Consider the following 72,089-nt stretch of genomic DNA (forward strand, 5'->3'; position numbering starts at 1 on the left):
TTGTCTCAGCCTTCCTTGATTCGAGTACGGATCCTCTGCTTTCAGTAGTCATACTACCTTCCACATCTATCCGTACTTTCCTCAAGAACTACCTTGACTCCACCAAGTCACTTCTACTACTACTGATCTCTGCTACTCTCATCCTAGGCTTGCCCTAGGGAAATCTCTGACTCCACTCAAACCAGTCCTCAGCTGCCGAAGGCCTCCTTGTAATTCTAACTAGCCATCACCTGAATACCATCACATATGATGAGGCTCAGATAATCCTTCGAGTAAAAGATTCGTCCCTACAACGGTTAGACTCAAACAAGAGCTGCACAATAGGGCCAAATCCAACACTCTGAGATTATTCAACCCTGATCACATGTGACGTGACGTATTCACCTAACGGCTAACTCCCATCACCAAGATTCCTACAAAGCACAAAGCAAGCAGCATTCGGACACAGGAAACTACTCAAGCAAATTTATTCTCATAACGAGAAACTGTACTAGCATACAATGCTAAGCTCATACTATCAGGCATAACCTAAACAGGCTATCCTACTATTGTTTACTCAATACTAGCATGCAAATCTTGTAAAGCTGAAACACATATAGCAGGCACATAAGGCATCCTCCTAGATCCTTAGTCCTATTCTAGCATGCTGTTCTACTGAAACTGACAATCATAACATAACTTGTATGGGTAATTTGGGAGTACTTACTTGAGCTCGGCTGATCGCATGCACCACACCCTTATCTTGTTTAAAATTCCTTTCCTTCTAAGTGCTTTTCAAAATTTCTTTCGAAAACATTTTTCCTTTTGAAAATCTTTTTATCTTTTCCTTAGTTTGAGTTCAGATACACCCGGAAGTGTATCCGAATCCCTCAAACCAAGGCTCTGATACCAACTTGAAACATCCCAAAAATACGACCCGAAAATTTCATTTTTAATATAACAAAGATCATAAAACTGAGTATCACATAATAAAACCATACGTTGCGTATCTCAAAACCAAAATAAAATACTGTGAGGAAAACTGCGTCACAACTGTATCAAAACATATCTAAGGAACTGAGTCAACTCCCAGGACAAAAATTGAAGCTGTGGAGTGTGCAATGCCATCATCCCGAGCTCTTCCCTTTTCTTGCAGAAGTACCTGAAACCAAAACTGAAACTGTAAGCACGAAGCTTAGTGAGCTCCCCCAACTACCACATACCACACAATGACAAATAAAGCACATACTGGGCCTTGCCCACTGCATCGGACCGAAGTCTGGAACTAGCTGCATCGGACTGAAGTCCGGAACTGACTGCGTCGGACTAAAGTCCAGAACTGACTGCATCGGACCGAAGTCCGGAACTGACTGGGACCTTGTCCCCTGCATCAGACCGGAGTCCGGAACTAGCTGCATCGGACCGAAATCTGGAATTGTCTGAACATAGCATAACATAAACACGTATATGCTAACATAACACATATACTGCATCGAACTGATGTCCGGAACACATAGCACATAGACATGCCTGAATCACAAAGACATCAAGCACCTTGAACTACTGCTTCGGACCGAAGTCCAAAACTAATTGTTAGCTAAACGGGCCGGCATTGTGGCCGTAGACCCGTTCCTACTGGTAGGAAACTCACCTCGTGAACTGGCTGCTGAGTGTATGGCTCTGGAAGCTATCTGCTGCTGCTCCGGTATCTCCCCAGCTACAATTCCATAAACACACTCAATCAAATACTAATAACTGAATTGGGTAAAGTGACTCTTTTACCCCTGGTCAAAGTCAACTCTCCCGGTCAAAGTCAACCTACAGTTGACCTGATTCGCCGAGTTGGGCCGCCAACTCGCCGAGTCTCTATTCTCACTTCTCAACCCTACTCGCGGCTACTCGTCGAGTATGGCATCAACTCGACGACTTTCCTTTCGATTCTAGAACTCATGCTATCTGCATCCGACTCGCCGGGTCGTATGAAAAACTCAACGAGTTGTTCTTGAGCTAAGAAGATTGCCTTGGACTCGCCGAGTTGTATGAACAACTCGTCGAGTCCCTCCATCACTGAGTCTGACCTCCAGCTCACTGAGTCCACTCTACTACTCACTGGTCCCCACTCGGCATCACTCAAAAGGGGAAAAATCGGGGACTCGCGACTCGACTCACCGAGTCGGAAAAACGACTCGTCGAGTCGCATGCATGCAACTACTCTAAACTTGATTCTGCTTGAATCCAGCGCATAAAACTTATAGATCTGGGCTCCCTAAGCTCGATTAACACGTAAAGATTCTATCTTTACGTGCCCAAATGCACCCATGAAGATTAAGAGGCTCAAAAAGCATAATAAAGGCTAGATCTAGGGTTCTCAAGCAAGGAAACTTCGGAAAGGCACTAGATCAGGGCTCTAAAACTCCTAAATGAACAGATCTAAGGATATCTCGACCCAACAAGGCATCCATACAACTAATAAGCTTGGAAATTACATTAAACTAGCCTTAGAGGTATTCTAATGGAGGTTTTAAGCACAAAACAGAATAATTCCGAGACATACCTCAATGAACTCTGACTTTGGCCTTGGATCTTTGCTCTACACTTCCTCTTCTTGGTCCTTTCTTCTTTTTCTTCTTTAATCCTTCAAGAATCCACACAAAAACACTTTAATCATACAAGGAATGGTTTAGGGTTTATCACAAGCTCTCTGAGGGTGAAGGAGGCGAGTTTGGGGCACATAACATTGCTTAAATAGTGAGCAAACCTGGGGATTTAGGGTTTCTTCCTGGCAGGCGGACTCGCCGAGTCCCGAATATGGACTCGCCGAGTCGCCGACTTACACGTGCTCGAAATCCCGTCTCTACTCGACGAGTCGGGCTATAGACTCACCGAGTCCCTCTTGAAAACTTCTAAATAAATAACATGGAAACAACATACCAGAGACGGGTCGTTACAACTGGTCAAGAAAAAGAGTCTAAAGGATCAATCTCCCAAAGTTCCATGGACATTGACAGTGCCAACACTGGAAGTCCAGGAAAGTTTTCTCTTCCCAGTAGAAAGAGAAAGGCTAGTTCTGAGATAGTCACATGTACCATTCCAAAAGAGTCCACTTGTTTCTATTTTCAAGATAAGGGGCATTGGATGCGAAGCTGCCGTATCTACCTGAAAGATCGCAAGGATACTAAAGTCAAATTGTATGATTCTACTTCAGGTATATCAACTATTTAACTCTATTAAGTTCCTATTTATAGATTCTTAATACATAATGTTAAGATGCATTTTGATGTTTTGTAGAATCTAAAAGAAAGAAGGAAGCTTAAGGAAAGTAAAGGCTTCTTCTGATCGTGAAAAGATGGATTTCGATCGCATGGTTCGATGATCAGATTTTTAGCTGCTGCTAAGGAGTTATGATAGATTACTTAGGAATATTTAGAAACATAGTTTTCATATGTATTTGCGTTGTAAGGACAGGTTTTCAGCATTTTATTAATAAAATAAAATTTTGATTTTATCTTATTTTACGTTTCCTTGTAATGGAATTAATGAAAATTGGTGTTTATAGTTCTATTGTTAGAAATGTTGAAATGGATGTGATTCTTAGATATATCATTTGTGGTAGTGTCATAATTTACCAAAGGAGGAAAGATTCTCATCACCCAAGTTTCATTTGAAGAGAAGCTTGGAATCATGCAATATTGAATTGTGTGATGTATGAGAATCTTTATCCTTGGGAAATTGGGACTGATTCCTTGTTCACATATGTATGTGAGTCAAGTGAAAGGCTAAAGGATATAGTACACATTGATGTGCACTACTTAGATCCATCATAAAGGACGATAAGTCTATTCGTCATGATTACCTGATGGTTCAGTAAATATGGTTATGCTTACAAGTTTAAGTGTAATTCTAATACCTTGAAAAGTTCCAATGTATAGCAAAACGAATAGGAAGAATTGATAAGGCAAAAAGATAAAATTTTATCCAATCTGAAGGGAAAAGAGAGTACTTTAGTATCATGTTTTATGATCATCATAATGATTATGGAACCATGTCACAATTGATCCTCTAAGGACACCTTAATGCATTTGTATGTCTAATAAGAGGAATCGGGAATTGTTGAAATGGATAATCAAGAAGACGAGTCATACTTCGTTCCAAGATCAAGTTTTAGAGTCGTACTCTAGAAACTATCTTGAGTAACATGTCTAAATAGGTTTATAACACCTCATGAAATGTGGAGTAGAAATATTTTGTAACTCTTTCACATTTGAAATTGGTAGTTGTGATGTTTTTGAATAAAACAAAGACAACTAAGACCAATTACATGAAGTGTTTCTTGATAAGAACCCATACTAACTATTGAATATTTGCTTGTTGAGAAATGTTCTATGACAGAGAATCTTATATGTCAAGAGGTCAGTGGGAGTCCTAATGGTCTTGAATAGTTTCAAGAACTAATCAAGAATAAACATTTTGGTTATCACTAGCACATGACCTGAGGTTAGCAACCTATCATGTTGACATATTCTTATTTCTATGCCTATTCTAGTTAAATTGACTATACATCTCAGTTCTATGAATTCTCATTTGATTGCATAAGGCAAAGCACCTTGATTAGTGAAAGTACATTGATCAATGTAGGTGAGCTGCTCAATAACCTGGAAGCACTGGTAGGCCCTTGTGACGCCAGATGGTAAGATATTAAGAATAAGCAAGTTCAGTCCATATGAGTTTGAATTTGTCATAAACCTTGTTTTATGATAATGGTTGGAAATGACAGGTTCACATGGATAGGAACAAATACATCATAAAATCTAAGTAGCAATAGGTTTCTCTCTACTTCATGAAAATGATTGTGAGGAAACTATTTCACTAGTAGATTTTAAAGGATTAAAGTTAGCAGTTGTAATAATTGCTTTCTCGAATTCAAGTATGATTACGACATCCCTTTTCATAGTTCGAATTGTGAGAAATGGCAATTATTTTTAGCATTCGGGACTTATTGCTATAAGTTCTGAAAAGGTTTAGACACACACATAAGCTTGATGGGCTTTGGTCATAAGACATCCTATGTGCTCATACAAACCCTAATGCTTGGATCTAGGTTTCTCTATTGTACATGCTTTGAATCCAAGACTATAAACCCTAATTCTAGCATATGGAAATCAATATTAACATATAATTAGGTTTAAGATAGTACCTTGATTGTTATGTAGCAATAACAATCCCAATTCCTCCTTGAATTGACTTTGGAAGGCTTAGAGTCACAAGTGTCACTCCTCTAATGGCTCACAAACACCATAAGCAAGAGGATGAAGAGGAGAGAGATTAGAGGCTGCCCAAAAACGTGTGAGACCCTAGCAAGAAGCTTAGCCACGTTTTTGGTCCTTAAGGGATCTATATATAGTGAGGCAATTAGGGTTATCTAACAAGGAAACCCTAATTTGGTTGCTTAAGCCCTAAGCAACCCATGGACTCATTTAATCAAGCCCTTGGACGATTTCCTTATGGGTTTCCCATTAGAATTCGTCCACCCCTTGATTCAAGACAATCCATGGCCCAAATTGCAATTATCTTATAATTACAATTCCAGTCCCTTAAGTTTAATTAATCTCTTTTAGTCACAAAACTAATTACCAATTAATTATTGACTAATATTAATTAAACAATATGATTTCTCCTTTAATATATTATTCTCATAATATATTAATAAATCATATTTAATCCTTTCTCTCCATAATTCATCCTATCAAGTTGCTTCGGTGAAGGCAACCCAAAAGGACCATGCACCATCGGGTCAAGTACATACCAAAATAGTTATGAACTTAGACACTAATCCAACAGTCTCCCACTTGGATAAGTCTAATAACTATTATGTGTATGACTTCAGATCCTGATCTGAAATCGTAGCTTTCCAAAGCCGCTGTCAACTCTGATCCTATCAGATACGCGTGTCCTTAGATAAGGGATCATATATTCCTCCATTATAGATATCATATGAGATATGATTTCAAATCATTCTCTTTGTACTATATCTCGATTCCTGATTTATGATGACTGGCTAATTGAACAAATCAAATTAGCCCTAGCCTGGCCGAGCATTTACGTTTATCATCACTAAATCATCGAGGGGCCCAAAGATATCGCTTCTATCCTACCTTGGATAAAAGTAATGGATAAACTTTGATACAATGCTTGCTTGCACTTACTAACCGAATCACACGCAATAATATGTTTTATAACACCAAGTTACTAGTGCGTTCACATATTATCAATGTGCAACCGATTTGCAAGATACAACTGACACATCTCGGTTTCAAGAATATAAGATGTTATCGTCTCACCAATCACTCGTGATACAATTCATGGAGTGATCCAAGTGAGCATGGGTTTAATCCAATGCTCAAATCACATTCATAAGCACTCATGAACGTTGCAGCAAACATTTGCTTATGTCTAATACTCTTTTAGACAATCCACACACCAATTCACGACAGTCTTCATTCATACCTACTTCCAAAATATGAACGACTGTGGCCCGTTCGAATAATTCGATTATTCTTAATAAATTCAATTATTCTGGAAGTCAAAACATGCAAATGTGAAACACAAGAATAATACTAATCCCATATGGCCTCAACCCTTTGAGCATAAATAAAACACCTTTTATTTATCACCATATTGATTACTCATTATTTGTCGTTTCAGGTAATCAACTTCTTACTTGAATTATTACACTTGTCCCATGCTCTTAGCATGCACACAATGTTTACCTATGGTTCTTACTTTGTGAAATAGATCACATTGAACACATTTCCAATCATTCTCATTTCACAACTCCAAATCCTTTTTCATAAGTGTGAGAATATCAAATTCTTGTTACTTATAAAATATGTTGGATTCTAACATTCTATGCAATGGTCCTTTTGTAATGTCACTGCACCAAAGTCACAAAGACTATTGCCAATGATATTACAAAGTCCTCTATCGGAGATTGTTACAAGACAATTCCTTAGATATGATGTCCCTCACTCAAAGTACTTTTCTTTGAACATCCTTTTGCATAAAAGTTTCTAATCTTAGACATAGATCTTTTAATATTCATTCACAATATGGACACACTTCCATATGTTCCATATGAAAACTTATTCTTAATAGAATCATATCTATTCCCAATAATGTCGATATGGTCCATCCAATATGAAAACATTTCCATATCTTCCAATACTATACTTCCAACTACTCACAAGCAACCAATCCTCGTCGAACTTGGATTGTCCTTTGATAGTTGTTTAATTATTTTAGTCTAAACCGATTCTAGTCCTTTTTCCCTCTAAATGTGCTCGACATTTGGAAAATTTTAGAATGGTCAAACATTAAAGCATTTGCAATCAATCCTATACCCGAAGTATATGGGACACGACGCATAATGTTTTATTTGCTATGTTCTTAAAATTCGAATTGTGAAGAGGGATGCCGTAATCATAATCGAAATTTTAAGAACACACTATGTACCTTTGACTAAATTTTATTAACATTCCACAACCTAAGCCTTTAGATTTGAAATGAAGCATAATATTCTCTCCCTTAATTGTAGCAAAACAACTTTACAACCCTTACGACTTTGCAAGGTATAACTCTTGTTTTCTATAATTAATATTGCCAACTTGAAATACGTGCGTTAATAATCATATAATCATAACATTTATGCTCCCACTATCATGATGATTATTATAAAACATAACACTTATGCTCCCACTAGCTTCAACATGTATTCAGAAACAGCTTAACTTTCAGAAAAACAATACTTATTGAATTTCTTAAGTTCATGTTTCTAATACTTAGTGCTTTGATAATCTTTTATCAATGCTTCTTGAACTTATACACCTTTTCCTTAGATAGTTTATATGTGTGTGTAAACAATTGCCAAACCTCACAATTCAAATTATGGAAAGGGATACCGTAACCATAATCGAATTCGAGAATGCAATTTTACAATCACTATCTTCTTAAAATCTTTCTTAGTGAAAGCATTTCCTCACAATCATTTTCATGAAGGAGGAAATCTTATGACACTTAGATTTAATGGTGTATTTGTTCCTATCCATGTGAATTTGTCAAAACCAAAGTTTACGACAAATTCAAACTCATATGGATCGAACTTTCTTGATCTCGATTTCTTGCCTTATGGTAGCACAGCTGCCCACCACGTCTTCCAAGTAGTTAAGCAGCTCACCTTTTCCTATCAATGTACCTTTCATTGATTAAGGTGTCTTGCCTTTTATGCGTTCAAAATGAGAATTCATAGAACTCACATGCATAATTAACTTAATTGGAACAGCACAGAAACCAAATAATGTCAACACGATAGGTTGCAAACCTCAACTCGTGCGCTAGTGATGATCGATAAGGTCTATTTGATTTATTCTTGAAGCCTTTCAAGACCAATAAGACTCCCACTGACTCCTTGACATATAAGATTCTCTTGTCAATAATCATTTCTTGACAAACAAATATTCAAGAGTTAGTGTATCTTTTATTAAAACAAAACACTTCATAACTTTGGTCCTAGTTGGTCTATGTCTTATCCAAGACATCACAACTTTCCATAATTGATGAATGTTATAAACCTTACTTTTTCACTCGATGTCACAATCTTAACTTTAAGACTTGTTATTGGAACGAAGTATGATTGACTTATTGATTTAACCATTTCTTCAATTCTTGATTCCTCTTCTTAGACATATAATTGTACTAAGACTCATTTAGAGGATCAATTGAGATATGGTTCTTAATCATTAAGACCTATCATAAAGCATAAAAGGTACTCTCCCATCTTCTTAGAATGGAGAAACTTTTATCTTTCTGCCTACTTGATTCTTCTTATTCGTTCTGCTATTGATCTAAACCCTTTAATCAATTCAGAATTACACTTAATCTTGTAAGTATAATCAGATTTACTAAACCTTTAGTAAATCATGACGAATATCATTGTTACTCTTATGGTGGACTTGATCAACACGCAACATTGTGTACTCGATCTCTTAGCCCTTCACTTGACACTTTGTCAATGAATTTGTCTAATTTCCAAATATGAAATTTCTCATTCATCGTGCAACCAACTTGCGTGATTCCAAATTTCTGTTCCAATTGAAACTTTGGGCGATGAGAAACTCTTCCTATTTGGTAAATTCTCAACTTTCCATAAATAACATAATAAGAACCAAATCCATTATTGCTAATAATAGAAACATTTTAACATCAATTTTTCATACACGCCATTGCAAGGATAAATAAATAAAATTTAAAATCAAAATTTATTTTATTGCGGAAAAATTTGTCCTTACAATGCAATTCATTGAAAAACTTATGCTAATACATCTTTCTTAGCAATCTAACTCTAACTCTAAGTAGTAGCTTAAGAATCTAATTCTCGAGAAATACGATCGAAATCCATTCCTTCATGGTTAGATTCTGCTCACTTCTTCCTTTAAGCTCCCTTTCTTTTCTTCGATTCTACAAAACATCAATTGTAATCTTATCACATTATGTATTAAGAATCTAGAATAGAAGCTTAAAAGAGTTAGTTAATGTCTTTTACCTATATTAGAGCCATACGTTTCGACTCTCCCATCTCTTAGATCTCTTAGGTAAATGGGGCAGCTTCGTCTCCAATGCCCTTTCTCTTGGCAATAAAAGCAAATTGACTCTTTTGGAACATGACGTGGAACTACTTCAGACATTGCCTTTCTCTTATGATCAAAATTTTCGATCATAGCATGTCTTTCGTTGCCATTGTTTATATCCATAGAGGTCTTGAGGGCAGATTCACCAATCAACTTTGTTTTTTCATTGCGCCAAACCATTGTTGATTCAGCAGCAATAAGCATATAGGTGAGATCTATAAGGGTCACGTCGCGGTTCATCATACAGTACTCTCTTACGAACTCACTATATGAGTTAGGAAGTGACTGAAGAACCCAATCAACAGCCATTTCCTCACAGACAACGGATCCCAACATTCTTAACCTATCAGTGTGTGACTTCATCCCTAGGATGTGTGCACACACCGACTTTCCTTCTTTATGTTTACTTGCCAAAAGGGCTTGAGTGATCTTGAACTTTTCAAGCCTTTGAACTTGTGGGTTAGGGAGAATAATTGGAGGAGGAGGAGGAGGAAGTGAAGCATGATCTCTTGTTCCTCGATCGAATCGTGGAATATCATCTTCATGTGGAATACTTGTTCCATGGGATTTGGGAAGACCATAGTTGTCAAACTTTGACATCTATAATACGGGAGAAAAACGAATTCAAGTTAGTTGATAGATTGAGTCCTTAGTAAATCACCCAAATGAGATACTAAGGCTAGGACCCAACACAATATTCTACAACTTGGGAGAGGGATGTCGTAACCGTAATTGCAGAATATTTGAAGGTAAGTGAATGACGATTCACTAATTTCCACCATGAAAAACGAAAAAGAAATTTAAGTTTTAAATCTATGAAAACTCCTAGATCCTTTGAGATTCATTGAACTTTCAATGGCATGTTTAAATCTTGATATTCCCCTCTTATTTGTGACTGGGATGCCGACGATCACAAAGCGGGTGTGAATAACCATGCAAACTTACATGGTGCCCTCACATGTTACAGTCACCTATTAGATGTGTCGGTAAACCACACACGCTCCACCGAACTATGACAAACATTGAGTCACCCTTTGCTACCTTTGCTTAGAACCATTTAGTGTGCCGGTAAACCACACACGCTCCACTAACGTCTTCGCAAGGGAACAAAGTGTAATTTCATGGAATTGCATCAATTCACTTTTGCCTAAGTAACTAAGATTGGGAATTTTATGAAAAAATTTAGTTACTTTTAGACTTCATTATACTTATAATGGAAGGTTTCGTCCTATCCTACCTGTTCGGCTAACGACCATCCACTAGTCAAGAGTGCGGTGGGTAAGAGTGGATACCCATTCAATCGCCATTTTATAGGCAATTTCCTTAAACACCCCTTGTAGACCAGCTTCGTGAATGAGGCCTACTAACGGTAAGACTGACTTTTACTCATACATATATATAATGTTAGACTTTTAATGTTATATATAGTATAGGGTGTATTTTACACTTTTAAAATATTAGGTGGTTAAATTTAACAATTATACTTTTAATTCAATTAAATTGTAAACCAAAACTTTTATGGATTTATTAAGCTTCTTTTAATTATACACCTCAATTAATTAATAAAACCATAAGGGTGTGATTTGAACTTTTTCAAAACAATACTAGGGTTTTAGAATTTAACATTCCTAATTAAACTTTTAATCAACTTTTAAATTCCAAAACTTGAGGGAAAGTTTTGAAACATTTCAAACATTAGAGTTTAGAATTTAAATATACATCAAATTAAAACTATTTAATCAAAATTTAAATTCCAAAACATGAGGGCAAGTTTTGAAACCTTTTTCAAAACATAAGGGTTTCAACTATTTAAATTTCAAAACAGCAAAACTTTTGGGTTCAAATTTAAACTATAAAACCTAAAGGGCAAAATATGAAACTTTTCATAACAACAAGGATCAAATAAAAAATAATCTAAATTAACAATTAATTACATAATTATCCATATTTGATTGGTTTAATGATTTCTTGCAAAACAATTTACCAATTTAGTCAAAATAATTAATTAATTATCTTATAAGGAAACAATTATCTTATTAATTGATAAATATCTTCAATTATTTCAAAATTATAGTCAAATATATCATATAATCGGATTAATATTGATCTAACATGATAAGGTAACTATCCCAATGCAAAAACAACAAGAAATCCCGAGATAACCTCCATCTGACGAGTTGACTCGCTGAGTCTGCATGGACTCGGCGAGTTCAACCATGGACTCGGCGAGTCCAGCCTCCAGAAACCCAAAAAACGAATTTTTTGAACATGTAATGCATCAATACAATTGAAACCAGTCTAGGCTTTGATAGTACTGATGGGTTTTGGTCATAAGACATCCTATGTGCTCATACAAACCCTAATGCTTGGATCTAGGTTTCTCTATTGTACATGCTTTGAATCCAAGACTATAAACCCTAATTCTAGCATATGGAAATCAATATTAACATATAATTAGGTTTAAGATAGTACCTTGATTGTTATGTAGCAATAACAATCCCAATTCCTCCTTGAATTGACTTTGGAAGGCTTAGAGTCACAAGTGTCACTCCTCTAATGGCTCACAAACACCATAAGCAAGAGGATGAAGAGGAGAGAGATTAGAGGCTGCCCAAAAACGTGTGAGACCCTAGCAAGAAGCTTAGCCACGTTTTTGGTTCTTAAGGGATCTATATATAGTGAGGCAATTAGGGTTATCTAACAAGGAAACCCTAATTTGGTTGCTTAAGCCCTAAGCAACCCATGGACTCATTTAATCAAGCCCTTGGACGATTTCCTTATGGGTTTCCCATTAGAATTCGTCCACCCCTTGATTCAAGACAATCCATGGCCCAAATTGCAATTATCTTATAATTACAATTCCAGTCCCTTAAGTTTAATTAATCTCTTTTAGTCACAAAACTAATTACCAATTAATTATTGACTAATATTAATTAAACAATATGATTTCTCCTTTAATATATTATTCTCATAATATATTAATAAATCATATTTAATCCTTTCTCTCCATAATTCATCCTATCAAGTCGCTTTGGTGAAGGCAACCCAAAAGGACCATGCACCATCGGGTCAAGTACATACCAAAATAGTTATGGACTTAGACACTAATCCAACAAAGCTGTCTAATGAAAGGTGTATGATCTTGAGAAGTCTAGATAGAGACTTATCGAAGCACTACGTATCAGAAATCTAAACTTGGGTAAGAAAGTCAATACGTATTGATTTCTAGAAGTCAAGTTGATTTCTAGATACATGTCAAAGCTAGTGGGAGCATAGTTCTTATGCAAATAAGAACATAATTGTTATGCTAGTGGGAGCATAATTATTATGATAAGTTTTTCAACTTACCAATGCTATTTATAGGAAACAAAGTTCTAAATTTGCAAAGTTGCAGAATTTGGAAATTGTTTCGCTATAGTAAGGTTTAAGGGAGAGGGCATTTATACTTCATTTCGAATCTAAAAGGTTAGATTGAAATTTCAATCTAGCTTAGTCATTGTCCTATATGAATATCATGTTGAAATGTTTCAACATAGTAAATTCTATATATATAGGAATATTTTAGCAAGAGACTGGTCAAGTATCATGCCTTTATGTAATACATTATGAATCGTATCCCATATGCATCGGGTATAGGATCGATTGCATATGCTATAATATTCACATGTTCTGTTTTTTTCAAAGCCTAGCGCATTAAGAGGAAAAAATGATTGGAACCAGATATGACTAAAGTTGTTAAACAACTGTCAAGGACAATCTCAGGTTTGTTGCTTGTGGATAGTTGGAAGTATAGTAATGGATGGACCGTATTGATATAATTCTGAATAGATGGGATTCTATTAAGAATGGATTGTCATATGGCAATTATGGAATGTTTCCATAATGGGAGTTGGATACTAAGAATCTATGTGTAAGTTAGAAACTTTAACGCAAGAAGGTTGTTCAAGGAATGCTCTTTGAATGTGAGACTTCATTTCCATGGAATTGTTTTGTGACAAATCTCCAATGGAATGTTTTGTAATATCATTGGCCAAGTCTCTACGACTTTGGTCTGTAGACATTACAACGGGATCATTGCATGTAAGTTTAGACTCTAACAGATTCTAGTCGTGGCAATAATTTGGCATTCTCACACTTGTGATAAGGATTTGGAATTGTGAAATGACCATCTTTAAAAATGTGTTCATTTGATCTATTTCACAAGGAAAGGACATATTTCACAAGGAAAGGACAATAGATAAACATAGTGTGCATGCTTGGAGCATGGGATGAGTATTGTTTTAATTTAAGTATTGAGTTGATTAGTCGAAACAGTAAACAATGAATAAAGGCTAATTAATATGGTGATTAAATAATAAGTGTTTTATTTATATTCAAAGTTTGATACCATATTGGATTAGGTTATTCTTGTGTTTCACTTAGCATGTTTTACTTCCCGAATAATAATATTATTCAAACATCCACAATCGATCATACTTTGGAAGTAAGTAATGAAGTAAGACTGTCATAAATCCAAATGTAGATTGTCTAAGTGCTTAGACATAGAAAATGTTTGTTTCCGTGTTCGTGAGTACTCCTAGAATAAGAATTTGAGTATGGGATTAAACCTACACTCATTTGAATCACTTCATGGATTTTATCACAAGTGATTGTGAGACGATAATATCTTATATTCTTGAAACAGAGACATATAATTGTTGTTTACAAGTAGGTTGTGCAGTGAACCCATTAGACGATAATAAGTTATATTCATGCAGCCCTATGCTATTATAAGAGAACCCTAACCGATTTGCTCATCTCTCGAAGTCTTCCTTTGCATTGGGTGTTTGTGAATCCATTAGAGGTGCAACACTTAGGGCACTAATCCTTCAAGAGTCAATGTGGGTCTTGTTATTGTTACATAAAAATCCTAAAATACCCAAAATACCCTTAAGATCAAACTTGATATGAATTACGAATTGTGTACGCTAGATCTTGGGTTACTGCTTTGGTGTTCATATTTGTATGTTCAATAGAGAAAAACTTAGATCCAAAGCAATTAGGGTTGCATGATCACACAAGATTGTAGTTATGCTCATAACCCATTAGTCTCGACTCTAAATCTCAGCACTAACCGACACCTATTCCAACCAAATGACCAATTTCCATCAAAATCCCAAAATACCCTTAATGTCAAACTTGGTCAAAGTCAAGGTCAAACTGGTCAAAATCCATAAATCAACTGAGTCAACCCAATCAAGTCAACCTAGTTGATTCAACTCAGTCGAGTCAACTCATCAAGCGTACGTTGGTCGTACTCTAGAGGTACGTTGGGCGTACTCCTCCTCTTGACCAAAAACAGGGTTGTAGACCGCGTACGCTGGGCATACACCTAGGTACGCACGATGTAACCCCAAACTTCCTTTTTCCTCATTAAGTTCTTAATACAACGTATTAAAACACCTAAATGCAAATCCAAGGTCAAAATATCATTAGGAGTCATAAAGTTTCCAACTTTATGACCTTGCATGCTCAATAAGTGCTTAATCCATAAAAACCCAACATCTTAATTCCTTAAGACCCTCCATAACATTTATTGGACAAAACCAACCATTTGGACTTCAGTTTTATGACTTAAGATCCCTCTTAGGGTCTGAAAGGACAAATTAATGGTCAAGAACATGTCATGCTCAAGATATAACATTTTGGGACCAAAAAGCTTCATAAAGACATCTAAATCTAGATCTATATGACAGAGGGGTAAAGTTGCAAGCTTTACACCTTTGAAAGGTTGGAAATGATGTAGAAACCCCAAATCCAAAGTGCTTTACTCTTCCAAGACGAGCTTGGCTTCCTTCCTTCTTCTTCTAAGCACAACAATACATACTCTTAGGCTTGAAATTGCTTCTCAAGGTGAACTAGGGTTGCAAAACATATCAAGAGGGATGGAGGCTAATGAGGTGAGGGGAAATGAAGCAATAAAGGTGTTTAAATACGAGCTAAACCCTAAAAATTAAGGTTTCCAAATTTGGAAAGTACGCCCAGCGTACAACATGTACGCCCTAGTACGCCCAACATACACATGTATGCATGTCGTACTCCCCCAAGGCATATTTATGAAAATGCCACTACGGATCCTTTTACACACTTTCTTGAACTTAAGGACCAAAATGCAACATTATTAAATTATATGGTTAAAATTAGAAGTACCTTGTCATCGTGATGTTACAATTCTCTCCCATTTGATCTAGACTTCGTCCTCAAAGTGTACCGTGGAAAATAACTTTGGATAATGCTCACGCATCTCCACCTCCAGCTCCTAGGTCCACTCAGAGCCTCCCCGATGCTCCCACTGTACCTTTACCAAATGTATCTCCTTGTTGCGCAGGACCTTCATCTTCCTTTGTAGTATAGCCACCGGTCTCTCAAGATAGTTTAGATGCTCATCGACATGAATATCATCCATGGAAACCACTACCTCATCATCCGATATTCACTTTCGCAACTATGAAACATGGAAAGTGTTGTGAATCTGACTGAGCTCCTTGGGTAGATCCAACCTGTAAGCCACCTTGCCAACCCTGGAAATCACCCGAAAAAGGTCCATTATATCGGGGACCCAATTTCCCCATCTTCTTGAAGCGTATCATACCCTTCCAGGGTGAGACCTTTCGGAGTATCATATCATTGACCCGAAACTCCAACTCTGATCGGTGTCATTCGGTATAACTCTTCTGCCAACTTTTAGTCGTTTGTAGTCTCTGCCTGATCTGCTAAATAAGATAGGTGGTTTGAAGGACTACTTCGGTCCTTCCCATAACCTTGTGACCAACCTCTCCCCAACAAACTGGGGTACGACATCTCCGACCATACACGAGCTCAAAAGGCGGGGCACCAATACTGGAGTGATAACTATTGTTGTAGGAGAACTCCGCAAGAGGTAGGTAGGAATCCCAACTCCCAGCAAAATCAATAACACAGGACCGCAACATATCCTCAATGGTATATATTGTCCGCTCACTTTTGTCGTCGGTCTGCGGATGTATATAGTGCTGAAATTCAACCTTGTGCCCAGTTCCTCATGGAACTTCTGCCATAAACGGGAGGTGAACCAAATATCTTGGTCAAAAACAACGGAAAATGGAACCCCGTTGTAACATCCCGAAAATTCAGATAAAAATTTTCATTTGATATTCAAAAATCAAAAACATATTTGTTTTCCCGAAATTTCATTACATAAACTTATGTCCATAAGATCGGGGTATCTAAAACAAGAAATGCAGAATACTGGAGAGTGCATGTTGGCCATCAAGTCGGGCCCTTCCCTTTAGACCCCGAAGTACCTGAAACACCCAACAAACTATAAGCAAATGCATAGTGATTTTCCCAAAATACACAAACATATAACCACATAATTCCATGCACACACACACACACACACACACATATATATATATATATATATATATATATATATATATATATATATATATATATATATATATAGGATTTCCATGGACTCCCTCTATGGGCAAACCCAATGGCCTTACACCCGTGGGCCATGGGCACCCCCATGGTCTTTACCAATTGCCATAGGCTCCCCCCATGGTCTTCACATAAGTCATAACATGCCAAATAACAAAACCATTGCATACATAACTAATGAAACATCATATAAAGTAATGGGTCAGCATTGGTGTCTTCGACCCGTTAATATAGTGACAAGACTCACATCAATCTGTTGAATATAATAGTTGCTCGACTACCCGCCCAAAATCTCACATTGAACAATATGATATTAACCCTAATTAGGATTATAACACAACCTAGATATGAGGTCCAAAATCCTAATTCCAAATCCCTTTATAATGGCCCAAAGGCCTCCCTTCACTAATAGGCCTTGAATCAAAATCCAATTCTATATCGGGACACAAGGCCTAAAAGGCCCAACATGGCAACAATGGCCCAAATAATAAAGTCATGCTTACAAATCCAGCAAGTCCAGGCCAAAACATTAGGGACCAAATATCCGAAGCTCCACCGGAAGCCTAAGGCTCTCTGAGAGTGTAGGCCCAACATACTTCTTCAGTACGCTTAGCGTACTAGGTCCACGAGTTGTACGTGCAGCGTACAACATAATACGTCCAACGTACAGGTGTCTTGCATCCAACTCCATTAAGTCCTTAATGCATGAAGAATTTTCACTCAAACTTCAGATCTTAGATGCTTTAAGGTTTCTAAGGCATAAATTTGGCAACTTTATGCCTTTGCATGCCATATATGCTCCCAACAACCCATTCTAGCTCATTAAGACCTTTCCATGGGTTTTAAATCATGCATGGTGCAATAGAAGTCATCAAGTTTACATTTTTACGATATAATTAAGCCAAAGGACCTCAGATTGATTCTTCCTAACCTTTGGAGTTTCCCAAATTCCCAAGAGAAGATTTATGGACTCAAAGGAGGACTTCTAGAAAACCCTAACTCAACAAACAACGAGGATAAGCAAGGAGAAAGCTTTTTGCCTTCCAAAGCTTCCCAAGATACTCTAGATGCACGATCCTCAAGCTCATCCCATGTTCAATGCTTGAACACCACTTCCTTCTTCTTGAAAATCCACTAGAATGGCCACCAAGAACACTTTAAGACACAAAACTCAAACTCTCTTGCAAAGATAGGGTTTTAGGACGAAAGGAGGCTATGGAGGCTGATTAGGGTTTAGACCAAACGATATAAGTGTGTTTAAATAGCGTCCAATAAAAGAAATTAGGGTTTGGCCATTGGCCTCGTACGCCCCATGTACATGCTCGTATGCCCCACGTATGAGCCTCAACCACCTGTTGCATGCAACTGCATACAGTAAGCGTACTCATATGTATACCAGTGTACGGAGGGTCCGTTTTTGCAAAAAAAATAAATACTTGAGGGTAAAACGGGATGCCTGGATTTGAGTGTTACACCCATAGTGAGCAACAATCTCCCAGACATAAATATCGGCCAACTTTTCGGCCGAAGAGCTCTCCCAGATGGCCAAAAAGTGGGCACTCTTGGTCAATCGGTCCACGATGACCCATATAGCATCAAAACCCTTTGTTGTCTTTGGCAACTTGGTGATAAAATCCATGGTGATCTGCTCCCATTTCCAAATAGGAACCTCCATAGGAAGTAGCTTGCCATACGGCCTCTGATGCCCAACCTTGACATCCTACAGGTCAAGCATCTCTCAACATACCATGTTATCTCCCTCTTCATACACGGCCACCAGTAACTCAATGTCAAATCCAGATACATCTTGGTGGCTCCCGGGTGTATAGAAATGCAAGAGTTACGAGCCTCCACCAACACAATCTGCATGATCCCACAAAAAACTGGAACCCAAACCCGACAACACCGGGTCAATAACCCTCGACTATCTGTGACAAATCTGTTAATCTCACACCAGATCCTTTCCTATTGCCAGTTCTCCTTCCAACCTCCCTCGACTTGATCCTCTCTGATCAATCCCAAAAGTAGCAATTCATACATATATCCTTATACACATCTCCCTAACCAAAGATCCAACCGACTTACGGCTCAAAGCATCCGCTACCACATTCGCTTTACCCGGATGGTAAAGGATCTCGCAGTCATAATCTTTGACCACATCCAGCCACTTGCGATGCCTCATGTTCGGTTGGTCCATCAGGTATCTCAAACTATTGTGATCCGTGTAGACAGTACAACGTACCCCATATAGATCATGTCTCCAAATCTTGAGGGCAAACACCATTGCCCCCAACTCCAGGTCATGTGTGGGATATCATGTCTCATGCGCCTTCAGCTTCCACTTAGCATAAGAACTCACTCGCCCTCTCTGCATAAGGACCGACCCAAAACCGGTGATGGATGCATCACAAAATACCATAAAATCCTCAACCCCCTCCGGGAGGGTCAATATCGGGGCCCCATCGAAAATCCACCCGTTCCTCATCATATGTGTGAGGGGTACCACAATCTTGGAGAAGTCTTGAATAAATCTCTGATAGTATCCAGCCAAACCTAAGAAACTCCTTATCTCTGAGGGAGATTTCAGAACCTCCCACTATATCACAGTCTCGATCTTGGCCGGATCGACCAAAATCCCATCCTGGTTAACTAGGTGCCCAAGGAACTAAAACTCTCATAACAAAAAATTGCACTTTGAGAACTTGGCATAAAGTCGTTCTCACCTCAAAACCCCCAGAAGCTCTCGAAGGTGCTCCTCATGTTGCTCTCTAGTCTTGGAATACACCAAGATATCATCAGCCTGCATACCCAATTCATCAAATCCATAAACATAGCAGGCGCATTGGTAAGCCCAAATGGCATCACCACGAACTCGTAATGCCCATACGGATTCCGAAACACGGTCTTCTCCACATCCTCCTCTCTCACACTCACTTGATGATACCCAAACCTTATATCTATCTTGGAAAACCAAGATGCACACTTCAACAGATCAAAGAGGTCATCAATCCGGCGAAGGGGATAACGGTTATTCACCATTCACTTGTTGAAATCCTGGTAATCAACGCACATCCGGTGCGAACCATCCTTCTTCATGAAGAATAGTATCAACACTCCCCACGGAGAACTGTTCGGTCTGATGAAATACTTGCCTAACAGCTCCTGAAGCTGAGATGACAACTCTTGCACCTTAGGTCGTGCTAAGCGGTATGACGCCTTAGCAATTGGGCCGCACCTGGCACAAGATCAATCCTGAAATCAACCTGCCTTTTAGGAGGCATATAGGGTAACTCCCTGGGAAAACATCAGCAAACTCCCTGACAATTGGTACCTCCCAAACTGAAGTTTATACCTAAAGTAAGTATCAACCACATAAATAAATAATCGGCACACCCGTGTTGAATATACTGTCGAGCCCTAGCTGCCAAACAAAACCATGAACAAACCCTGGTTCCCTCTCCATAGATAGCCAGTTGTCCCCCACTTGGGTTTTGGACTACCACTCACTGGCTCTCACAATCAATCATGGCACCAAACCAGCTCAACCAGTCCATACTTACTATCACACACACATACCCCACGGGGATAGGGATCAGATCAATCGGATAAGGCACTCCGAAGATCTCCAATATACAATCCTAATACACTGTAGATGCATAAATCATGTGTTCGTTGGCAATAGAAACTCGAAACGGACACTCTAACTCCCTAATAGGCATATCAAACTCCCTACTAAATGATCGACATACAAAAGACCGACTTGCGCCTGAGTCAAATAATACAAGGGCAAACAAAGAATTCACTAAGAACATACCTATTAGAAGCATAAAATGAGCATAACATAAAACATAATCAACAAGATAATGAATAGAAACATATTGGTCACAACATCTGGTGTTGACCTGGCCTCCTCTACCGTGAACTGAAAGGAGCGAACCTAAGCCCTCAGGGGTTCCGCCCTGCCCTGAATCCCATACGTGATCCTCAAAGTAGCCGACGTTGGAGCCTACGCCAGCTTGGCAGCAAGCAAGGGGTACTGGGCCTTCATATGGCCCACCTGATCACAATGATAACAAAGTCTGATGTAAGATGATGGAGCCTGATGTTGACAGTCCCTCGCAATGTGGCCCTACTTGCCATATTTGTGCCATCCCGAAGAAGATCGACAAGCTCCATCATGAACCTTCTCGCACTTACCACAAGTATGACTTCTCTCACTCCCAGATCTAATATTAGCAGCCTTGAACTGCATCGGCGCAAGCTGCGACTGCGTCGGGGCCAGTCTCTGCTCCCTCTTCCGGAGCTCCATCTCAATCTCACGCTGACTGGACGCCTCCTATAACTCTAACAATGAACCATAATGATAATTCGATACAAACTGCCTGATGTCCGTTTTGAGCATGCTCAAGTAACAAGTCATTTGAGCTTGCTCAAAAGCAGCAAACTCAGGACAAAACATGGCCTTCTTGTCACACCCCCAAACTAGAATGGTGGAAACATTCGGGGGTGGATGACTACACATAGTACCATAACAATTGAATATCGTAAAGAAAGCAATACAACCATCATATATATAATAAAAATGTACATTGTTGCGTTATACATGTTCGCAAAAGAATATTACAATATGATGATTTAAAATGTTTGATAATAAACGCCTTTAGCGTTCCTTCTTCAAAAGCTGGTAGTTAACTGTATTACTGATTCCCTGAGAAATACAAATGGTTTCGAAAAAAAGTGTCAACAATAAAGTTGGTGAGTTCATAAATGTTTTGAAAAACTATGTCTTTTTGGAAGAAAATCGATGAACGTGGCTTTCAGAAAATCCAATATTTTCCACACATAGTTTGAAAAGTTCCCAAGGTTGGAGGGCGTTAGTATCTTTCGTATTCAAATGATAAAGATAAGTTTTGTACTCAAAATAATGTAAATACTGAATGCATGTATGAATCTCGTAAATCAAACATGTTTTTTTTTAACTTCCGCGTGAGTCTTATAACCATACTATTGACACAGACTGCCTGTAACAACATTCTTCAGGTGTTGTAGTGTTATGACATTTGTCACCCCAGACCTGCCGGTCTAACTGTAGCTAACAGTTTAGGTGCGGGGTTGTCAATCCCATATAGATCTATACACAAGTATCACACTCTCCCTCCAAGAGATTATGGCTTATAATACAGGACTTGAAATGCCTACATAAGAGTACGTTGAAGTTTGAATATCTCACATTACTTAGTATAAATAGATTTACGATAACAAAGTCTTTATTTCACTTTAGATGAAAGTATTTCGTTTTTCAAGATGTATACGTAAGAATGTATGAATAACTCGCAACTATACCCATTATAGTTTTCCAGAAAGTATGTTCCATTTGGTGAAAATAACTTGGTGATATACTAAACTTTATACGTAAAGTAAGATGTTGGTATCGAAAAAAACAATAAGATAGATGTTGCATTTAAGTTTATATAAAACGATATGTTTTCTTGTATTGTACTTGTATCCCCCCCCCTAAAACATCAAAAAGACTTGAAAAGTAGGGGTATGAACTCACTTGTTCGGTTTGAAGAGAGTGGGACTAGAGTCGAGCAGAACTTCAACCGCAGAAAGCTACGTCTTCGAGCTTCTCGGGGATCTCGTTAGCGTAGAACCTTCGTCGGGGGCTCGAATGTGGAATCGAGGGTGTTGGGATGGTCTCTGGTACGTAAGATTTTGTGAGAGTGAGTGAAATTTTGAGAGAGGTGTGCTAAAATCCGGAGCTTATGCCTTTTATTTATAGGTTTGAAAGCGCGAGTACACTGGGTGTAGGCGCTACGCTGGGCGTACTTCGGTTACACTGGGCGTAACTTTGTGTCATGGCTTACGAATCGGGTCTAGCTAGGCGTAGAGCTTGCAGCCGATGGGACTCGACCCTGCACCTGAGTACGCTGGGCGTACTCCTGAATTACGTTGGGCGTAATTCTGGCTTGCATCTTCTAAATTCCGTAACTTTCACGTACGGGCTCCGTTTTTTGCGTTCTTTATATCCACGCATAGGTGAGATTATGCTCTACAACTTTCATTTAGACTCCGTCTGCTAGTTTTGACTTTATTTTTAATGCTATTTTTTAATAGGTCGGGACTGCTAAAGTCCGTTAAAAATTCATAGTTTCTTTATCTGACGTCTGTTTTCGTTTGTCTTTTTATCATCTTACTCCTGATCTGGAGGCCTTCAACTCTCGTTTAGGTTGCATTAGCTAAATATCGGTCGATCTTCAATTCGAGTTTTTAGCTCTCTACTACTGTTACGAAACTTAGAAAATTCGCAACTTCTTCATACGAGGTCCAATTTAGGCGATCTTTTTATGTACGTTTACAGTTTAACGAACTCGACAACTTTTGTTTAGATACTTAAGGATAAAATGCATTTTATTGGAATTTCACTTTTTACGTTAAATAGCGTTTTACCGGGTGTGTCGTAAATATTTGAGTGGTTATAGTTTCTTCAATATAACCCGGTTTCGAATGTTCTTTATGTTTTTGGAAACCTTGGCACGATATCTAACATTTGATGCATCCCAATTTAGATATTTTGAACACTTTATTTTTGAGTTAATTTCGTTGATTCCAAATAGTTTTCATTGTATTTGACTTTTGAGTGTTACATTGCTTTTGGAAAAATACAGGGTTGTCACATCATCCCCCCGTTAGAGGAATTTCGTCCCGAAATTTAATCGAAGACTGAGTTTACGGGTTAGGGAAGAAATACGGGTACTTTTGTTTCATTTGATCCTCGCGTTCCCAGGTGTATTCAGGTCCTCGCTTGGCATTCCAGCGGACCTTTACAATAGGTATGCGGCTTTGTTTAGTGCTTTTAATTTCCCGATCCATGATCTCTATTGGTTCTTCTACGAATTGGAGATTCTCATTTATTGCAATTTCGTCCAGAGGGATGACAAGGGTCTCATCGGACAAGCACTTCTTTAGGTTTGATACGTGAAAGGTAGGGTGTATGTTGTGGAGTTCCTGAGGTAATCGAAGTTTGTAAGCCACCGGACCGATCCTGGAAAGGATCTCGAATGGTCCAATGTATCTTGGGTTCAGTTTTCCACGCTTTCCGAAACGTATTAATCCTTTCCAAGGCGAGACTTTTAGTAGGACACTATCTCCAACCTGGAATTCCAAGGGTTTCCATCTTTTATCTGCATAACTCTTTTGTCTGTCCTTTGATGCTTTCAGTCGTTCCCAGATCTGAACAATCTTCTCCGTAGTTTCCCTTATGATTTATGGCCCAGTGAGTGTGTTGTTTGTTGCTTGTCCTCTTGCTAGTTGTGTGTCACCTACTTCAGCCCAGCACAGAGGTGATCTACATTTACGGCCGTAGAGGGCTTCAAACGGGGCAGCCGTGATGCTAGTGTGGTAGCTATTGTTATACGAGAACTTGACCAAGGGTAGATGGGTGTCCCATGCTTTGCCAAAATCAATTACGCAAGATCTCAACATATCCTCTAGGGTTTGTACGGTTCTCTCACTCTGGCCGTGAATTTGTGGGTGATATGCAGTACTCATGTCTAGTCTTGTTCCTAGAGATTTTTGCAGTGACTGCCAGAACCTTGAGGTGAATCTACTATCTCGGTCCGAGATAATGGATATGGGCACACCATGCAGCCATACAATCTCTCTGAGGTATGTTCTAGTTAATTTCTCCAATTTATCCGTTTCTTTGATTGGTAGGAAGTGCACTGATTTAGTTAACCTGTCGACGATCACCCAGATGGTGTCGAGTCCGCTTGCCGTCTTGGGTAATTTGGTTATGAAATCCATGGTTATCCGCTCCCACTTCCATTCGGCTATTTCTGGTTGTTGCAACAATCTCGAGGGCTTTTGGTATTCCACCTTGACTTTGGCGCACATCAGACATTTGCTCACGTAGGTAGCAATTTCGGCTTTCACGTTTGGCCACCAGTACAGTTTCTTAAGGTCGAGATACATCTTATCGGAGCTGGGATGTATGGAGTATCGTGTCTTATGGGCTTCGTTCATGACGATTTCTCTGAATCCGCCAAACTTCGGTGTCCAGATCCGATCCATGAAGTAACGAACTCCATCATTCCTGACTTCAAGCTTCTTATCCATTCCCCTTAAGGCTTCCCCTGTCACATTTTCAGGTTTTAAGGCTTATATTTGGGCTTCCTTGATTTGCGTGGACAGGTGTGAGTGGATTGTCATAGTTAGAGACTTCACTCTACGGCCCGAGTATTCCTTCCGGCTGAGTGCATCGGCCACCACGTTAGCCTTTCCGGGATGATATCGAATTTCGCATTCGCAATCATTTAGTAGTTCTACCCACCGTCTTTGTCTCATGTTGAGTTCTTTCTGGTTGAGGATATGCTGGAGGCTTTTATGATCGGTGAAGATTGTACATTTTGTGCCGTAGAGATAGTGCTTCCATATCTTTAGAGCGAAAATGACTGCTCCTAGCTCGAGATCGTGCGTTGTGTAGTTTACTTCGTGCGTCTTTAGTTGTCTTGAGGCGTAGGCGATGACCTTCCCTCGTTGCATCAGGACACACCCAAGTCCTTGGTTTGATGCATCACAATAGACCATGAAGTCCTCCGTTCCTTCTGGTAAGGTTAGAATGGGCGCACTACATAAGGCTCGCTTTAGTGTTTGAAACGTGATGTCTTGTTTTTCTCCCCAGTCGAAGGGCACGCTCTTCGGAGTTAGGGTGGTAAGTGGCTTAACAATCTTCGAAAAGTTTTGTATGAACCTTCGGTAATATCCGGCGAGTCCCAAAAATTGCCGGATTTCTGTTGGGGTTCTTGGGATCGTACAATTTTCTATTGCCTTGATCTTAGAAGGATCCACGTGTATCCCCTCTTTGCTTACTACGTGACCTAGGAAATCTACTTCCCGAATCCAAAACTCACACTATGAAAATTTTGCGTATAGTTTTTCTGCCCTCAATGTTTCCAAGACTTGGCAGAGGTGTTGGCTGTGTTCTTCCTTGCTTCTTGAATAGATGAGTATATCATCTATGAACATGACCACGAATTTATCCAGGAAGGAACGACATACCCGGTTCATCAAGTCCATGAACACTGCTGGTGCATTTGTCAATCCAAAGGGCATCACTCCAAACTCGTAGTGACCATAGCGTGTTTGAAATGTCGTTTTGGGGATGTCTCCTTCCAGCACTCGCAGTTGGTGATAACCAGATCTTAGATCGATTTTTGAGAAGTAGCTTGCTCCCTGTAGTTGGTCGAACAAATCGTCTATGCACGGTAGGGGATATCGTTTCTTGATCGTGAGTTTGTTCAGCTCCCGGTAATCGATGCACATGCGAAAAGATCTGTCCTTCTTCTTCACGAATAGGACCGGTGCTCCCCATGGTGAGAAGCTCGGTCTGATGAAGCCCTTGCTCAACAGCTCGTTCAATTGACTGGACAGTTCCTGCATCTTGGATGGGGCTAGACAGTAAGGCGACTTTGCTACTGGAGTAGCTCCGGGAATTAAGTTGATTCTAGACTCGACTCGGCGTTCTGGTGGGATCCCTGGAAGATCTTCTGGGAAGATGTCTGGGAAGTTGCAGACTTCCGGAATGTCTTTAATGTTCTTCGGTTCTTGTTTCTGGTCTACTACGTGAGCTAGAAAGGCATGATATTCCTTGCGAAGATATTTTTGTGCTTTAACACAGGAGATGATTTGTAAATTTCTACTAGGTTTGTCAACATAAATGACAAGAGTTTCGCCATTTGGCAGATTGAGGTGAACGACCCTTTCGTGACAAAGTATATCGGTATGGTGAAGGCTTAACCTGTCCATACCGATGATGACATCAAAACTTCTTATTGAAATGGGCATAAGATCGATTTTAAATAAGTGTTCGTTTAAATTTAATGTGCACCCTACGTACATATCGCTTGCGCTTTTCGTTTTGCCGTTTGCCATTTCTACAGTGAATATTTTATGGAGTGGTTGGGGTTTTTGATTAAGTAGGTGTTTGAATTTATGACTCACAAAACTTCTTTCCGCACCGCAATCAAAGAGTATGCATGCATAAATGTTGTCGAGGAGAAACGTACCCGTAACCACCGTGGGGTCAGCTATTGCTTCATTTTGTCCTATCGCCAGCATTCTTTGCCTTGGGGCAATCCCTCTTGAAGTGCCCAGTTTCTCCACACCCATAACATGCCTGGCTTAATCCAGTACCAGGAACTTGAGTGATTGGTCGTGCCGGTGCCTTACAGAAACGGGCAGTATGCCCTTTCCTGTCGCAGTTTTTACAGTGCATCTCGCGACAATTACCGTGGTGATGGTAGTTGCATTTGCTGCACTTTGGCAGGTTCCCAGCATATTGTTTCGTTGGCGCAGGGGTAGCAGGAGTTGTAGTGGGAGCAGTAGCGGCATGAACCGCCACCATTTGTTTCTTTGAAGATGCTTGCGAAGTTTTCCCCTTTCTCTTGTTCCAGAACTTCTTCTTGCTGTTGTTGGCATTATTATCGTTGTTGTTGTTCCCTTTGGTTGGTTCAGCGAAGATAGCCATGACGCCTTGACAGACACCATGATCAACGAGAGATTGCGCTAGTTCCTTGGCGTTGTCGAATGTCATGGGTTTGTTGGCTAACACACTCCCTCGAAGTTGGGGTGATAGTCCCCAGATATACTTTCCACCTTTTGGCTTTCCAGGATCAACATTCCTGGGCAAAGTATTATCAAGTCACTGAATTTGTTGGTATAGCCTGCGATGTCCGAGCCTACCATCGTAAGGCCCCACAGTTCCTATTTGAGCTTCTGAATCTCGCCTCTTGGGCAGTACTCTCGTAGGAGCATTCGTTTCAGGTTTTCCCAACCCATGGAGTTCGCCACCACTAGGGTTAGTGTCTTGACGTGGCCGTTCCACCACGTCAGGGCTCGTTCGGAGAAAGTAAAGGCGGAAAATTTTACTTTGCTTTCTTCAGGGCATGCGCAAATTTCGAACACAGCTTCCGTTTTCTCTATCCATTGGAATAGAGCCATCACTCCCCCAGTCCCATAAAAGGGAATAGGTTTTCTGTTAGTGAAGTCTTTGTAAGTACATACCCCGGAACGGCCTTGGCTTTGGCCATTTGTAAAGCTATTTATTCCTCCTCCTGACCCGTTGTTACTCATTTGTGCCATTGCTGCGGTTACAGCGGCTGTTATAGCAGTTTGGAACATAGCTGCATCCATAGTTGGAGGGGGCGATGGAGGTGGTGTTGGAGCTGAGTTTCTGCGTGATGATCTACGGGGAGGCATGTTCTGGTAGAGAAATAATAATGAACACTATAAGTTTCTAATGATTTGACAATCGTGTACTAGAGGGTTAGTTGTATCTTGTAATTTGTTTTGACTTTAGTTTATGGTTTCAAAGTAGATATAGCAATTTAGATAAACATATAAGTTTCGAGAGGTATGTAAAGAAGTACTTCATATTTATATATATGTCACACATACGGTGTGTTACATTATGCTTCATGTTTAGGAAAATTTGACCTATCTAGAGGTCTCCGATTACAAGTTCAAAGGAAATAAGAAAAACTTTATCCGAGGTCCTATTCTATATCAAAATTGTTGGAGTTGGGCAAGTTCTACTTGCGGCGTGTTGTGCATTTGGAGCTAGACTCGGCATTCGACTGCTTCACCCCCATTAGGCGCCTTTCAAGAACTGCTTGTTGTTCCTTCATCTCTCTTATTTCTGCCAGTGCTGTCACCATTTGGCTTTGAAGCGTCCCTGTGTGGAGTTGGGTACTTTCGTGTAGTCCGTCCAGACGACGGATGTTTGCGGCGTTACCCTGTCTAGCAGCATTGACCTCACGGATTCTGGCCGCTTGCATGTCTGACTGGTAGTTCCGGGTGGCTATTGTGCCCACAATAACGGGAAGTGCTCGATCAGCTGAGCCTCCCCCACTGACATTGTAAAACTCCCGACACATGCCAAAGGGAGGGCGTACACCTAGTTGACGGCTCCAATGGTAGAGATGGCTTCCCCAAATGGGAATGGGACCTTGGTAACCTATTCTGACTTCGGTAGGACGAGGAGCGGGAGGGTCGATTACTTCCGGCTCGAAGTCTGTTCCATCAGTAGCTTCTTATTCCTCCTCCACTTCCTCATCGACTTCGAATTCCTCTCCGACTTCCTCTTCAACTTCGAATTCCTCTTCGACTTCCTCTTCGATTTCCTCCGGGTCTTCTTCCAGATCTTCTTCTATCCATCCGACGTTACCTTGGTTTGGGTAGTAGGGATCTCCCGGTATATGGAATCCGGCCATTTGTCTGTACTAGGATATAGGTATGAGAATTTTATAAGAAAAGAAATTTCTATTTAATGGCATCCTAAGTTTAACTATATCTTATGGTGTGCAGGTTTTTCATTGTCCTATTATTTTATAACAATACTCCTATAGTATTTCAAATTTACAATTCTAAAAATTTTATTTGGTAAGTTTTTTCTTGTTATCCACTATGACCATTCCTCGACGTACGTTGGTCAAATCCAGGATAAATATAGTTGATCAGGCTATATTTATTCTTGATTTGATTACATACCTCGAGGCCCAATCGTAGTGTCGCAACTTGCCTTAATACTTTTTAGAAAACTTTGTTATGATATGAGACCGATGCATGCGAGTAAAAATGTATATTTTTTTAAAAGAAAATATTTTGTTTATGAAAACGTTTTGTCAGAGGGTTTTTGGTCCCCTTTGCATTTATAGTTTGTATATTTTATGTGGTTCGATATACTTAGTTCACTATAAACAATGCTCTGATACCAATCTGTCACACCCCAAACCAGAATGGCGGAAACATTCGGGGGTGGATGACTTCACGTAGTACCATAACAATTGAATATCGTAAAGAAAGTAATACAACCATCATATATATAATAAAAACATACATTGTTGCGTTATACATGTTTGCAAAAGAATATTACAATATGATGATTTAAAATGTTTGATAATAAACGCCTTTAGCGCTCCTTCTTCAAAAGCTGGTAGTTACCTGTATTACTGATTCCCTGAGAAATACAAGTGGTTTCGAAAAAAAAGTGTCAACAATAAAGTTGGTGAGTTCATAAATGTTTTGAAAAAGTATGTATTTTTGGAAGAAAATCGATGAACTTGGCTTTCAGAAAATCCAATATTTTCCACATATAGTTTGAAAAGTTCCCAAGGTTGGAGGGCGTTAGTATCTTTCATATTCAAATGATAAAGATAAGTTTTGTACTCAAAATAATGTAAATACTGAATGCATGTATGAATCTCGTAAATCAAACTTGTTTTTTTTAACTTTCGCGTGAGTCTTATAACCATACTATTGACACAGACTGCCTGTAACAACATTCTTCAGGTGTTGTAGTGTTATAACATTTGTCTCCCCAGACCTGTCGGTCTAACTGTAGCTAACAGTTTAGGTGCGGGGTTGTCAATCCCGTATAGATCTATACACAAGTATCACGCTCTCCCTCCAAGAGATTATGGCTTATAATACAGGACTTGAAATGCCTACATAAGAGTACGTTGAAGTTTGAATATCTCACATTACTTAGTATAAATAGATTTTACGATAAGAAAGTCTTTATTTCACTTTAGATGAAAGTATTTCGTTTTTCAAGATGTATACATAAGAATGTATGAATAACTCGCAACTATACCCATTATAGTTTTTCAGAAAGTATGTTCCATTTGGTGAAAATAACTTGGTGATATACTAAACTTTATACGCAAAGTAAGATGTTGGTATCGAAAAAAAACAATAAGATAGATGTTGCATTTGAGTTTATATAAAACGATACGTTTTCTTGTATTGTACTTGTATTCACCCCCCCCCCCCCTTTAAAACATGAAAAGACTTGAAAAGTAGGGGTATGAACTCACTTGTTCGGTTTGAAGAGAGTGGGACTAGAGTCGAGCAGAACTTCAACCGCGGAAAGCTGCGCTTCGAGCTTCTCGGGGATCTCGGTAGGGTAGAACCTTCGTCGGGGGCTCGAGTGTGGAACCGAGGGTGTCGGGATGGTCTCTGGTACGTAAGAGTGTGTGAGAGTGAGTGAAATTTTGAGAGAGGTGTGCTAAAATCCGGAGCTTATGCCTTCTATTTATAGGGTTGAAAGCGCGAGTACGTTGGGCGTACGCGCTATGTTGGGCATAAATTTGCGTCATGGCATATGACTTGGTTCTAGCTAGGCGTAGAGCTCGCAGCCAATGGGACTCGACCCTGCACCTAAGTACGTTGGGCGTACTCCTGAATTACGATGGGCGTAATTCTGGCTTCCATCTTCTAAATTCCGTAACTTTCGCGTACGGGCTCCGTTTTTCGTGTTCTTTATATCCACGCGTAGGTGAGATTATGCTCTACAACTTTCATTTAGACTCCGTCGGCTAGTTTTGATTTTATTTTTAATTCTATGTTTTTAATAGGACGCGACTGCTAAAGTCGGTTAAAAATTCATAGTTCTTTTTCCGACGTCTGTTTTCGTTTGTCTTTTTTATCATCTTACTCCTGATGTGGAGGCCTTCAACTCTCGTTTAGGTTGTGTTAGCTAAATATCGGTCGATCTTCAATTCAAGTTTTTAGCTCTCTACTACTGTTACGAAACTTAGAAAATTTGTAACTTCTTCATACGAGGTCCAATTTGGGCGATCTTTTTATGTACGTTTACAGTTTAACGAAATCTACAACTTTTGTTTAGATACTTAAGGATAAAATGCATTTTATTGGAATTTCACTTTTTACATTAAATAGTGTTTTACCGGGTGTGTCGTAAATATTTGAGTGGTTATAGTTTCTTCAATATAACCCGATTTCGAATGTTCCTTATGTTGTTGGAAACCTTGGCATGATATCTAACATTTGATGCATCCCAATTTAGATATTTGTGATGGGTTTTATACAAACAATCCTAAGTGTGCATGCAACCCTAGTTTGGATCTATGTTTTCACTATTAGATACACAACATTATGAACACAAGAATAAAACCCTAATGTGCATTGCTATTTTCGAAATCAACATACAAGATTGGATTACATACCTCTTGTTGTTATATTGCAATAACAACTTAAATCTTCAAATCCCAAGTCTTGAAAGCAAGCACCACAAGTGTAGTGCCTCTAATGGCTCACAAACACCACAAGCAATTGGAGAGGCTTAAGATAGAGGAGGGAGAAGATGGAATTCGTCCTTGGGACCTCTTAGGAGCATGTACCCGAATTCTAAAGGCCTAGGGGTCTTTATATAGGGTTTAGATTAGGGTTTCAGTCCTTTTCCTTATCTAGTTGCTTGCCCACCAAGCAACCACAAGATAAGCCTTGAAAAACCCTTATCTACTTATCCTTGGACGATTTTAAGGATATCCTTATCCTTGAATTCGTCCATCCTTTAACAAGGATAAATATTGTCCTATCTTGCAACTATCTTATAATTACAATTCAGCCCCTCTAGTATAATTAATTACACTTGATCACAAAATTAATTCCTAATTAATTATTGACCAATATTAATTAAACAAATATGATTTTTCGTTTAATATATTATTCTTATAACATATTAATAAATTACAATAACCTCTCTCTCTATTTAATTTCTCCAGTCAAGTTGCTTTGGTGAAGGCAACCTAAAAGGACCATGCACAACCGGGTCAAGTACTTACCAAATATGGTTACGGGCTTAGACACTAATCCAACAGTCTCCCACTTGGATAAGTCTAGTAACCACAAATGTAACGTGCAACCCGATTAGCAATCGTAGCTCTCAAAGACGCTGTCAAACTCTGATCTTATCAGTAACATGTCCTCTAGATAAGGGATCGTACAGTCCTCTGTTAGATATCATGCTGACAATTCTATGGACTGATTAGTCAAGCATTTAGGTTTCTCGATCTCCGATTTATTTGATATAGAACTTAATCAAACACATCAATTTAGTTCTGACCGGGCCCGACACATAAGTCAAATCAAATCATCGAGCGGCCGAGATATCTCTTCTACCCTCTCAGGATAAAATTTACAGATAAAATTTGACTTATATGCATTTACTTATTCAATAATCAACTATACACAACAATGCGTTTTATAACATTGAGTTACCAATGCGTTTTCGCATTATCAATGTACAATCAATTAGCAAATAATAAACCATATATCTAGGTTTTAAGACTATATGATATTATCGTCTTGCGATCACCTCTTATATATCATATTCCATACGGTGATTCCAGCAAGCCCGGGTTTATTCCAATGCTCAAAACCAGTTCATAAGCACTCATGAACGTCGCAGCAACCCTTTGCTATGTCTAATACCATTTAGACAATCTACGCACCAATTCATGACAATCTTCATTCATATCTACTTCCAACACATGAACGATTGTGGACAATTTGAATAATTCGATTATTCCTAATAAACTCAATTATTCTGGAAGTCAAAACATGCAAAAATTGAAATAATAGTTAAACAATTAACATATGACAGTAGCTTTACTTATAAATAAAACTCCTTTATTTAATCATCAAATGTCAATTACATTTATCTATTACACGTTTCTAAAACTATCTAATCTATGCTAATACCATCCTTCAGCCCAATACTCCTAGCATGTTGCAAGTGCTTAACCCTACTCAATCCCTTCGTAAGCGGATCTGCTGGGTTATCTTCTGATGATATCCTCTTCACTACGAGTTGTCCTTCTTCTACACGATGTCTGATGAAGTGATATTTTCTGTCGATATGTCAAGATCTACCATGATCCCTCGGTTCCTTGGTCAAGGCAACCACTCCTTCATTATCACAGAAAATCTCCATGGGTTCCTTTATGGCGGGTACAACTCCAAGGTCACCAATGAAGTTCTTCAGCCATATTGCCTCCTTCGACATTTCGCTCGCTGCTATGTACTCTGATTCGCACGTTGAATCAGCTACTGTTTCCTCTTTGGAACTCTTCCAAGTCACTGCTCCTCCATTTAGGGTAAAGACCCAGCCCGATTGCGAACGATAGTTGTCCCTATCGGTTTGGAAGCTGGCGTCACTGTACCCTCGCACCTTCAAGTCATCACTCCCTCCGAGGACTAAAAACCATTCCTTCGTCCTCCGAAGGTACTTAAGGATATTCTTCACAGCAATCCAATGTGCTCTGCCAGGGTTCCCTTGATATCTACTAACCATGCTCAAGGCAAAGGCTACATCAGGGCGAGTACAAGTCATAGCGTACATGATTGAGCCAACTGCGGAAGCATATGGTACTCGGCTCATTTCGGTTATTTCAGCTTCGGTACTCAGACTTTGAGTGTTACTCAATTTGGCATTGCTTTGTATCGGTAATTCTCCCTTTTTCGAGTTTTCCATACTAAAACGTTTTAGTACTTTCTCTAAGTAAGTGTTCTGACTAAGTCCAATTAGTCTCTTACTTCTTTCTCTTACTATTCTTATTCCCAAAATGTAAGAAGCCTCTCTGAGGTCCTTCATAGCGAAGCACTTCCCAAGCCAGGACTTAACCTCCTGCAAAGTCGGGATGTCGTTTCCTATGAGTAATATGTCATCGACATATAAAACTAGAAAGCTTACTATACTCCCACTGGCTTTGACATATACACACGACTCATCTTCGCTTCGTACAAATCCAGACTCTTTGACTTTCTCATCGAAGCAGAGATTCCATCTGCGAGATGCTTGCTTAAGTCCATAAATGGACTTCTCAAGCTTACACACTCTATTTGGATGCTTCGGATCCACAAACCCTTCTGGCTGAGCCATGTAAACATCCTCAGCCAACTTTCCATTAAGGAAAGCGGTCTTGACATCCATTTGCCAAATCTCATAATCATGAAATGCGGCAATAGCTAGCATTACCCTAATAGACTTTATCTTCGCAACTGGTGAGAAGGTCTCATCATAGTCAACTCTGGGAGTTTGAGTAAAGCCCTTCGCAACCAATCGCGCTTTATATGTGTGTACCTTTCCATCCACGTCGGTCTTCTTCTTGAAGATCCACTTACACCCAACGGTCTTACGTCCGGGCACATGATCAACCAAATTCCAAACTTGGTTATCATACATGGATTGGATCTCGCTATCATTTGCCTCTTTCCATTTCACAGACTCCGGGCCTACCATGGCTTCCTTATAGCTATTAGGTTCATCAAGATTTATTAGTGTACCATCACTAATATACGTGTCCCCTTCGGTAGTAATATGAAAACCATAAAACTGGGGTTGAACTCTAACTCTATCGGAACGTCTAAGAGGTAAGGACTCATCAATTGGTTCAACCGGAGTTTCCTCCTCGGGTTGAGTGCCAGTGGTAGAGGTTCCTTCATCTATCAACTCTTGAATCTCTTCAAGCTCGATTTGCCTCCCATTGTCCTCTTGGCCTATGAGTTCTCGCTCTCGGAAAACTCCTCTCCTCGCAACAAAAACAACATTGTCCTTCGGTCTATAGAAGAGATATCCAAAGGATTTCTGTGGGTAGCCGATGAAAATACATCGCTCACTTCGAGGTTCAAGTTTGTCGTGAGTATCTCGTCTTACGAAAACCTCGCAACCCCAAACCTTGATATGTGCAAACGAAGGAGCTTTCCCCGTCCACATCTCGTGAGGTGTTTTGGCAACCTTCTTAGTAGGGACTCGGTTAAGGATATGGGCGGCAGTCTCTAAGGCATACCCCCAAAAAAGAGATTGGTAGTGAAGCACAAATCATCATAGAGCGAACCATATCCAATAAGGTTCGATTACGCCTTTCTGCCACACCATTCAACTGCGGTGTCCTAGGAGGCGTCAATTGTGAAACTATTCCACACTCCTTGAGATAATCGTGGAATTCAAGACTTAGGTACTCTCCTCCTCGATCGGATCGAAGCATCTTGATCTTCCTACCCAATTGATTCTCCACTTCATTGTTAAACTCTTTGAACTTTCCAAAAGTTTCTGACTTTTGATCAGGGTTTAAGTGGCCTAATCGACGAGTCGGTAGACCGAATCGACGAGTAGGTGCTGTTTGGACAAAAACCTAATATTTAGGGTTTGCACCCTATTTAAACAACTTAACTCGTCCCAAACCAGCCTCCATCGCCCCTCTCACATCCAGAAAACCCAAGCCCTTATTGTGGGTTCTTGAACCTTTTTGGTGCCTTTTGTATGTGTTTGAAGTTGAAGGAAGAAGTGGAAGCTTGCGAGTTCTTGAAGAAGCAAGTGGATCCAGAGATTTTGCTTCATTTCTAGTTCATTCATGGTAAAAAGCTTGAACCTTGACTTATCATTTGATAGATCTCCTTCGAGACTCGGATCTTGCAAATTTTGGGACATTTCTAAGCCACCCTTAGGTTTGGTTCATATTTTGTAGTGTTAGCTTTAGATCTAGAACCATTAAGGGTTCCCATGGCATAAAGGTGCCAACTTTATGGCCATGGGAAGCCCATGCACCTTATAAACCCCATTTTATAGCCTTTTGAGCCAAAAACCCCATGCATGGACATCAAGTTCGTAGCTTTACGTATAAAAGGGACCCTAGGAGGTCAGATATATGATTTGGATGCATTAAGACCCAGTATAATCGACCGTATAGTCTTGGACAAAGAAGGACTCGGCGATTCGGGAAGCTTTTCCCCCCCAAAAACGTATTTCAGGAATGGTTTTGGTTGAGTAGAAGGAACACTGAGCTTGCTTGGGGTTTGTCTTGGACCTGGAATCATAGGACTCAGCGAGTGTATGAACAGACTCGGCGAGTCCAAGGCAATCTCCCAACTTATGAAGACGAACTCGGCGAGTTCAATGGGAACTCGGCGAGTCATAGAATGAACATCTTCTTATGGATGAAGATGAACTCGGCGAGTTCAAGAACAAACTTGGCGAGTCGGTTGAAGATTGTCCGATGTGTTGTTGAAGTCGAACTCGTCGAGATCTTGCTAAACTCGACGAGTAGGAACGACGTTATGGCATTTTGTGGATATAGTGAATCGACGAGTTGGCAGGCCAACTTGGTGAGTCGAGTCAACCAGATGTTGACTTTGACCAAAAGTTGACTTTGACCATGGATTTTGACTTTGACATTGACTAGGATTGAGTGACCTTGTAAGGGTTGCGAGTATGAGTTGATAACTTAAAAGAGTTGTCGTGTAGGGTTTGAGGAGTCGAGGAAAGTCGGTTTTCACGCCGAGGACAGTGCAGACACTACGCGACATTAAGGTGAGTTACCTTCCAATAGAAGTGGGTCTAAGGCACCAAGGCCGACCCACTAGTGGTTGATTATAGTTAAGATGTTTGTCTTTGTGATAATTGTCTGGTTTGCTACTACTTGATGTGTCCTATGTGCTAGTATGATATGTTCTATGTGATAGTGGGATTAGGAGGGGAATAGTCCCCCGATCGGTTGTTAGGACCGAAGGGTAGGTCGGACACCCCAGATTTTTCTGACAGCATGTTTATGATATGTTATTATGTGATAGTAGTAGGGGTGAAATAGTCCCCGTGACCGGGTGAGATAGACCAGAGGGTAGGCAGGCACCCCAGATGGCCTGACATGGGTAGTCAGCACCCCAAAATGGCTTGACACGGGTACTCAGCATCCCAGAATGGCTTGACATGGGTAGGTCGGGCACCCCAGAATTGCCTGGCAGTATGTATGATTGTATGGTATGTGGTATGATGGGGGAACTCACTAAGCTTTATGCTTACAGTTTTAGCTTTGGTTTCAGGTACCTCTTCATCCAAGGGGAAGGAGTCGGCGGCGTAGCAACGCATCACACACACACACATGACTTCCGCCTTTAGTTTTCTGGGATTGTACTCTGATTTTTATTACTATTGATGACATGGTTTTGAGACATGTTGTTACGATTTTTATAAATTGATATGACATTGACAATGTTTTTGGTAAACTATATTATAAGTTACTTATTTAAAAATGAAATTTTTGGCCTTGAAAATTTGGATGTTACAAGAACATTAAAATGTTCACCGTCAATTCAGAAATGGATGGATTTCAGATTTTAGGTTTCACTTAGAATCATGGTGACAGTGACTTCTAAGATCATGAACACAAAATTTTTGGTAACTGTCAGCCGAGTCGTTTTATACTCGAACCTCAAGGGGTACTGGTACATGGAAGTGATTTAATGAAGAAAATTTAGATATGGGTGAAGAATGGTTGGGTGTACATCAGTCATGGTGAAAATGACTTTTGATCATTAACATTTGATGCGAAGACTCCTATCAAGACAGATATATGTCTCAATATGAAAGAATCTATCATTCGCATTTGAAACTTCTGTTAATTCCTTTCCCCTTTTCAAGTTTCTTCTCCTTGCTTAGAATATTCCGATACAATCTCCTTAAGTCTCTTCTTCTTAAGAATTCACATTTTAAGACAATTTTTTTAGATAAATACAAAATAAAACTAAACTTAGCACACCAATAAAGCAACTAAGAATAAAAATTAAAATTAAAATACGCTCAAAATAATGTTTTTGGATTTTTTTTTAAATTTTTCTGAAAAAAATAAAACATATTTTTGTATTTTTTTAATTTTATAAAAAGAAATATATACAGAAATAAACATATTTTTGTAAGTTTTTAATTTTATTTTTTTAATTCTCCCCCTAAATTTGTGCATATAATAAAATATGAACAAATTTACTAAAAACATAAATAAAATACAAAATGTACATAATACAAACTTACAGAAGAAAACATCTTTTTGATTTTTTGATTTTCTAATTTTTAATTTTTAATTTTCCCCCCTTAATTTGAGCATGGGGAAGAAAGGAAACAAAATAAATGAGCAAATTTAAATTTTTTTTCCTCAAAACGAATCATCTTATGAAAAACTTAGAAGTATCGAGATGAAAACTCGAACCGTAATTCTGCAATTTAAGTTGCATATAGATGATCTGAGAACAGCACGCATATGCAGCAACAGATTCAACCTTATTTGTGTTTCAATTCCGGAACAGATCCAAAAATTCTTCACATCATTAAGTATGATCCCTATTTGTGATCCACTTCTTTCTTCCTTTCCCGCAAAAGGCACATACCCTCAATTAAAGTTTAGAATGTTGTGTGATTGAGAGATGTCTTCTATCATGTGCCTGAAACATCTACTACCAACAAACCGAAGTCTGATGATATGCCTCCATAGCTGCTCCAGCACAGAGTGCGGGATTAAATGGTCTTTGGAACCCAGTCCATTTTGAAACTGGGTTGACCTTTATCATCTGTGCAAGGTACTCTCTCCAATGACATATCCTGCTTATCACAAACAGAAGATGAAGAAGTGTTAGAATCATTAGAAGATTTGGGAGTTTGAACCTTTGGTACCCATCTGCAGTCGGGTTTAACCCATTTCTTATTTGTTCGGGTGGATGCCTCCGCACTTGCTTTTGAACTTGAAGCCGATCGCCGAGATTTTTTTGAACTAACCGGTCTTGGTTTCACTAGTGCACCTCTTGAATTTGACTTCTTGGCCGACATTCCCTTCTTGACCTTGGGATTTTGATTCTTGGCCTTCTTGGCATTCCACTTATCCTTGTTTGAACATGGCCTCGAAGAGTTTCTTTTGAAATATCTCCTTGTTAGCGCATTCTGCGAACCTTGTGCATAATAAGGAACATATGCACGATTTGGACAATTTATGGCAATGTGACCGGGAGTCCCACAGTTAAAGCAAGTTTGTCTCTTCATATAAATCAGATTGTGACTTGGTCCTTGTCCAACGGAAGTTCGTTTCGAAGAACTTCCACAAGCACAAGCATAAGAACATTTGTTAGACTGCTTGACAGATTTTTGTGGCTAGGATTTTTCAACACTGGGGGTGTCATCATTACAAGCTTTTGAAACACTTTTAGCAAACTTAGAGTTAATTGATTTTTGCTCACTCCCATCTTTCATTGCTTCTTTATCTGCACATGAAGTAAAAGCATTAGAATTGTTCACCTCATCACGAGCTTTTGAATCATTATTAGCAAAACAAGAATTATTTGTGTTCTGCTCATGCCCATCATGCAATTTGACCTGCCCTGCACATGAGGTAAAAACATTAGTATCATTCACCTCAATATTCTCAGTTAAGCCAGATTGTTCAGTCTTAACTGAAGTTTGTACAGGGGGCGGGCCAGACTGAGCCGGTATCTCTACCTCATTGGTTTCTAGGGGCGGGGTATAAATTTCATTGAAGGGAGGTGGAACACTGTGATAACCGAGACCCTTATTCTGATTATCTTTAAATTTTAACTGTTTTTCTATCAAGGACACAACTACCTCACTTGACACGTCAAATTTCTTAAAGTTAAATTCAACATCTTTATATTAAGTTTTTAATGCATCAAGTTCGGCAGTTAGATTGACAATCTCTACTTGAGCATAGTTATATTGTTCACATTTAATACTATATTCTTCCTTAATTATTTTTAGGTATTTGGTTTGGGCCTCTAATTGTTGTTTTAAGGGTTTTTGGGCCTTTCTAAGAGTATATCCTTCATATTTAATGTCCTCAATTTCCCTAATTAATAAATCATATTGATCACGATAATGTTTAATTGTATCACTACATGCTTGAGAACAGGAAGTTTCATTGACCTCTTTTGTGATTGATGAACTCATAGTTTACCAAAAATAGATCTAATTGCGAAACCAAAAAAATGCCCTTTGACTTGAAACCTTGAAAGTCAAAACTGAAAGTGAAACTTGAAAAGTCAAGCTTAAAAAGTCAAATCTGAAAAGTCAAACGTGAAAACTTGAAAGTTAAAAGAGAAAGTCAAATCGAAAGGTGAAAAAACAAACTTGAAAGTTAAAAGTAAAAGGAGAAAGTCAAAGTTCTTTGTCAAAAAAGAATAACCTTGACCGAAAACAAAAATTTCTAGACCAAAACCGAGAGTATTTGACCAAAAACGAGACTATTTGACCAAATACGGGCATTTTTGATCAAATACGAGGCCTAAGGACCGAAAACGAAATTATTAGATCAAAAATATGGAATTTTGACCAAAAATAAGTTAAAATGTTGAAAATCCGAGATTTCAGCTGAGGATGTGAGGCCAAAATCTCGGACCGAGAACAAAGGCTGAAATCCAAACCAAAGAAGAATCGAAGAACAGGACCGAGAATCCGAGGATCTGAACCGAGAATAGGAACCGAGAAGCTAAGACCGAACTCTTGCAAACCGAACACCTGCGAGTCTGAAGTCTTCTGTAACGTCCCAAATCTTGCAGGTATATCTTGAAAGCCCTTCTTCCTTTTATTAGTTATCATTGTTGGTCCCTGGAGTTGGTTGTGATGGGTCACGAGAAGTATAAAGACTAAAGTTGCATATTTGGGACTGGAAGTAGTACGTTGAGCGTACATAAGGGTATGCTAAGCGTACTAGGCGCGCCTTAGTACACTGGGCGTACACTCATGTACGTTGGGCGTACTTATGTCCAATGAAAACCCTAATATTTGGGGTTGAGGACTATATAATCACCTTTATGGCTCATTCCTTTGCTCATCCTCAGCCTTCATACCTCAGAAAACGTCCCAAACCCTAGAGCGTGTGAAGATGTGTGAGATAGTGTGCATTTTGGACCTTGGAAGTGAAGACATTATTTCAAGGAGCTAGAAATGGAGAGCAAGGTTGTAGATCTAAAGTTGTGTCGTGCCATTAAAGCTCCAGAAGGTAATGATGGTTTTAGCCATAAGAACTTTCCTATGTGCGCATGCAAAACCCTAATGCTTGGATCTAGGCTTTCTAATTAAACATGCTTTGAATCCAAGACTTCTAATGACTAATTAGGTATAATAACAATACAAAATCAGATCTAGAAGTTTACCTTTGAATCTCTTGTTATCTTGGAGTCTTGGAGCTCTAGAGTCACAATTGTCACTCCTCTAATGGCTTACAAACACCAACTAGCAAGGAGGATGATTTGAGAGAGAGGAGAGGTGAGGAAATCGGCCAGGGTTCCCTTGCTTTTAGCAGAGATACCGATTTCCCTTCCCCATGGGGTCTATTTATACTTGTAGACTCCTTAAGGGTTTCACCTTAAACCCTAGTTGGATAATCATTCCTTAAAGTAATCCATATCCTTACCATAGATAAGCCTTTGTACGATTTTGAGCTATCCTTAGCTCTAGAATTCGTCCACCCTCTATCCAATAAGGATTTACAGTCTAAAGTGTAACTATCAAACAATTGACAGTTTATACCCTCTTATTTAATTAATCTCTTTAAGTCACCAAATTAATACTAATTAATATATGACTTATATTAATCAAATAACAATATTATTATTACTTATATTATTCTCTTAATATATTAATAATATTTATTCTCTCATAATAAATCATCCTATCAAGTTGCTATGGTGAAGGCAACCCAAAAGGACCATGCACAACCGGGTCAAATACTTGCCTAATATAGTTGCAGCCTTAGACACTATTCCAACAGTCTCCCACTTGGATAAGTCTAGTAACTATATGCACAAGTACAATCCGATTCGCAATCATAGCTCTCAAAGATGCTGTCAAAATTTGATCTAATCAATCTTGTCCTTTAGATAAGGGATCGTACAGTCCTCTGTTAGATATCATGCTAACAATTCTATGGAATGATTAGTCAAGCATTTAGGTTTCTCGATCTCCGATTTATTTGACATAGAACTTAATCGAACACATCAATTCAGTTCTGACCGGGCCCGACACATAAGTCAAATCAAATCATCGAGCGGCCGAGATATCGCTTTTACCCTATTGGAATAAAAGTTACAGATAAACTTCAACTTATATGCATTTACTTATTCATTAACCAACTATACACAACAATGCATTTTATAACACCGAGTTACTGATGCGTTTTCGCATTATCAATGTACAACCAATTAACAAATAATAAACCATATATCTAGGTTTTAAGACTATATGATATTATCGTCTTGCGATCACCCTTTTATATCAAATTCCATAAGGTGATTCCGGCAAGCACGGGTTTGTTCCAATGCTCAAAACCAGTTAATAAGCACTCATGAACATTGCCGCAACCCTTTGCTATGTCTAACACCATTTAGACAATCTACACACCAATTCACGACAATCTTCATTCATATCTACTTCCAACATATGAACGATTGTGGACAATTTGAATAATTCGATTATTCTTAATAAATTCAATTATTCTGGAAGTCAAAACATGCAAAGTGAAACAATAGTTAATTAACATAAGATAGTAACATTACTCATAAATAAAACTCCTTTATTTAATCATCAAATGTTAATTACATTTACCTATTACACGTTTCTAATACTATCTAATCTATACTAATATCATCCTTCAGCCCAATACTCCTAGCATGTTGCAAGTGCTTAACCCTACTCAATCCCTTCGTAAGCGGATCTGCTGGGTTATCTTCTGATGATATCCTCTTCACTACGAGTTGTCCTTCTTCTACACGATGTCTAATAAAATGATATTTTCTGTCGATATGTCATGATCTACCATGATCTCTTGGTTCCTTGGTCAAGACAACCGCTCCTTCATTATCACAGAAAATCTCCATGGGCTCCTTATGGAAGGTACAACTCCAAGGTCACCAATGAAGTTCTTCAGCCATATTACCTCCTTCGACGCTTCGCTCGCTACAATGTACTCTGATTCACACGTTGAATTAGCTAAGGTTTCCTGCTTGGAACTTTTCCAAGTCACTGCTCCTCCATTCAAGGTAAAGACCTAGCCCGACTGCGAACGGTAGTTGTCCCTGTCGGTCTGAAAGCTGGCGTCACTATACCCTCGCACCTTCAAGTCATCATTCCCTCCGAGAACTAAGAACCATTCCTTCGTCCTCCGAAGGTACTTAAGGATATTCTTCACCGCAATCCAATGGGCTCTGCCAGGATTCCCTTGATATCTGCTAACCATGCTCAAAGCAAAGGCTACATCAGGGCGAGTACAAGTCATAGCGTACATGATTGAGCCAACTGCAGAAGCGTATGGTACTTGGCTCATTTATGCTATTTCAGCTTCGGTACTCGGACTTTGAGTCTTACTCAACTTGGCATTACTTTGTATCGGTAATTCTCCCTTCTTCGAGTTTTCCATACTAAAACGTTTTAGTACCTTCTCTAAGTAAATGTTCTGACTAAGTCCTATTAGTCTCTTACTTCTTTCTCTCATTATCCTTATTCCCAAAATGTAAGAAGCCTCTCCGAGGTCCTTCATAGCGAAGCACTTCCCGAGCCAGGACTTAACCTCCTGCAGAGTCGGGATGTCGTTTGGTATGAGTAATATGTTATCGACATACAAAACAAGAAAGCTAACTATGCTCCCACTGGCTTTGACATATACACACGATTCATCTTCGCTTCGTACAAATCCAAACTCTTTGAATTTCTCATCGAAGCAAAGATTCCATCTGCGAGATGCTTGCTTAAGTCCATAAATGGACTTCTCAAGCTTTCACACTCTATTCGGATGCTTTGGATCCACAAACCCCTCTGGCTGAGCCATGTAAACATCCTCAGCCAACTTCCCATTAAGGAAAGCGGTCTTGACATCCATTTGCCAAATCTCATAATCATGAAATGCGGCAATCGCTAGCATCACTCTAATAGATTTTATCTTCGCAACTGGTGAGAAGGTCTCATCATAGTCAACTCTAGGAGTTTGAGTAATGCCCTTCGCTACCAATCGTGCTTTATATGTGTGTACGTTTCCATCCACGTTGGTCTTCTTCATGAAGATCCATTTGCACCCAACGGTCTTACGTCCGGGCACATTATCAACCAAATTCCAAACTTGGTTATCATATATGGATTGGATCTTGCTATCCATTGCCTCTTTCCATTTCGCAGACTCTGGGCCTGCCATGGCTTCCTTATAGCTATTAGGTTCATCAAGATTTATTAGTGTACCATCACTAATATACGTGTCCCCTTCGGTAGTAATATGAAAACCATAAAACTGGGGTTGAACTCTAACTCTATCAGAACGTCTAAGAGGTAATGATTCGTCAATCGGTTCAACCGGAGTTTCCTCCTCGGGTTGAGTGCCAGCGGTAGAGGTTCCTTCATCTATCGATTCTTGAATCTCTTCAAGCTCGATTTGCCTCCCACTGTCTCCTTGGCTGATGAGTTCTCGCTCTCGGAAAACTCCTCTCATCGCAACGAAGACAACATTGTCCTTCGGTCTATAGAAGAGATATCTAAAGGATTTCTGCGGGTAGCCGATGAAAATACATCGCTCACTTCGAGGTTCGAGCTTGTCGTGAGTATCTTGTCTTACGAAAGCCTCGAAACCCCAAACCTTGATATGTGCCAACGAGGGAGCTTTCCCTGTCCACATCTCGTGAGGTGTTTTGGCAACCTTCTTAGTAGGGACTCGGTTAAGGATATGGGCGGCAGTCTCTAAGGCATACCCCCAAAAAGAGATAGGTAGTGAAGCACGACTCATCATAGAGAGAACCATATCCAATAAGGTTCGATTACGCCTTTCTGCCACACCATTTAATTATGGTGTCCTAGGTGGCGTCAATTGTGAAACTATTCCACACTCCTTGAGATAATCGTGGAATTCAAGACTTAGGTACTCTCCTCCTCGATCGGATCGAAGCATCTTGATTTTCCTGCCCAATTGATTCTCCACTTCATTCTTGAACTCTTTGAACTTTTGAAAAGTTTCTGACTATCGCTTGATTAAGTAGATATACCCATATCTACTATAGTCATCGGTAAAAGTCACATAGAAGCGGTTCCCATCCTTCGTGGTTGATCTAAACGGTCCACATACATCGGTATGTATTAAGTCCAATAAACCTTCACCCCTTTCGCACGTACCAGCGAAGGGTGACTTAGTCATCTTTCCAAGCAAACAAGACTCGCACGTGTCATCTTCCCTAAGGTCGAATGACTCCAACACTCCATCCTTTTGGAGTTGGGCTATGCGTTTCTTGTTAACATGTCCAAGACGACTATGTCACAAGGATGCTTTATCCAAACTATTGGAAGAATCTATATTCAAAACATCATTTCCTAAGTTATCAACAATCATAACAGTTTCATAAATTCCATTACATGGTATAGCTTCAAAGTAAAAGACACCATTTAGATAAGCTAAAATATAACCATTCTCATTATTAAAAGAAAATCTAAAACCTTGTCTATATAAACCATGAAATGAAATGATGTTTCTAGCCATTTCTGGCGAATAGCAACAATTGTTCAAATCTAAACATAAATTATTCCTAAGCACTAAAGAATACACTCCAATCTTGGTCACAGGTGACGATCTTCTATTCCCCATGATTAGATTGATTCTTCCTTGCTCCACATCCCTACTTCTTCTTAGTCCCTGCACATTAGAACAAATGTGGTAACCACAACCGGTATCAAGAACCCAAGAAATAGCATGACTGGAATCATTAGATTTAATTGTGTATATACCTGCGAAAGATGGCTTGATCTTTCCTTCTTTGATGGCTTGCAGGTACTCTGGGTAGCTTCTCTTCCAATGTCCTATCTTGTGGCAGTGGTGGCACTCTGCCTCCTTAGGGTTAGGGCAGGGCTTAGCGGGATCAACTTTGGTCCCACTAGAAGAGGCACCATCTCGGGCTTTAACCTTGCGATAGTTTTCAGACGAAGCCTTCCTCTTCTTTCCCTTTCCTTGACCAATAGCCAAGACAGGAGCAGCGGGTGGATTAGGAGTTAGTGCAATAGACTTGTCCTTGAAGTTGCTCTCAGCGACCCTCAAGAGACCTTGGAGTTTGCTTAGGGTGACCTCTTCTTTTTTCATGTGGTAGGTCATCCTAAATTGATTGTACATCGGAGGCAAAGAGTGAAGCACCATGTCGATCGCCAAGTCTTCCCCAAAGTCAACATTCAACTTGCGAAGACAATCGACATACCTTTGCATCTTTTGCAGGTGCATGGTAAGAGACTCTCCATGACCCATCTTAGCGGAAATCATGTTAGTGAAAATCTCATAACGCTCTTGTCTCGCGTTTTGGTGGTATCTCTCCAATAAGTCTTGGTGCATCTCGTATGGATACATGTCCTCATAGGACTTTTGGATTTCGGAGTTCATTGTGGCTATCATGATGCAGTGAACCTTCGTTGCATCACGCTCATGAGTCTCAAAAGCACTCATTTCAGCCGGAGTAGCGATTTCTGGATTGATCTTCTCGAGCTTTTCATCAAGGACATACTCCTTGTCCTCGTAGCGAGCAATTGTGCGAATGTATCGTATCCATTCGCTAAAGTTCGTTCCATCGAAAGTAACCTTTTGGCAAAGGCTCATCAATGAGAAGGAACTATCGGCAGCGTTGTTTGATTTCGACATCTACAAAAGATAAGGAGAAAGATAGATTAGAATATGAATCCCTAATTATCACCCAATAAGAAAAATTAGGGCTAGGATTCAACAACAATATTTACATCTTAGAAAAGGGATGCCGTAATCTAAATGCAAATAATTTGAAGGTAAGTGAATGACGATTCACTAATTCTCCATCATGAAAAACCTAACTCTAAGTTCTAAATGTATTGAGAATTCCTAGGTTCGGATGAGATTCATTGAAACTTTTCAATGGCATGTTTAAATCTCGATATGCCCCTCTCGTTTGTGACTGGGATACCGAGGATCACAAAGCGGGTGTGAATTACCATGCAAATTCACATGGTGCCTTCGGTGTATCGATCACCTATTCGATGTGCCGGTAAACCACACACGCTCCATCGAACTATGATAAACAATGAATCACCCTTTGCCACTTTCGCTTAGAACCAATTAGTGTGCCGGTAAACCACACACGCTCCACTAACTTCTTAGCAAGGTGCAAAGTGTAATTTCATGGGATTGCATCAATTCACTTTTCCTAAAGTAACTAAGATTAGGAAATTTTAGAAAACATTTAGTTACTTTGTATTTCTTATTATACTTTTAATGAGAGGATGAGGTTGCCCTATCCTACCCGTTCGGCTAACAACCCTCCACCGATCAAGCAAGCGGTGGGTGTGAGTGTACACCCATTAAGCGCCATTTTATAGGCCGCAACCTTATACCCACCTTATAGACCGGCTTCGTGAATGAGGCCTACTAACGGTAAGACTAGCATTTTAATTATACATATATATATTTATTAAGCTTGTAATAATATAATAGTATAGGGTGTATTTTAAACATTTTAAAATACTAGGGTTTTAATCTTCAATTAAAATTTTCGAAATTTAATGTCACTTAAATTAAAATTTGAATTATTAAAACTCTTGATTTAATAATTATCTTAAATTAAACTATTAATTTAAATTATCAAATCATAAGGGATTATCTAAATCTAAAAGATAATTACCATTTAAACATTTAAGTTATCCTAATCCCTTAAATCCCTCTATAAATTTCGAAAATAGGGATGGGATAATTCATGATCTTTAATTACCATATTTAACTATTAAAGGATAATTACAAGATATGGGATTATCCAAATCCCTAAAATTTAGGGTCTTATCTTGGGGAAGGAGGCAAATCTCGAAATCTAAGGGTTTGCAAACCCTAGATTTCGAAATCTTGGATTGAAAGGAAAGGATTCAAAAACCCTTTCAAGATTTTCGCAAATTAGGGTTAGGAAACCCTAATCTCGAATTCTATGGCCTCCTAGGGTTTATTCGCTATAAACCCTAATTTGTCAAGTTCATACAATTGAATAAAACTAATTGAAAACAAGTTAACCAAAGGCTCTGATACCACTGATGAGTTTTATACAAACAATCCTAAGTGTGCATGCAACCCTAGTTTGGATCTATGTTTTCACTATTAGATACACAACATTATGAACACAAGAATAAAACCCTAATGTGCATTTCTATTTTCGAAATCAACATACAAGATTGGATTACATACCTCTTGTTGTTATATTGCAATAACAACTTAAATCTTCAAATCCCAAGTCTTGAAAGCAAGCACCACAAGTGTAGTGCCTCTAATGGCTCACAAACACCACAAGCAATTAGAGAGGCTTAAGATAGAGGAGGGAGGAGATGGAATTCGTCCTTGGTACCTCTTAGGAGCATGTACCCGAATTCTGAAGGCCTAGGGGTCTTTATATAGGGTTTAGATTAGGGTTTCAGTCCTTTTCCTTATCTAGTTGCTTGCCCACCAAGCAACCACAAGATAAGCCTTGAAAAACCCTTATCTACTTATCCTTGGACGATTTTAAGGATATCCTTGTCCTTGAATTCGTCCATCCTTTAACAAGGATAAATATTGCCCTATCTTGCAACTATCTTATAATTACAATTCAGCCCCTCTAGTTTAATTAATTACACTTCATCACAAAATTAATTCCTAATTAATTATTGACCAATATTAATTAAACAAATATGATTTTTCCTTTAATATATTATTCTTATAACATATTAATAAATCACAATAACCTCTCTCTCTATTTAATTTCTCCAGTCAAGTTGCTTTGGTGAAGGCAACCCAAAAGGACCATGTACAACCGGGTCAAGTACTTACCAAATATGGTTACGGGCTTAGACACTAATCCAACAATTTGAACACTTTATTTTTTAGGTTAATTTCATTGATTCCAAATAGTTTTCGTTGTATTTGACTTTTGAGTGTTAAATTGCTTTTGGAAAAATATAGGGTTGTCACACTTCTCCTTGAACATCTTGGTGATCTCCATCACCGAATCGGTCCCCTATCTCAAATCAAAGTACTCTTGGGCCAACCTCTCGCACTCCACCAGCAAAACATATCTAGATTGGCACATCTCCGAGAACTGCTCCCAAGTCACTGTAGTCCTCTGCTCAGGAGAATACGAGCTGGTAAGAAGTCTCCAACAATCCTTGTCTCTGGACCTAAGAAGGTTCAGAGAGCACATGACCCTCTGGTCAGTTGGGCAAGAGCAAGTGAAGAAGCATCCCTCAATGTCAGACAACCACCTCATGGCTATGATCGGATCCTGAACTCCATCAAATGTCGGGGGCTTTATATTGTAGAAGTCCCGATATTGAAAGGCTCTCCCAACAGCCGTGGCAGCTGTGGTGGCTGCAACAGCATGTAACAACCCAAATTTTCCAATAAAATTCTTCATTTTTAATTAACAAAATCACTTCCAATGTACATAAAATAACAATCACAATTGTTTTCAAAATCCATAGTATCAAACCTGTTATTCATAATATCAGAGTGTCCCCAAATAAAATCACCGGAGAGTGCATGGCGCGCCATCAAGCAAGACCCTTGCCCTTGGGCTCTGAAGTACCTGAAACAACCAACAAACAATAAGCTAATTATTAGTGAGTTCCCCAGAGCATATCCCACACAATCCACATAATCACATAATCCATATTAGCTCTATAAGCTACACATACCGCATAAGTCATGCATACAAACATATAAGGATGCCATTTAAACCTTCCAAGGTCTTATACCGAGTGCCACTGGAACCCCCACGTGGTCTTAACTACCTGCCATGGGAACCCACACATTGTCTTCACTAACTACCATGGGAACCCCCACATGGTCTTTACTAACTGCCACTGGAACCCCCATGTGGTCTTGACTACCTACCATGGGAACCCCCACATGGTCTTCACTAATCAAAGAAATATCATACGAGATAAACATGAAAACATACTAGGATATCGTGGAACCCTCCAAGGACTTATACCAAATGCCATAGGAACCCCCTCATGGTCTTAATCTACTGTCATGGGAATCCATCAGGGTCTTCCATATAAATGTCATACCGACATACCACATAATCAACTAACAATCCACATATCATATAATTGGCCGGCCTTGGTGCGTTGGACCCATTGGTATGGTGAGAAGACTCACCTCTAAAGAAATGTTGAACCGATAAGATCAATCCCGATCCACAGCTCCAATTTAACAACCTACAATCGCCATGTGACTTATTTGTCAAAACCCCAGAATGCCAAAATACCCTTAAAGTCAAACTTGGTCAAACATGGTCAAATTCAAGGTCAACAGTAAAGGCCAATAGTCGATGTTGACCCCAACTCGTCGAGTGCATCTAGCAACTCGTTGAGTTCCTTCAGTTTTCAGAAAACCGGGAAAATCCCTAGCCAACTCGCCAAGTTGTCTCATCAACTCTTCGAGTTCACTCACTATCTAGAAAGCGAGGTAACCTGATCCAAATCGTGGAGTTGCTAGGGAAACTCGTCGACTTTTCCCAGTCTTAACCTATTCATCCCTTTTTAGTCGAATCCAAAGCCCCAATCTACAGATTCAGTCCCATAGAATTAAAATAACACGTAAAGTTGCTAACTTTACATCCATGCAAGGTATCAAAGGGATAAAAACGATTAAAAATCTTATCAAAGGTCTTAGAGCATGAAGGAGAGCCAAGACTTGATAAAGTTGGCAACTTAAAGTCCACAAAGGCCCTGAGATATCCAAATCCGAAGCCAAATCTTCATATCATGCTCAAATCTAAGAATAATCCCAAACTAAGCTAATAGTGGCCATAAACTTTCATAGAACAATATCTAAGCAGTCAAAGGCCAAGGTTTCGACTTTATACCTTAATGTAGTTGTAGTACTAGAGGAAATCCCGGATCTACTGCCTTTTACTCGATCTATCCTCTTCAAGCTTCTAGTTCCTTTCAAATGAGCTCCAAAAGTGACTCTCCAAGCTCACACACATACATACAATGAGAGGAAATTGGTGAACTAGGGTTTATTGGGACGATGGGGTGATAAGGGAGGCTGCTAAAGAGGCTTAAGGCCTTTAAATGGGGCACAAGCCCTAAAAATTAGGGTTTTCCTTTCCAGCGTCTAATCGTCGAGTTGGGGCCTTCCAACTCGTCGAGTAAACCCTTAATCCTGCGTCTAATATTATCCTTACAGGACGAGTTGGAGCTCCCCAAATCGTCGAGTTCCAGTCTAAAACCTTAAAATTTTGATAAATAAATGATACGTGAAACAAGTGTTACAAATCCCACCAATGGAACTAGACTTCATCGTCGAAGTCTGCGGTCACGACCAAATCCAGGTAATGCTCCTGCATCTCATCCTCTAGCTCCCATGTCCATTCCGAGCCACTCTGGTGCTGCCATTGCACCATCACTAGCTTCACCTCTTTGTTATGAAGAGCCTTAGTTTTCCTATCCAAGACCGCAATAGGCCTCTCAATGTAGTTCAGGCTCTCATCCACCTGAATTTCATCCAAAGAAATAAACGCAGCCTCGTCAGTGACACACTTCCGGAGCTAAGAAACATAGAAGGTGTTATGAATCTGGCTAAGCTCGTTTGGCAGATCCAAACGGTAAGCCAGCTTGCCTAACCGGGCGGTAATCCTGAATGGACCAATATATTGGGGCCCTAACTTGACCTTCTTCTGGAATCGAATGACATGATTCCGTGGTGACACTTTCAGCAACATGAAGTCTCCCGCCTGGAACTCAAGATCCGAGTGACGCCCGTCAGCATAGCTCTTCTAAAGTCTCTATGCGACCCATAGCCTGTCGTGCACTTACTGGATCAAATCAGAAGTCTTAAGCACCACCTCGGTGCTTCCCATGACTCGGTTCCCAACTTCACCCCAAAAAACTGGGATCCTACACCTCCGACCATACAACATCTCAAACGGGGGTCGGTCGATACTATCATGATAACTCTTGTTATATGAAAACTTTGCTAGTGGGAGGTATGTATCCCAACCCCCTGCGAAATCCAAAATGCAAGCCCGCAGCATATCCTCGAGCGTCTGGATCGTCCGCTCGCTATGGTCGTCCATCTGGGGGTGGTATGTAATGCTGAATTGTAACTGAGTTCCCAACTCTTCGTGGAACTTTCGCCAAAACCTAGATGTGAATCGAACATCGTTGTCCGAGACCATCGATACTGGCACTTTGTGCCTGACCACCACCTCCCACATATAGATATCTGCTAATCTATCAACAGAAATACTTTTGAAGATCGGAATAAAATGGGCACTCTTTGTTAATTTGTCCACGATGACCCATATGGCTCCATACCCCTCGTTGTCCTCGGTAACTATGTGATGAAGTCCATGGTGATTTCTTCCCACTTCCATATAGGAATGGGTAGTGGCTGAACCTTGCCACGAGGCTTCTGATGTTCGGCCTTGACCTTCCTGCAGGTCAAGCACTGCTCCACAAACCAAGCGATCTCCCGCTTCATGCAGGGCCACCAGTAACTCAGCCTCTGATCTCTATCCATCTTTGTAGTCCTCGGATGTATAGAGAACTTAGACCTGTGTGCCTCCTCCTATATCTTCTGTCTCACTCCCCCAGACACTGGTACCCACACCCTGCCACACTACGTCAAGATTCCCCGACCATCCCGTACAAACAAGGGAAATTGACCTCGATTCCGCTCTATTTTCCAGTTCTCTTTCTTCAAACCCTCCACTTGAGCCTTCTTGATAATATCTAACAATGGAGAGACCACCGTCATCCTCAAACAAACGTTCCCATTCGGAGAAACCCCCACCTTGTGGCTTAATGCATCGGCCACAATGTTGGCCTTCCATGGATGGTATAAAATCTCTCAATCGTACTTCTTTAGGACGTCCAACCATCTCCAATGTCGCATGTTAAGGTTCTGCAAATCCATCAAATACTTCAGAGTTTTGTGATCAGTAAAGGTGGTGCACCTTACTCCGTACAAGTAACGCCTCTAGATTTTGATGGCAAACACCACTTCCCCCAATTCTAGGTTGTGAGTGGGGTAATTTGCCTCATGAGGCTTCAACTTCCTCGAGGCGTACGCGATCACATGCCCCCTCTGCATCAAATCTGCCCCTAACCTTGAGATCGATCCATCACAATACACTACCAAGTCGTCCAACCTCTCGGGTAGTACCAGAATCGGGGCCTCACAAAACCTCTGTCTCAAGGTCTCGAAAGCTAACTGTTGGTGTAGGCCCCACCGGAAAGTCACATTCTTCTTGGTCAAATGGGTCAATGGCACGATGATCTTGGAGCAATTGTAGATGAATCTTCGATAATATCCTACTAGACCCAAGAAGCTACGGATCTCAGATGCGTTCTTCGGTACTTCCCACCACATCACTGGCTTAACCTTGACTTGATCAACCGAAATACCCTCTTGGTTAATGATGTGCCCGAAAAACTACACCTCTCGTAACCAGAAATCACACTTTGAGAACTTAGCATAAAGCCTTTTTGTCCTCATTGTCTCCAATACCCCCCTCATAGGCTACTCATGTTGGTCCTTGGTCTTAGAATAGACCAAGATATCATCAATAAAAAACAATGACAAGTCGATCCAACATCGGCCTACATACCCTGTTGATGAGATCCATGAACGTTGTTGGCGCATTGTTGAGCCCAATTGGCATCACCACAAACTCGTAGTGACCGTGCCGAGTTCTAAAAGCTCTCTTCGATATATCCTCATCTGATGGTACCCGGACCGAAGATCAATCTTGGAGAAACAATATGCACCCTAAAGCTTATCGAACAAATCATCGATCCTCGAAAGCGGATAACGGTTTTTCACCGTTATCTTATTCAGCTCCCTATAATTGATACACATCTTGTATGACCCGTCCTTCTTCTTCGCGAATAGGATCGGTGCTCCCCACAAAAGGAACTGCTCGGACGAATAAACCCTCGGTCTAGCAGCTCTTGAAGCTACGTAGATGGCTCCTGCATCTCGGGCGGAGCTAGCCGATACGGTGCCTTAGCTATCAAAGCGCCACATGACACCAAATCAATGTGAAACTTTACTTGCCTCTCCAGTGGCACCCCAGGCAACTCCTCGGGAAAGACATCCCAAAAATCCTGAACAACTGGTAGACTACCTAAATCTGTCGGAGTCTTAGCCCTCGTACCCGAGATATACGCCAAGAATCCAAACAACCCTGATGGAGAAGTCTCCTAGCCCTCGCAGCTGAATAGATGGTTGGCCACTGCACGGCCCTGTCTCCCCGAATAATCAGTTCTCCCCCACTTGGATTGCGAACTCTCACCAGCTGGCGCTCGCAATATATCATGGCTCCGTTGGCGCCCAACAAGTCCATCTCAATGACCACCTTCAATCCTCACAATGAAATCATAATCAGGTCGACATGGAACCTCTCCCTAAGCACATTCAGGACACAGTCCCGTTATGCCCTCGAAGCGCATGGGCCGACATACCATTGACCATAAAGGTCCCTATATAAGAGCACATCTATACATAAGCATAACAAATCAACATCGAGCATAAAGTAAATTATGTACCAGAAACGACGTCTGGCACTGCCCGAGCCTCCTTGGTAGTCAACTAAAATGCGCGGCTCTTCACCGTAGGAGAATCTGCCTTGGCAAGGAGGCTATTAGTGATCCTCATCGTGGCGGGCGCAAACATCGCCACTGCTCCTCCTCCTCCCTGCAACTTCGGACAATCGACCTTTTTATCGTCGGTCTAGTTGCAGTGGAAACAAATCAAGCCTTTCTTGGGGGAATCGCTACTCACGTGGCCCAGCTAACCACATGTATAATGTATCGGTCCCGTCCCCCGGAAAACTCCACTATACGGTTTCCCTCATTTGGCACACTGGCCACGACCCTGCTGGCCCCTACCCGAAGAATCAGAGGTCTTATACTTTTTAGCCTGACCCACAATTATCTAAAACTGATCTGGCTTTCGCTTAGTGCAAAGCTTCAACTCCATCTCCTGCTCTTGGGCCTTCTCCACCATCTCATTCAGGGTCTTTCTCCCTGTAAAGCTCATGAACTCACGGATATCATCCTTCATCATGGAATAATACCTCGTCCTCCTCATATCCTCATCCACAACATACTGTGGGATCAATAATTCTCGTTCCCAAAATGTGACGGTGATCTCCGCCACATACTTGGTGGTCTGTTGGAGCTCCTGAAACTCCCTCACTAACCGTTGCACCTCAATTTATGGTGCAAACGCTAGATCAAAGTGTCTGACAAACTATTCCCATGTCATCTCAACCACACCGGCTGCTCCCACCTGGCTAGTCACCTTCTCCCACCAATCCCTAGCTCCGTATCTCAACATACATGTGGAAAACCCCACCTTTTCCGCTTCGAGGAAAATCTCGTGTGCTGGGCATTCTCCATGTCTGTCACCCAGCGTCGACTAGCAATGGGGTGCCTGACCCCGAAGAACTCAGGCGCTCTGCACGCCTTAAACTCCCTCAATGAGAGAGTTCGGACCCTGACTTGGCCTACAGCAATCTCGGCTCAGAAAGAGCTAAGCCAGTCCTCCATGATCTCCATAATCCCTTCCTTGACTATCCCAAAAATCACTGGGGTAGCATCACGGACGCCTCTCGTAATCTCGGCTGCAATAAGCTTGTGCAACCTCTCATCAACGAGCTCTATACTAGTTGTCCGACCCAGATCTGGATCCTGATCCTGATCTTGATCCTGATCCTGACCCCCTTGCTCCATGTCATGTCACCACCATTCTAATCTGAAATACAATAAGACATAATGATCAATATATTCTAAAGGCGATCCTTCTACACTGGTCCTCCTTAGAGCTTCCAGATCTAACATTGGTTCGGGTACAGGTCATGTCCTTTCAGTAGTATGGGCCCAATACTACCTTCCACACCTACATGTACCTTCCCCAAGGCTCTACCTGATAACTCTAATTCATTCCAGAACAAAACATATCCCTTAGGCTACCGCATAACTCATATCCTAGGCTATCCTAAGATTTTCTCCATCCATATCTAACCAAAATTCAGTTCAATCATAATAGGTTGCCTTATGCATGTAAATTATACACAAAACGGGATCAAATAGACTTTCGAATAGCAGACTCTACCCTAGGACCACAACCCGACAAGGAGCAGGAAATAAGGCCAAAACGATCATTCTAAGGCTATAAGATCCTAACTGTATACAATTTTTAAAGCATACACATAGCAAAATGCATTTGACTATCATAATCCAAATATCAGTGTAGCATGGCTAACATATTAGGGAACTACTTACTTGAGCTCGGCCGATTGCGCGCATTGCATTCTCTATTTTTCAGTTTAAGAAATTTTAGTTTTGATCTTTTAAAACAGCTTTACCATTTCCTTAGTTTGAGTCCTGACACCCCCGAGAGTGTTCCCGAATCCCTTAAACCAAGGCTCTGACACCAACTTGTAACAACCCAAACTTTCCAATAAAAATTTTCATTTTTAGTTAACAAAATCATTTCCATAGTACATAAAATACCAATCACAATTGTTTTCAAAATCCACAGTATCAAACATTTTATTCATAATATCAGAGTGTCACCAAATAAAATCGTCGGAGAGTGCATGTCGCGCCATCAAGCCTGGCCCCTTGCCCTTTGGCTCTAAAGTACCTGAAACAACCAGCAAACTATAAGCTAATGCTTAGTGAGGTTCCCCAGAGCATACCCCACACAATCCATATTAGTTCTATAAGCTACATAAACCACATAAGCCATGCGTACAAACATATAAGGATGCCACGGAAACCTTCCATGGTCTTATACCGAGTGCCACTAGAACCCCCACGTGGTCTTAACTACCTGCCATGGGACCCCCACATGGTCTTCACTAACTACCATGGGAACCCCCACGTGGTCTTTACTAACTGTCACTGGAACCCCCACGTGGTCTTGAATACCTTCCATCGGAACCCCCACATAGTCTTCACTAATCAAAGAAATATCGTACAAGATAAACATGCAAACATACTAGGATGTCGTCAAAACCCTCCAAGGACTTATACCAAACGCCATAGAAACCCCCTCATGGTCTTAATCTACTGCCACAGAACCCCCCAGGGTCTTCCATATAAATTTCATACCGACATACCATATAAATAACTAACAATCCACATATCATATAATTGGCCGGCCTTGGTGCCTTGGACCCATTGGTATGGTGAGCAGACTCACCTCTCAAGAAATTTTGAACCGATAATATCAATCCCAATGCACAGCTCCAACTCAATAGCCTACACTCGCCATGTGACTTATTTGTCAAAACCCCAGAATGCCAAAATACCCTTAAAGTCAAACTTGGTCAACCATGGTCAAATTCAACGTCAATTGTCAAGGTCAACAGTTCATGTTGACCCCAACTCGTCGAACGCATCTAGCAAATCGTCGAGTTCCTTTAGTGTTCAGAAAACCGGGAAAAGCCCTAGCCAACTCACCGAGTTGTCTCATCAACTCTTCAATTTTACTCAGTATCCAGAAAGCGGGGTAACTCGATCCAACTCGTCGAGTTTTCATATTCTTAACCTATTCAACACTTTTCATTTGAATCTAAAGCCCCAAAGTACATATCTAATCGCTTAGGGTTAAGATAACACATAAAGTTGATAACTTTACATCCATGCAAGGCATCAAAGGGCTAAAAACGCATAAACAAGCTTATCAAGGGTCTCAGAGCAAGAAGGAGGGCCAATACTTGATAAAGTTGGCAACTTTAAGTCCACAAAGGCCCTGAGATATCCATATCTGAAGCCAAATCTTCATATCATGCTCAATTCTAAGAATAATCCCAAATTAGGCTAATAATGGCCATAAAATTTCATAGAAGAAGATCTAAGCAATCAAAGGCCAAGGTTTCGACTTTATACCTTAATGTAGCTGCAATACTGGAGGAATCCCGGATCTACTGCCTTCTACTCAATCTATCCTCTTCAAGCTTCTATTTCCTTTCAAATAAGCACCAAAAGTCACTCTCCAAGCTCACACACACACATACAATGAGAAGAAATGGGTGAACTAAGGTTTCTCTGGACGATGGGGGCGATAAGGGAGGCTACTAATGAGGCCTAAGGCCTTTAAATAAGGCACAAGCCCTGAAAATTAGGGTTTTCCTTTGCAGCTTCTGCTCGTCGAGCTGAACCTTAATCTCGGGTCTAATATGATCCTTACACGGCGAGTTGGAGCTCCCCAACTCGTCGACTTCAAGTCAAAAACCTTAACATTTTGAAAATTAAATGATACCTGACACAAGCTTTACAAAACTCCCCCACTAGAACTAGACTTCGTCCTCGAAGTCTGTCGTCATGAACAAATTCGGGTAATGCTCCCGCATCTCATCCTCTGGCTCCTATGTCCATTCCGAGCCCCTCCGGTGCAGCCACTGCACCTTCACTAGCTTCACCTCTTTGTTATGAAGAACCTTAGTTTTCCTATCCAAGACCACAACGGGCCTCTCAATGTAGTTCAGGCTCTCATCCACCTGAATGTCATCCAAAGAAATAACCTCAGCCTCGTCAGTGAGACACTTCTGAAGTTAAGAAACATGGAAGGTGTTGTGAATCTGGCTAAGCTCGTCCGGCAGATCCAAACGGTAGGCCACCTTGCCCACCCGGGCGGTAATCCTGAACGGACCAATATATCGGGACCCTAACTTGCTCCTCTTTCGGAACTGAATGACACCCTTCCATGGTGACATATTCATCAAGACGAAGTCTCCCACGTGAAACTCAAGATCCGAGCGACGCCGGTTAGCATAGCTCTTCTGATGGCTCTGTGCGACCCGCAGCCTGTCGTGCACTTGCTGGATCAAATCGGTAGTCTTAAGAACCACCTCGGTGCTTCCCATGACTCGGTTCCCAAGTTCACCCCAAAAAACTGGGGTCCTACACCTCTGAACATATCCTCGAGCTCTGGATCATCCGCTCGCTCTGGTCGTCCGTCTAGGGGTGGTATGCAGTTCTGAAGTGTAACTGAGTTCGCAACTATTCGTGGAACTTCCGCCAAAACCTGGATGTGAATCGAACATCATGGTCCGAAACCACCGATACTGGAACTCTATGCCTGACCACCACTTCCTCTATATAGATATCTACTAATCTCTCAACATAAATACTCTCGGAGATCGGAATAAAATGGGCACTCTTCGTCAATTTGTCCACGATGACCGATATGGCATCCACACTCCTCGTTGTCCTCGGTAACTTCATGATGAAGTCCAGGGTGATCTCTTCCCACTTCCACATAGGAATGGGTAGTGGCTGAAACTTGCCATGAGGCCGCTGATGTTCGGCCTTGACCTTCCTGCAGGTCAAGCACCACTCCACAAACCAGACGATCTCCCACTTCATGCGAGGCTACCAGTAACTTAGCCTCAGATATTTGTACATATTTGTAACCCCCAGATGTATAGAGAACTTAGACTTGTGTTCCTCCTCCAATATCTTCTGTCTCACTCCCCGGATACCGGTACCCACACCGACCATCCCATACAAACAAGGGAAACTATCCTCAAATCTGCTCTATCTTCCAGTTCTCTTTCTTCAAACCCTCCACTTGAGCCTTCTTGATCATATCTAACAGTGGAGAGACCACCGTCATCCTCAAAAAAAAAAGTTTTGTTTCGGAGAACCCGCCACCTTGCGACTCAATGCATCGGCCACCATGTTGGCCTTCCATGGATGGTACAAAATCTTTAAATCATAGTCTTTCAGGAAGTCCAACAATCTCCTATGTTGCATGCTAAGGTTCTGCTAATCCATCAAATACTTCAGACTTTTGTGATCGGTAAAGATGGTGCATCGTACTCCATAAAAGTAATGCCTCCAGATTTTGAGGGCAAACACCACTGCCCCCAATTCTAGGTCGTGAGTGGGGTAATTCGCCTCATAAGGCTTCAACTGCGTCGAGGCGTACACGATCACATCCCCCCTCTGCATCAAAACCGCCCCTAACCCTGGGATTGATGCATCACAATACACTACCAAGTCGTCAAACTGTAACATCCCAATATTTTGTAGGTATTTCTGAACCCTCTCTACTATTATTATTTGGTCATTTATAGTTCTTGGGGTTGGAACTGTAGAGCCAAGATAAGTATAAGGGCCAAGATTGCATCCTTGCATACTCTGAGCGTACCTAAGAGTACGCTAAGTGTACTAAGGTCCGCCTTAGTACATCGGGCGTACACTTGTGTACGCTGGGCGTACTTATGTCAGGATGAAAACCTAATATTTAGCGTTTGAGGGCTATATAAGCAACCTTATGAGCTCATAACCCTCCCTTTCCTCATCCTCCACTGTTTAAATCTGTTTTCCCCAAACCCTAGCCATTTCCTTGAGTGTGTGAGCTTATAGAGTGTATTTTGAGTGTTTTGAGAAGAAGGTGTTGCATCAAAGAGTTGGAGAAGAAGATCAAGCTTGTAGATCTAAAGTTGGTTGGTGCCCTAGAAGCTTCAGAAGGTAAAAAGCTTCAAACTTTATGCATGCATTTTATAGATCTTGCTATTTTGGCTTTAAGGAACCGTTTCTTGTACCAGAGGAGTACACCCCGCGTACATCCTCTGTTGGGCTTTTGTTGAATTGGGCTTCAGGATTTGGCCACCTTTGAAATTGTTGGACTTAGGACTTGATGGGCTTTCTGAATAAGGGAGTTCTGGACCAGTTTTGAATATGAATATTAGAATAAGGCCCAAATATGGAGTTGGGCCCAATTTCGTAAATTGGGCCAATAATGGGCTTTGCATGAGGAATTTCAAGATTATGGATTTGACATTGGCCTTGAAAGAGAAAGGAAATGATGGATTGTGTGGACCCTTACTCAAGATGGATATTTTGTGTATTGACTTGGTATTTATTATGCGATAGTTCGGGATTCCCAGTGAGACAACGATCAGAGGTTTTCAGTACTTTCAGCACTACTTGCGGAAAGGCAAAGGCGTGATCGTACAACTCCTCATATTTATGTTTATGTTTCTTGGATACTCTTATATTATACATTTTGAAAACAAGTTTGTAATGATTAATGGTTTTGAAATGTTTTTAAAATTTTAAATTTGACATGATTTTTATGGGTGTTACACGAACCCCTCGGGTAGTACCAGAATCGGGGCCTCACATAACCTCTATCTCAAGGTATCGAAAGCCAACTGCTGGTTTGGGCCCCACCGGAAAGTCACATTCTTCTTGTTTAAACGGGTCAATGGCACGGCGATCTTGGAGAAATCCTAGATGAATCTACGATAATACCCTGTTGGACCCAAGAAACTACGGATCTCAAATGCGTTCTTCGGTAATTCCCACTGCCTCAACCTTCGTTGGATCAACCGAAATACCCTATCGGTTGATGATGTGCCCCCAAAATTGCACCTCTCGCAAATCTGTCGGAACCTCACCTGATCCTTGGTCAAAGCCGGCCTATCTTGGCCACAAGCTCCCAATCCTGATTCGGATTCTGCTTCAAATGGTCTCGTCATCACCATACTAAAAATTATCAAGGGAGATATCAGATAAAATGCATATCATACTAGGGGAACCACTTCCCAAGAAATCCCTTGCGGTTGTGACTTCCTTGCTACGCGTACGAGTCCTGTGCTTCCAGTAGTAGGGGCCCATACTACCTTCAACACCTACTCGTATTTGTCTCAGAGGATCATCACAACTACCCTAAAAATACACATTAGAATACACATACACTCAGTCCTCACTTCTTAGAGGAAAGATAACATCACAAAACTGGCCGATTGACCCCAAACAACTCATCCTTGAAACTTCCACCAACTCTGCAGCGCTCGTGTGTGCTAATCATACATAACACTGGACCCTATAGACAATCGAATATTTGATCCTATGCTAATCCCTTCATCAAACAAGAATAGGAAATAAGGCCAAACCAAACATTCTCAGGCTATAGAATCTTAGTTATGTACAACTATGATACATACACAAAGCAACTATAGTAATGATGTCAATTTCATGTAAGGAAAAACCCTAGGCAATCAAGCATCATATAATCAGGAAATTCTATCATGCAATTCCTAAAGATCCCTAGCCTATCACTAGCATGTTGTTCTAACATATCAAAATGTCAAATAGTAGTGTGGTAATTTTGGGTCTACTTATTGGCTCAGCTGATCATACACATTGCATCCTCTTTGATTATTTTGAAAACAATTTGAGAATCATTTTTTTAAAATCCGTTTCCTTATTTTGAGACTTGATTCACACGAGTGTTCCTCCAATTCACTCAAACCAAGGCTTTGACACCAACTTGTAACACCCATCAAAATCACAAAAAATTTAAACTTTTAATACCAACCCAAATTTATAAATTGTTTACAATCATAGTTTTCAAAACATTTTCAACATATGAGTTTCCCAAAATCATAAGTCATAAACATGAACGGCCATGCCTTCGCCTTCCCGTGGTCATCTAAAGTACTGGAAACATAACCTCAAACTGTAAGCTAATTCTTATTGAGATCCCCTAAAGTACCAACACGTACAAAGATAACATATATAATGACAGCGTGTCGAGTCCAATCAACCATCGGGTTCGAATACCCCTAAGCCCAATCAACCACCGAGTTGGAATCTCAATATACTATGGGTCCAGTCAATCATCGAGTTGTAATACCCCAACCCATCAACCATCGTGTTGGGATGCCCCCGACCTGTTGGCTTACGCACAAAGCAGTAAAGCCTCAACCACCGACCAAATATGTGTACATATAACAGATAACATATAATAACAGTCTACAGACAGTCAGGCAAATCTATAGATAAGTAACCATATCATCATCCTATATACCAAGATACCAATCTAAAATATCACTACAACATGATAACATAAATAATAGATCAAATCCAAAGGGTCAGCCTTGGTGCCTTCGACCTGCAAGTATAGTGAAGAAAACTCACCTTACAAACTAGACAAAAGATGATGAGGTCTAGACTCCAAATCTCAGCTCTAACCGAAACCTATGCCAACCAAATAACAAATTTCCATCAAAATCCCAAAATACCCTTAAGGTCAAACTTGGTCAAAGTCAAGGTCAAACTGGTCAAAATCCGTAAATCAATTGAGTCAACCCAACCGAGTCAACCTATCCAAGTCAACTCAGCCGGCTCAACTCAGCAAGTGTATGTTGGTCGTACTCTGGAGGTACGCTGGTCGTACTCCTCCTCTTGATCAAAAACATGGTCGTTAATCGCGTATGCTACTCATACACCCAGGTATGCACAACGTAACCCTAAACTTCCTTTTTCCTTATTAAGTTCTTAATATAACATCTTAACACGTACAAATGCAGACCCAAGGTCAAAATGTCATTAGGATTCATAAAGTTTCCAACTTTATGACCTTGCATGCTCAATAAGTGCTTCATCCATAAATGCCCAACATCTTAATGCGTTAAGACCCTCCATAATAGGCATGGGACAAAACCAACCATTCAGACTTCATTTTTATGACTTAAGACCCCTCATAGGGTTTGAAAGGAGAGCTTAAAGGTCAAGAACATGCCATGCTCAAGATCTAACATTTTGGGACCAAAAAGCTTCATAAAGACATCCAAATCTGGATCTATATGATGTTGGGTAAAATTTGCAAGCTTTATACCTTAGAAAGGTTGCAAATGTCTTAAAAATCCCTGATCCAAAGTGCTTCACTCTTCCAAGATAAGCTTGGCTTCCTTCTTTCTTCTTCTAAGCAGTGTTGTAAAACTCACCGAGTTGGCCGATTACTCCTTCGAGTACTCGCTACTTGGCCCCTTGCCGAGGCGAGTTACAGAATCCCGAGTACTCCCCGATCGGCCCCTTACTGAACTGAGCAATGTTGTAAAACTTGGTCAACTCGGTGATTAATATGTATAATATACTTAATGATTTATTATTTAACATACATACATGTGATTATTACTACATATATATCTTAAATTTTCAGTAATTATTCACGAAGTGAGACCATTATTTGTTTTTTTTTAGTTTTTGTGTATTCACATGTATCTAATTTTGTTATATATTTCAATCAACTTATGATTTTGACATATACAATTTCCCTAAAAATATTAGTACATGAATTACCAAATCCGAGTACTACAACCTTGCTTCTAAGCATAAAAACACACACTCTTAGACATGAAATAGGTTCTCAAAGTGAACTAGGGTTAAAAAAAACATATCAAGAGGGATGGAGGCTGATGAGGTGAGGGGAAATGAAGCCATAAGGTTGGTTAAATCTGAGTTAAACTCTAAAAATTAGGGTTTCCAAATCTAGCAAGTACGCCCAGTGTACAACATGCACCCCAACGAACTAGGGCACGCCCTAGTGCGCTCAACATACATGCGTACGCATGTCGTACCCCCACGACATATTTATGAGAATGCCACTAGGGCTCCTTTTACTCACTTTCTTGAACTAAGGGGCAAAAATGCAACATAATTAAATTATAGGGTTTAAATTAGAATTACCTTATCATCGGGATATTACACAAACCCTAAAGTTTGTCCTAAAGTCAAACTTAATCAAAATGTCAAAAAAAGGTCAAAAAGTCCATTTACCAAAAGTTATAGGTGTGCAACATCCAAGCCAGACCACCTCGTGCCTAATAGGACAAAATAGCTAGTCACAATTTACAGATTAATCAGAAACGCTTCGCGTCCAGAAAAAATTCCTATTTTATTTTCGACTTAAACCAATAAGTTATGTGTTCTAATTCTCAGATCTGAATGGATAAAGTTTCCAAATTTACCTATTAATATGCCCGAAACATGCAAGATCTAAAACACTAGTTTTTCAAATATCCAAAAATGTACTTTTCTTTATGAATGGAGCAAAGAGAGCTCTTGAATGCACTTTTTACTCCATTTAAAGATCATATTTGTAACAAAACATGGTTCAAAGCTCATGGATTTCTCCAAACCCCATTGATTAAGCCACAAAAGGACCAAAACCCATTAATATGGACCAAAATTGTAACATCACAAAAATACCGTGTAAAATTTTCATTTTAATTATGTCAAAACCATTCTTTCATTATTCCAAAAGACGATCAGAGAAAAAGTATTCTTAAAACAACAAAGGAAAATCATAAACAATCATGGCGGAATAATCTCCAAGGGATGCGGTGATATCAAGTCGGGCCCTTCCTTTTGAAATCACAAGTACTTGAAAGATTTTAAACATAAACCGTAAGCACAAAGCTTAGTGTGTTCCCCAAAATACCCCATACTAAACATACATAACAACTCGAAGCTAAAACGGGTCTATTTCACCCCTGAGTCTATTTCAATTCCTTTGGTATCTTTCAATTGGTATAGGTCTATTTCACCCCTGAGTCTATTTCAACTCCTTTGGTGTCTTTCAACCAGTACATGTCTACTTCACACCCGATCCTATTTCAACTCCTTCAGTATCTTTTCAACTGGTGCGGGTCTATGTCACCCTCGAGTCTATTTCAACTCCTTCAGTATCCTTCAACCGGTACATGTCTATTCCACCCCTACACCTAAGCATATAGTCATATCAGCAAGATTATAAAGACAACAAGCACATACATGCATATCAACAAGGTTCACAAAGACAACAATCTGTTGGATTAGTGTCTAAGTCCATAACTATTTTGGTATGTACTTGACCCGATGGTGCATGGTCCTTTTGGGTTGCCTTCACCAAAGCAACTTGATAGGATGAATTATGGAGAGAAAGGATTAAATATGATTTATTAATATATTATGAGAATAATATATTAAAGGAGAAATCATATTGTTTAATTAATATTATTCAAGAATTAATAAGAATTAAGTTTGTGACTAAAAGAGATTAATTAAACTTAAGGGACTAGAATTGTAATTATAAGATAATTGCAATTTGGGCTATGGATTGCCTTATATTAAGGAGTGGACGAATTCTATGGGGAAACCCATTAGAAATCATCCAAGGCCTTTAAGGAAAGTAGTCCATGGTTTGCTTAGGGCTTAAGCATCCAAATTAGGGTTTCCTTGTTAGATAACCCTAATGGCCTCACTATATATAGAGCCCTTATGCCCCAAAAACGTGAAAAAAAAAAAAAGCTTTCTTCTAGGGTTTCCACACATTTTGGGTAGCCTCCTTCTCTCCTCCTCTTCATCCTCTTGCTCTTGGTGTTTGAGAACCATTAAAGGAGTGACATTTGTGACTCTAAGCTTTCTAAAGTCAATACAAGAAGGAATTGTGATTGTTATTGCTACATAACAATCAAGGTAATATCTTAAACCCATTCTTATGTTAATATGATTACTTGTATGCTAGAACTAGGGTTTATAGTCTTGGATGAATTTCATGTACAATAGAGAAACCTAGATCCAAGCATTAGGGTTTGTATGAGCACATAGGATGTTCTTATGGCCAAAACCCATCAGTGGTATCAGAGCCTAGATTGGTTTCTACTGTATTGATGCATTATGTAGCTAAAAAACGAAATATGGCTTACTGTTCAACCTGACTCGGCGAGTTAGCCCTACTCGGCGAGTTCCAAAGTGTGACTCGGCGAGTAGGAGCGTCAGACAGGGGAAATCTTGGATTTTGTTGTTGTTTTGCTTAAGGATAATTACCATATTCGTTTTAAACCTATAAAATACGAATTTTATTGTTTCTTAAAGAATATCCTTGCCAAAACACAAGATAATTACCAATTGATTAGATAATAACTTCCTTATATGATAAAGATTGGATTATTTGTATTAATTGGGTAACTTATTTTGCAAGAAATTGAAATTAGGTCAAATATAGATAATGATAAAATTAATTGTTTAATTTATATTATTTGTTATTTGATCCTTGTGTTATGAAAAGTTTCAATTTTCCCCTTTTAGGTTTTATAGTTTAAATTTGAACTCAAAAGTTTTGTTTTGAAATTTAAATAGTTGAAACCCTAATGTTTTGAAAAAGGTTTCAAAAGTTGCCCTCAAGTTTTGGAATTTAAATTTTGATTAAAAGTTTAATTTTGATGTATATTTAAATTCTAAACCTAATGTTTTGAAATGTTTCACAACTTGCCCTCAAGTTTTGGAATTTAAAAGTTGATTAAAAGGTTTAATTTAGGAATGTTAAATTCTAAAACCCTAGTATTGTTTTGAAAAGTTCAAATCACACCCTTATGGTTTTATTAATTAATTAAGGTGTATAATTAAAAGAGGTTTAATAAATCCATAAAGTTTTTGGTTTACATTTAATTGAATTAAAAGTATAATCGTTAAATTTGACCACCTAGTATTTTAAAAGTGTAAAATACACCCTATACTATATATAACATTAAAAGTCTAACATTATATATATGAATGAGTAAAAGCCAGTCTTACCGTTATTAGGCCTCATTCACGAAGCTGGTCTATAAGGGGTGTTTAAGGAAATTGCCTATAAAATGGCGATTGAATGGGTATCCACTCTTACCCACCGCACTCTTGACTAGTGGAGGGTCGTTAGCCGAACAGGTAGGATAGGACAAAACCTTCCATTATAAGTATAATGAAGTACAAAAATAACTAAATGTTTTACAAATTCCCAATCTTAGTTACTTAGGAAAAAGTGAATTGATGCAATTCCATGAAATTACACTTTGTGCCCTTGTGAAGACGTTAGTGGAGCGTGTGTGGTTAACCGGCACACTAAATGGTTCTAAGCAAAGGTAGCAAAGGGTGACTCAATGTTTTTCATAGTTCGGTGGAGCGTGTGTGGTTTACCGGCACATCGAATAGGTGACTATAACATGTGGGGGCACCATGTAAGTTTGCATGGTTATTCACACCCGCTTTGTGATCCTCAGCATCCCAGTCACAAACTAGAGGGGCATATCGAGATTTAAACATGCCATTGAAATGTTCAATGAATCTCAAAGGATCTAGGAGTTTTCATAGATTTAAAACTTAAATTCTTTTTCGTTTTTTCATGGTGAAAATTAGTGAATCGTCATTCACTTACCTTCAAATATTCTGCAACTAGATTACGGTATCCCTTTTCTAGGTTTTAGCGTATTGTGTTGGGTCCTAGCCTTAGTATCTCATTTGGGTGATTTACTAAGGACTCAATCAATCAACAAACTTTAATTCGTTTTCTCCCGTTTTGTAGATGTCAAAGTTCGACAACTATGGTCTTCCCAAATCCCGTGGAACAAGCATTCCACATGAAGATGATATTCCACGATTCGATTGAGGAACAAGAGATCATGCTTCACTTCCTCCTCCTCCTCCAATTATTCTCCCTAACCCACAATTTCGAAGGCTTGAAAAGTTCAAGCTCACTCAAGCCCTTTTGGCAAGTAAACATAAAGAAGGAAAGTCGATGTGTGCACACGTACTAGGGATGAAGTCACACATTGATAGGTTAAGAATGTTGGGATCCGTTGTCTGTGAGGAGATGGCTGTTGACTGGGTTCTTCAGTCACTTCCTAACTCGTATAGTGAGTTCGTAAGAGAGTACTATATGATGAACTGCGACGTGACCCTTATAGATCTCACCTATATGCTTATTGCTGCTGAATCAGCAATGGTTTGGCGCAATAGAAAAGCAAAGTTGATTGGTGAATCTGCCTTCAAGACCTCTATGGATAGAGACAATGGCAACGAAAGACATGCTATGATCGAAAAGTTTGATCATAAGAGAAAGGCAATGTCTGAAGTATTTCCATGTGTTGTTCCAAAAGAGTCGATTTGCTTTTATTGCCAAGAGAAGGGGCATTAGAGACGAAGCTGCCCTATTTACCTAAGAGATCTAAGAGATGGGAGAGTCAAAACGTATGGCTCTGCTTTAGGTAAAATCCATTGACTAACTCTTTTAAGCTTCTATTCTAGATTCTTAATACAAAATGTGATAAGATTACAATTGATGTTTTGTAGGATCGAAGAAAAGAAAGGAAGCTTAAGGGAAGAAGTGAGCAAAATCTAACCGTGAAGGAATGGATTTCGATCGCATTACTTGAAGATTAGATTCTTGAGCTACTACTTAGAGTTAGAATTAGATTGCTAAGAAAGATGTATTAGCATAGTTTTTCAATGAATTGCATTGTAAGGACGAATTTTTCCGCAATAAAATAAATTTTGATTTTATATTATTTATTTATCCTTGCAATGGCGTGTATGAAAAATTGATAATGGATTTGATTCTTAATTATGAAAATGTCGAAAATTTACCAAATAAGGAGAGTTTCTCATCGCCCAAGTTTCAATTGGATAGAAACTTGGAATCATGCAACTTGGTTGCACGATGAATGAGAAATTTCATATTTGGAAATTAGACTAATTCATTGACAAAGTGTCAAGTGAAGGACTAGGAGATCGAGCACACAAAGTTGCGTGTTGATCAAGTCCACCATAAGAGTAACAAAGATATTCGTCTTGATTTACTAAAGGTTTAGTAAATATGATTATACTTATAAGATTAAGTGTAATTCTGAATTGATTGAAAAAGTTTAAATCAATAGCAGAATGAATAAGAAGAATCAAATAAGCAGAAAAATAAAAGTTTCTCCATTCTAAGAAGAAGGGAGAGTACCTTTTATTATGTTTTATGATGAATCTTAATGATTAAGAACCATATCTCAATTGATCCTCTAAGTGAGTCTTAGTACAATTGTATGTCTAAGAAGAGGAATCAAGAATTAAAGAAATGGTTAAATCAAGAAGTCAATTATACTTCGTTCCAAAACAAGTCTTAGAGTTAAGATTGTGAAATTGAGTGATAAGTATTAAGAAGGTTTGTGACATTCATCAAATGTGGAAAGTTGTGATGTCTTGGATAAGACAAAGACTAACTAGGACCAATTTATGAAGTGTTTTGATAAAAACTACACTAACTCTTGAATATTTGTTTGTCAAGAAGTGTTTATTGACAAGAGAATCTTATATGTCAAGGAGTCAGTGGGAGTCTTAATGGTCTTGAAAGGTTTCAAGAACAAATCAAAATAAACCTTATCAATCATCACTAGCACACGAGTTGAGGTTTACAACCTATCGTGTTGACACTATTTTGTTTCTGTGCCATTCCAATTCAGTTAATTATGCATGTGAGTTCTATGAGTTCTCATTTGAACGCATAAAAGGCAAGGACCTTGATCAATGAAAAATACATTGATAGGAAAAGGTGAGCTGCTTAACTACTTGGAAGACATGGTGGGCAGCTGTGCTACCATAAGGCAAGAAATCAAGATTAAGAAAGTTCGGTCCATATGAGTTTGAATTTGTCGTAAACTTTGGTTTTGACAAATTCATATGGATAGGAACACATACACCATTAAAATCTAAGTGTCATAAGATTCCCTCCTTCATGAAAATGACTGTGAGGAAATACTTTCACTAAGAGAGATTTTAAGAAGATAGTGATTGTGAAATTGAGTTCTCGAATTCGATTATGGTTACGGTATCCCTTTCCATGATTCGAATTGTGAGATTTGGCAATTAGTCTAAATTGTTTAGACACACATATGAGCTATCTAAAGGAAAGGTGTATAAGCTTAGATAAAGGATTATCAAAGCATTAGGTATTAGAAATATGAACTTAAAGAAATTCAATAGGCATTGTTTTTCTGAAAGTTAAGTTGTTTCTGAATACATGTCAAAGCTAGTGGGAGCATAAATGTTATGTCTATAATAATCATCATGATAGTGGGAGCATAAATGTTATGATTGTATGATTATTAAGGCAAGTATTGAAAGTTAGCAATATTAATTATAGAAAAACAAGAGTTACACCTTGCAAATTCGTAAGGGTTGTAAAGTTGTTTTGCTATAATTAACGGAGAAAATATTATACTTCATTTCAAATCTAAAGGCTTAGGTTGTGGAATGTTAATAATTTAGTCAAGGGAACATAATGTGTTCACAAATTTCGATTATGATTACGGCATTCCTCTTCATAGTTCGAATTTTGAGAACGTAGCACATAAAATATTATGGCAGGAGATTGATAAAGCATCAAATCTTTATGAAAGACATTATGCATCGTGTCCCATACGTTTCGGGTGTAGGATCGATTGCAAATGCTATAATATTTGACCATTCTAAAATTTTTCCAAATGTCTAGCGCATTTAGAGGGAAAAAGGACGAGAATCGGTTTTGACTAAGATAATTAAACAACTATCAAAGAACAATCCAAAGTTCGCCGAGGATTAGTCGCTTGTGAGTAGTTGGAAGTATAGTATTGGATGGACCATATCGACATTATTATGAATAGATAAGATTCTATTGAGAATGAGTTGTCATATGGTAAGTATGGAAAGTTTTCCATATTGGGAATTGAATATTGAAAATCTATGTCTAGATT

Source organism: Lactuca serriola, chromosome 6, assembly GCF_051521515.1.
Source record: "Lactuca serriola cultivar US96UC23 chromosome 6, Lser_US96UC23_V15, whole genome shotgun sequence".
Lineage (NCBI taxonomy): Eukaryota > Viridiplantae > Streptophyta > Magnoliopsida > Asterales > Asteraceae > Lactuca > Lactuca serriola.